At 48.0% G+C, this 72,089-nt stretch overlaps 1 protein-coding gene across 1 annotated transcript; it reads left to right on the top strand.

The window, feature by feature from the left end:
- The first annotated feature begins 36,783 nt into the window (after window positions 1–36,783).
- On the top strand, window positions 36,784–48,390 carry LOC138349916 (uncharacterized). The gene is made up of 3 exons (XM_069299907.1): window positions 36,784–36,988; window positions 39,297–39,313; window positions 48,265–48,390. Exons 1-3 carry the CDS (start codon window positions 36,784–36,786, stop codon window positions 48,388–48,390), a joined length of 348 nt encoding a protein of 115 aa, XP_069156008.1.
- The last annotated feature ends 23,699 nt before the right edge of the window (window positions 48,391–72,089 follow it).

Genomic DNA, 72,089 nt, shown 5'->3' with positions numbered 1-72,089 from the left:
GGATCCATATTCACTCATAGGGTGGGTATGGGGTTCATAATCACTCATAAGTTGGGTGTAGGGTCCACTACCGCCCACAAGATTGGCATGGGAACCAGTACCACCCACAGAATTGGCATGAGTTTCACTACCACTCACAGGATGGGTATGAGGTCCACTAACCCTTCCAGCATGGGTATGAGGTCCACTAACCCTCCCAGCATGGGTATGAGGTCCACTAACTCTCCCAGCATGGGTATGAGGTCCACTAACCCTCCCAGCATGGGTATGAGGTCCACTAACCCTTCCAGCATGGGTATGAGGTCCACTAACCCTCCCAGCATGGGTATGAGGTCCACTAACCCTCCCAGCATGGGTATGAGGTCCACTAACCCTCCCAGCATGGGTATGTGGTCCACTAACTCTCCCAGCATGGGTATGAGGTCCACTAACCCTCCCAGCATGGGTATGAGGTCCACTAACCCTCCCAGCATGGGTATGAGGTCCACTAACCCTCCCAGCATGGGTATGTGGTCCACTAACCCTCCTAGCATGGATATGAGGTCCACTAACCCTCCCAGCATGGGTATGAGGTCCACTAACCCTCCCAGCATGGGTATGTGGTCCACTAACCCTCCCAGCATGGATATGAGGTCCACTAACCCTCCCAGCATGGGTATGAGGTCCACTAACCCTCCCAGCATGGGTATGAGGTCCACTAACCCTCCCAGCATGGGTATGAGGTCCACTAACCCTCCCAGCATGGGTATGTGGTCCACTAACCCTCCCAGCATGGGTATGAGGTCCACTAACCCTCCCAGCATGGGTATGAGGTCCACTAACCCTCCCAGCATGGGTATGAGGTCCACTAACCCTCCCAGCATGGGTATGAGGTCCACTAACCCTCCCAGCATGGGTATGAGGTCCACTAACCCTCCCAGCATGGGTATGAGGTCCACTAACCCTCCCTGCATGGGTATGAGGTCCACTAACCCTCCCAGCATGGGTATGAGGTCCACTAACCCTCCCAGCATGGGTATGAGGTCCACTAACCCTCCCTGCATGGGTATGAGGTCCACTAACCCTCCCAGCATGGGTATGAGGTCCACTAACCCTCCCAGCATGGGTATGAGGTCCACTAACCCTCCCAGCATGGGTATGAGGTCCACTAACCCTCCCTGCATGGGTATGAGGTCCACTAACCCTCCCAGCATGGGTATGAGGTCCACTAACCCTCCCAGCATGGGTATGAGGTCCACTAACCCTCCCTGCATGGGTATGAGGTCCACTAACCCTCCCAGCATTGGTATGAGGTCCACTAACCCTCCCAGCATGGGTATGGGGGTGGGCACTACAACTCTAAGGATGGGTATGGGGTGCATAATAACTGAACTAAACCAGACGCACCCTGCTGGATGACACACAAAAGGGGGGAAAATAATACCGGATTTCGTGGTTTGAGCAGAAAGACGTAATTTATATTTTTTTTTGTTACAAACAATGTTGTTGTTTTTGTCTTATTACGCAGAATTAACGAAAGAATATTGAGCATAATATTTGTGTATGTGTGAATGAGAAAGAGAGAGAGAGAGAGAGAGAGAGAGAGAGAGAGAGAGAGAGAGAGAGAGAGAGAGAGAGAGAGAGAGAGAGAGAGAGAGAGAGAGAGAGAGAGAGAGACTTCACAATACAAGTGAGGAAGGAATGTTGGGTGTTGGAGAGGTAATCAAGAAAAGATTAGTGAGAGAGTGTTGAAGTGAAGCAGTAGCCAAGGTGAGTCAAATTGATGAGTCAACAAACACTAGTAGCACCTGAGGCCCTTGGTGCACCACCTGCCTCCTCACGCACACACACACTCACTCACACGCACGCACGCACACACACACACACACACACACACACACACACACACACACACACACACACACACACACACACACACACACACACACACACACACACACACACACACTCATGAAAATGACATCACAGCAAAGACTCAGCCTAAATTGCTGCATAGCCACATCAGGAGAAAAACAACAGTAAAGGAACAGGTTATGAAATTAAGGATAGGGGGCAGAAGGATTCACTACAAACGACAAGAAAGTGTGTGAGGAACTGAATAAGAAAATCCAGGAGGTCTTCACCTTAGAGCAAGGAGAAATTCCAGAGATCAGAGAAGGAATAGTTAACCAGGAACCACTAGAAGAATTTGAGATTACCAGTGGGAAAGTAAAGAAGTGTTTACTAGAGTTGGATGTGACAAAGGCTATAGGGCCAGATGGAATCTTCCCTTGGATACTAAAGGAAGGAGCAAAAGCACTGTGCCTGCCACTCTCCATAGTGTATAACAAATCACTGACAACAGGGGAACTGCCAGGAATTTGGAAAGCAGCTAATGTAGTCCCGATATACAAGAAAGGGGATAGACAGGAGGCACTGAATTACAGGCCAGTGTCCCTAACCTGCATACCATGCAAGCTGATGGAGAAGATTGTGCAAAAAGAGGTAGTGAACATCTGGAGCGAAAGAACTTTGTAACACAGCATCAACATGGGTTCAGGGATGACAAGTTTTGCCTCACAGGATTAATTGAATTCTACGACCAAGCATAAAAAATCAGGCAAGAAAGAGAGGGGTGAGCAGACTGCATATTTTTGAATTGCCAGAAAGTCTTTGATACAGTTAAGGCTAGTGAAACTAAAGATGCAGGCTGGAGTAAAATGGAAGGTACTCCATTGGATAAGGGAGTACCTAAGGAACAGGAGACAACGAGTCAGTGTGAGGGGTGAGGTCTCAGATTGGCGAGACATCACAAGTGGAGTCCCGCAGGTCAGTCCTTGGACCAATACTGTTTCTGATATATGTAAATGATCTCCCAGAGGGTATAGAATCGTTTCTCTCAATGTTTGCTGATGATGCAAAAATTATGAGGAGGATTGAAACGGAGAATGATAGTAGGAGGCTACAAGATGACCTAGACAGACTGAATGAATGGTCCAACAAATGACTGCTAAAGTTCAACCCGAGTAAATGCAAAGTAATGAAACTAGGCAGTGGCAACAGGAGGCCAGACATAGGATACAAAATAGGAGATGAAGTACTAAATGAAACGGACGGAGAGAAAGATCTGGGAGTTGATATCCCACCAAACCTGTCTCCTGAAGCCCACATAAAAAGAATAACGTCTGCGGCATATGCGAGACTGGCTAACATCAGAACAGCGTTCAGGAACCTGTGTAAGGAATCATTCAGAATCTTGTACACCACATATGTAAGACCAATCCTGGAGTATGCAGCCCCAGCACGGAGCCCGTACCTTGTCAAGCACAAGACGAAGCTGGAGAAAGTCCAAAGGTATGTCACTAGACTAGTCCCAGAACTAAGAGGCATGAGTTACGAGGAAAGGCTGCGGGAAATGCCCCTTACGATACTGGAAGACAGAAGAGTAAGGGGATACATAATCTCTACCTACAAAATCCTCAGGGGAATCGACCGTGTAGGCAAGGATAAACTATTCAACACTGGTGGTACGCGAACAAGGGGACACAGGTGGAAACTGAGTACCAAAATGAGCCACAGGGACGTTAGAAAGAACTTTTTCAGAGTCAGAGTAGTTAACAAATGGAATGCATTAGGCAGTGATGTGGTGGAGGCTGACTCCATACACAGTTTCAAATGTAGATATGATAGAGCCCAGTAGGCTCAGGAACCTGTACACCAGTTGATTGACGGTTGAGAGGCGGGACCAAAGAGCCAAAGCTCAACCCCCGCAAGCACAACTAGGTGAGTACACACACACACACACACACACACACACACACTTACACACACACTTACACACACACACACACACACACACACACACACACACACACACACACACACACACACACACACACACACACACACACACACACACACACACACCATGAACAGTTACTTTGTGAATCAATTATCCCTCAGTCTCTCTCTCTCTCTTTCTCTGTCTCTGTCTCTCTCTCTCCTAAACTAAGGCTATGTTTCATTAGGAAGGTCACTGATATTGTTGATGATACTGAAAGCTGTTATCAAACATCAGCTCATCCGAAGCCTAACCCTGGGAGTTTATTTATGGCTTGGGCTTATTTATTGGTTTACATTCGTAATCCTCTTTATTAAGTGCGACGTCACTAAGTTACACTCATGTTAGCAGCAGGATGAAGCTGAAGCCAAGTGTGTGGCAGACCCTTCATATGAGCGGTGCTGTCGTAATGTAGTGTGTAGACTCGTAGTGTGAATTGTGTACCTTACTCTACATGGGATATGTAACATGCTCGCAGCGAATAGTGTAGCTACAGTAACCGTTGATGCTGAAGAGCGCTTTACCGAAACGTATCCTTTAGCGTAACACGTTACGTTACATCAATCTGTAAACAATGATTTATGGAGAGTACATTTTGCCATCTTCCTTCTAAAAATAAAATAACAAAAAATTAATATTTTCAAAACTCGTGCAAAGAATCATTGATCTAAAAACCCTTTTTGAGCGATGATACTCAAAAATAATATTACACCAATATCAAAATATGTATATTCCAACATTTTAAAGAATATTCGTTACGATTCCTGGCGCCTGGCTGCCCATTATGACCAGAGGCCGGGGACGGCTTGGTGATGACAGGCAGTGAAAGGTGGTGGTGTGTTGTAACCAAACATTTTGTTGTTGTTTAAATATTATCAGTGAGACGGACCCTCACTCTAGCAGCTCCCAGACCAATCACTCAAGTTTTACGATGAGAATTGCTTAGTGGACGACCTGTAGGCTGTGCTTTCGCTAACACGACCCCTCCTCTCTCTCTCTCTCCCTCTCTCTCCCACACTACCTGCACCGCAAGCAACCATCCTTCCCCCGCCCCTTCCCCAAGTCCCTTTCCCCTTCCTCCGCACATCTCAGTATTCCCTCTCGTCAATCATCAGGGGGATTTGTGTGTGTGTGTGTGTGTGTGTGTGTGTGTGTGTGTGTGTGTGTGTGTGTGTGTGTGTGTATGTGTGTGTGTGTGTGTGTGGTGTGTGTGTGTGTGTGTGTGTGTGTGTGTGTGTGTGTGTGGTGTGTGTGTGTGTGTGTGGTGTGTGTGTGTGTGTGTGATTTGAACTTTCCAGGAAGGACTTGGGTTTGTTATGGGAAGACGAGGCTTCATTACTGTCGTGGTTTGTTATTGGCTTGAAATATTTCTCATAGCCTGATCTTTCTCATGGGAAGGATAAGACTGTAGAAAAAGCTTATCTTATCTTCCCTTATCTTTTTAATAATCTTCTCTCTCTTTCTCTCTCTCTCTTAAGCATGACCTTTCATTTTTGTCTTAATTTGTCTCTTTCTCTCACCAAACTCTCTCCTGGCGTTCCTCCTTCAATGAAATGGCTTTCTCCACCACACTTTCTCCTTTCCCTTTCCTCTGTCTTTTGCGTCTCACCTTCGTAACTTATCCTGCTGTTGCTTTGTCTCCTCTGGCCTCTCTATTCCTTCTGTTAACTTTCCATTTTCATCCACGATATATTTTCCGTGACGTTTTCAATAGTTCCCGCCCCTCCCCCGCTGCCTGGCTAAATGGTGTATGTCTATGTCATTACCATTACCATTACAGGTAATGGTAATGTCTTCTCACAGACATAATAACATAGGATATAACACCACACTTGTGCATTTGTGAAATTTATGTCAAGAATTCACATCAAGTCTTTTAATTGCACTGCCCTGAGTGTTCGGTCAAGTTCTGAGTGTGGGGGTTTGTGGATTATGTGGATTAGACGTTCGGATGTAAGTCTCATCCTAATCCCACACTCAGTCCTGGATAAAGCACTCAAGAGAGAGTGCAATTGAAAGACGTGGTGTAAGCTCTTTATGTAGATTTCAAAAATACACAAGTATGGGGTTTTATCCTAAATAATAATAATAATGAGAAATCTACGGGAGCTGTGGAGAGGATTCGAACCTATGTATTGGGTACTCTCAGATTCGAATACAGGTTCCAATCCTCCTCGTTTCTCTTACTGATTTTCTCAATAAAAAAATTAATATGAATGACACTATATTTGTTCATTTCTAAATTTTCTCTTAACATGTACCTCTCTATCACCTTTACTCCTAAAATATGCTCCCCCCCCCTGCTTGGCTTCAACAGTCCCCCCCCTGCCTGGCTTCAACAGTCCCCTCCCCCTGCCTGGCTTCAACATTCCCCCCCTGCCTGGCTTCAACACTCCCCCCCTGCCTGGCTTCAACACTCCCCCACCCTGCCTGGCTTCAACACTCCCCCCCTGCCTGGCTTCAACACTCCCTCCCTTCCTGGCTTCAACACTCCCCCCCCTGCCTGGCTTCAACACTCCCCCCCCCGCCTGGCTTCAACAGTCCCCCCCTGCCTGGCTTCAACAGCCTCCCCCCCTGCCTGGCTTCAACAGTCCCCCCCCTGCCTGGCTTCAACAGCCTCCCCCCCTGCCTGGCTTCAACAGCCTCCCCCCCCTGCCTGGCTTCAACAGTCTCCCCCCTGCCTGGCTTCAACAGTCCCCCCCCTGCCTGGCTTCAACAGTCTCCCCCCTGCCTGGCTTCAACAGTCTCCCCCCTGCCTGGCTTCAACAGTCTCCCCCCTGCCTGGCTTCAACACTCCCCCCCCTGCCTGGCTTCAACACTCCCCCCTACCTGGCTTCAACAGTCCTTCCCCCCTGCCTGGCTTCAACAGTCCCCCCCCTGCCTGGCTTCAACAGTCTCCCCCCTGCCTGGCTTCAACACTCCCCCCCTGCCTGGATTCAACACTCCCCCCTACCTGGCTTCAACAGTCCTTCCCCCCTGCCTGGCTTCAACAGTCCCCCCCCCTGCCTGGCTTCAACAGTCCCTCCCTGCCTGGCTTCAACAGTCTCCCCCCTGCCTGGCTTCAACAGTCTCCCCCCTGCCTGGCTTCAACACTCCCCCCCTGCCTGGCTTCAACACTCCCCCCCTACCTGGCTTCAACAGTCCTTCTCCCCTGCCTGGCTTCAACAGTCCCCCCTTGCCTGGCTTCAACAGTCTCCCCCCTGCCTGGCTTCAACACTCCCCCCCTGCCTGGCTTCAACACTCCCCCCCTACCTGGCTTCAACAGTCCTTCCCCCCTGCCTGGCTTCAACAGTCCCCCCCTGCCTGGCTTCAACAGTCCCCTCCCCTGCCTGGCTTCAACAGTCCCACCCCCTGCCTGGCTTCAACACTCCCCCCTACCTGGCTTCAACAGTCCCCCCCCTGCCTGGCTTCAACACTCCCCCCTACCTGGCTTCAACAGTCCCCCCCCCCTGTCTGGCTTCAACAGTCTCCCCCCCTGCCTGGCTTCAACAGTCCCCTGCCTGGCTTCAACACTCCCCCCCCCTGCCTGGCTTCAACACTCCCCCCCTGCCTGGCTTCAACACTCCCCCCCTGCCTGGCTTCAACAGTCCCCCCTGCCTGGCTTCAACAGTCCCCCCCTGCCTGGCTTCAACAGTCCCCCCTGCCTGGCTTCAACACTCCCCCCCTGCCTGGCTTCAACACTCCCCCCCCTGCCTGGCTTCAACACTCCCCCCCTGCCTGGCTTCAACACTCCCCCCCTGCCTGGCTTCAACACTCCCCCCCTGCCTGGCTTCAACACTCCCCCCCCTGCCTGGCTTCAACAGTCCCCCCCTGCCTGGCTTCAACACTCCCCCCCTGCCTGGCTTCAACACTCCCCCCCCTGCCTGGCTTCAACACTCCCCCCCTGCCTGGCTTCAACACTCCCCCCCTGCCTGGCTTCAACACTCCCCCCCCTGCCTGGCTTCAACACTCCCCCCTGCCTGGCTTCAACACTCCCCCCCCTGCCTGGCTTCAACACTCCCCCCCTGCCTGGCTTCAACACTCCCCCCCTGCCTGGCTTCAACACTCCCCCCCTGCCTGGCTTCAACACTCCCCCCCTGCCTGGCTTCAACACTCCCCCCTGCCTGGCTTCAACACCCCCCTGCCTGGCTTCAACACTCCCCCCCTGCCTGGCTTCAACACTCCCCCCCTGCCTGGCTTCAACACTCCCCCCCTGCCTGGCTTCAACACTCCCCCCCTGCCTGGCTTCAACACTCCCCCCCCCTGCCTGGCTTCAACAGTCCCCCCCCCTGCCTGGCTTCAACAGTCCCCCCCTGCCTGGCTTCAACAGTCCCCCCCCTGCCTGGCTTCAACACTCCCCCCCCTGCCTGGCTTCAACACTCCCCCCCTGCCTGGCTTCAACACTCCCCCCCTGCCTGGCTTCAACACTCCCCCCTGCCTGGCTTCAACACTCCCCCCCCTGCCTGGCTTCAACAGTCCCCCCCCTGCCTGGCTTCAACAGTCCCCCCCTGCCTGGCTTCAACAGTCCCCCCCCTGCCTGGCTTCAACAGTCCCCCCCCCCCTGCCTGGCTTCAACAGTCCCCCCCCTGCCTGGCTTCAACACTCCCCCCCTGCCTGGCTTCAACAGTCCCCCCCCTGCCTGGCTTCAACAGTCCCCCCCCCTGCCTGGCTTCAACACTCCCCCCCCTGCCTGGCTTCAACAGTCCCCCCCCCTACCTGGCTTCAACACTCCCCCCCCTGCCTGGCTTCAACACTCCCCCCCCTGCCTGGCTTCAACACTCCCCCCCTGCCTGGCTTCAACAGTCCCCCCCCTGCCTGGCTTCAACACTCCCCCCCCTGCCTGGCTTCAACACTCCCCCCCCTGCCTGGCTTCAACACTCCCCCCCTGCCTGGCTTCAACACTCCCCCCCTGCCTGGCTTCAACACTCCCCCCCTGCCTGGCTTCAACAGTCCCCCCCCCCTGCCTGGCTTCAACACTCCCCCCCCTGCCTGGCTTCAACACTCCCCCCCTGCCTGGCTTCAACACTCCCCCCCCTGCCTGGCTTCAACACTCCCCCCCCCCTGCCTGGCTTCAACACTCCCCCCCTGCCTGGCTTCAACAGTCCCCCCCCCCTGCCTGGCTTCAACACTCCCCCCTGCCTGGCTTCAACACTCCCCCCCTGCCTGGCTTCAACACTCCCCCCCCCTGCCTGGCTTCAACACTCCCCCCCCTGCCTGGCTTCAACACTCCCCCCCTGCCTGGCTTCAACACTCCCCCCCTGCCTGGCTTCAACACTCCCCCCCCTGCCTGGCTTCAACAGTCCCCCCCCCCTGCCTGGCTTCAACACTCCCCCCCTGCCTGGCTTCAACACTCCCCCCCCTGCCTGGCTTCAACACTCCCCCCCCTGCCTGGCTTCAACACTCCCCCCCTGCCTGGCTTCAACACTCCCCCCCTGCCTGGCTTCAACACTCCCCCCCTGCCTGGCTTCAACAGTCCCCCCCCTACCTGGCTTCAACACTCCCCCCCTGCCTGGCTTCAACAGTCCCCCCCTGCCTGGCTTCAACACTCCCCCCCCTGCCTGGCTTCAACACTCCCCCCCTGCCTGGCTTCAACAGTCCCCCCCCTACCTGGCTTCAACACTCCCCCCCTGCCTGGCTTCAACAGTCCCCCCCTGCCCTGGCTTCAACACTCCCCCCCCTGCCTGGCTTCAACACTCCCCCCCCTGCCTGGCTTCAACAGTCCCCCCCCCCTGCCTGGCTTCAACAGTCCCCCCCTGCCTGGCTTCAACACTCCCCCCCCTGCCTGGCTTCAACACTCCCCCCCTGCCTGGCTTCAACAGTCCCCCCCCTACCTGGCTTCAACACTCCCCCCCTGCCTGGCTTCAACAGTCCCCCCTGCCTGGCTTCAACACTCCCCCCCCCTGCCTGGCTTCAACACTCCCCCCCCTGCCTGGCTTCAACAGTCCCCCCCCCCCTGCCTGGCTTCAACAGTCCCCCCCTGCCTGGCTTCAACACTCCCCCCCCTGCCTGGCTTCAACACTCCCCCCCTGCCTGGCTTCAACAGTCCCCCCCCCTGCCTGGCTTCAACAGTCCCCCCCTGCCTGGCTTCAACACTCCCCCCCCCTGCCTGGCTTCAACACTCCCCCCCTGCCTGGCTTCAACAGTCCCCCCCCCCTGCCTGGCTACCACGCTACGGGTCTTGTTCATCAACTTTAATTACGCATATTTCTGTCATCATTCACTATTACCGTTACTTCCCTCGTCTCTTACCTTCCCTCTCCCCTCCCCCTCCCCTATCTCACCCCTCCCCTCCCCTCCCCCTCTCCCCACCCCCATCTCACCCCACCCCACTTGTAGCCTCTCAGAGATTTGACAGGTGGCGCGGCTTGACATAACGCTCTCTGGAGCCCCACCTCCCGACCCACCTGTTGTGCTCCCCCCCCCACTTCCTGACCCACCTGTTGTGCTCCTCTTCCCCACTTCCTGACCCACCTGTTGGTCCTCCCCCACACTTCCTGACCCACCTGTTGTGCTCTCCTCACTTCCTGACCCACCTGTTGTGCTCCCCCCCACTTCCTGACCCACCTGTTGTGCTCCCCCCCCCCACTTCCTGACCCACCTGTTGTCCTCCCCCACACTTCCTGACCCACCTGTTGTCCTCCCCCACACTTCCTGACCCACCTGTTGTCCTTTCCCACACTTCCTGACCCACCTGTTGTGCTCCCCCCACTTCCTGACACACCTGTTGTGCTCCCCCCACTTCCTGACCCACCTGTTGTCCTTTCCCACACTTCCTGACCCACCTGTTGCCCCTCCCCCCACTTCCTGACCCACCTGTGGCCCCACCTCTCGGACTGACCACCTCGCGTGCAAATTTGCAATCGAGAGTCAGTCTCAATCGCGCGCCGGACAAGCTTTTGCCTGTTTGTCGACGCGCCGAAAAATGCTCGCACAAGCAAACAGCGTGCGCGCGCGTGCGTGTGTACGTGTGTGTGTGTGTGTGTGTGTGTGTGTGTGTGTGTGTGTGTGTGTGTGTGTGTGTGTGTGTGTGTGTGTGTGTGTGTGTGTGTGTGTGTGTGTGTGTGTGGTGGGGGCCCCGCCGCCGCCAGCGCCATCACGTCCCATCGCGGCAGACATACCAACTACTCGAATACATACATAACTAATGAGAGGTGAGGACCCTGGCTGGGGTCCGCCTCTCCCGCCGCATATGGTGGCCGCATTATAGAATAAACTGTGATGTATTGTCACTCCCGCCTTATATGGTTGGGCTTGGGGTTGGGGTGGGGGGAGTGTTTGTGGGGTGGGGGGTTGGGGGGTGGTTTGTAGGGGGGGTAGGGGAGGGTTGTGTGGGTTTAAATGGGTAAAACTGCTTCCCTTTCCCCTCCCTCCCTCCCCACGCCTCTTTCTCCTGTTTTCTCAGCATTCTTCTTCAATGGGCAGAGTTTTTTTCACCCTATGCCCCTGTTACCTAGCAGTAAAATAGGTACCTGGGTGTTAGTCAACTGTCACGGGCTGCTTCCTGGGGGTGGAGGCCTGGTCGAGGACCGGGCCGCGGGGACACTAAAAAGCCCGAAATCATCTCAAGATAACCTCCCCTCCATCCATCCATCACCCTCCTCACTATCTTAAAGCTGAGGCCACTCTGCCCCATTTCAGGAAGTGGTCGTCACTTGACGCTCTAAATACCCCCAAGACGCCAGAAGTTGCAGGTGTGGTTTACATCACACACCTGTCTCTCCTAGCACACATAAGATACACCTGTCTGGGGGATTCAGAGGTTATACTTGGGAGGATCTCCTGAGACAAACTTCTGGCTACTGAGAAATGTGTGTGTGTGTCGTTCCGTACGGAGGAGCGAACTGCTGCGACTTACGTGGAAAATGTTGCTGTTACTGTTGCTGAGCTGTTTACTAACCAGGGGGGGGGGATATGTCGTGCCTATTGAACCTATGGGCGCTAATTGATGATAAGAAGACAGAGCAAACGATGCGATCATACGAGTAAGATAAAATGGCAGGATGCTTGTTGGCCCATACGAGGCAGCTCCTATTGGCTCATACAAGGCAGCTCCTATTGGTCCATACAAGGCAGCTCCTATTGGTCCATACGCGGCAGCTCCTATTGGTCCATACAAGGCAGCTCCTATTGGTCCATACGCGGCAGCTCCTATTGGTCCATACAAGGCAGCTCCTATTGGTCCATACGCGGCAGCTCCTATTGGTCCATACAAGGCAGCTCCTATTGGTCCATACGAGGCAGCTCCTATTGGTCCATACAAGGCAGCTCCTATTGGTCCATACGAGGCAGCTCCTATTGGTCCATTCGAGGCAGCTCCTATTGGTCCATACGAGGCAGCTCCTATTGGTCCATTCGAGGCAGCTCCTATTGGTCCATACGAGGCGGCTCCTATTGGTCCATACGAGGCAGCTCCTATTGGTCCATACAAGGCAGCTCCTATTGGTCCATACGCGGCAGCTCCTATTGGTCCATACGAAGCAGCTCCTACTGGTCCGTGCGAGGCAGCTCCTATTGGTCCATACGAGGCAGCACTTGTTGGCTCACACGAGGCAGCTCCTATTGGTCCATACGAGGCAGCTCCTATTGGTCCATACGAGGCAGCTCCTATTGGTCCATACGAGGCAGCTCCTATTGGTCCATACGAGGCAGCTCCTATTGGTCCATACGAGACCATTCTTCTAATTGCCACAGCCATTGGCACAGTTTCGCATTTAATAATACTTCACATACTCAAGATACAGAAGAGAACTAACCAGATGGGAACGGTCTTGGATGGGAATAATACAATGTATAAAAGAAATACAATGACGTATGACACAAGGAGAAATACAATGACGTATGACACATAGTTAAATTCCGTGATGTATTTAAAACGCGTCAAACAATAATGTATTTACATCGTCAAACAATAATGTATTTGCTATTAATATTTTAGGCATTAACGAGATGCGTGCTGTCGTTCGTGTGTGTGTGTGTGTGTGTGTGTGTGTGTGTGTGCGTGTGTGTGTGTGTGTGTGTGTGTGTGTGTGTGTGTGTGTGGGTGTGGGTGTGTGTGTGTGTGTGTGTGTGTGTGCGTGTGTGTGTGTGTGCGTGTGTGTGTGTGTGTGTGTGTGTGTGTGTGTGTTAATTCGCCCGTTGGTGAGCGCGTACGTTAACCTATTTGTTTCTACCTATTTTCGTTATCCACCGCTGAGCAGCAATTGTGTGGCGGCATCCAACACATTAATTGGTCCACCCTTGTTTTAGAAACATTCAAATTCCCTCCGCACGCCCCAAGTCTCTCTTAATGAATTCCTTCTGTCAATTAGCCTATTGCCAATTTGTTTTAGCTTCACAGCTCTTCCTCGGCATTACTTGTGTTGGGCTTCAGCTGTGTTCACTCTTCTCTCTTTCTCTCTCTCTCTCTCTTTCTGTTCCCTGCCTCCTTACTGTTTAACTACTGTATAGGAACTTGTTTTCCCAAAAACTGGAAGAGTCGTGAAAGATATTTTTGACAGAAATGTACATTTCCTTGTCATCAACGTTAATTTCGATAGATTCTTCCATAAAAAAATTCTACTTCTGCAGTGTATGTGTGATAGTGGGAGTGGGGGTTCGGGGGCTTGCAGCCCTCTCTCACGTTATTCGTCTTAATTTATTCAGACAATTTGGAATTATGAGGGAATTTTGTGAAGTTGGTTGTTGACCAATCCACACACTAGAAAATGAAGGGACGACGACGTTTCGGTCCGTCCTGGACCATTCTCAAGTCGAATTTTGTGAAGACGAGAAACTATCAAGGAAGCAATGGGGGTAGTATTACCTCCCCTCTCACACACACACCCGACACACACACACACACACACACACACACACACACACACACACACACACACACACATACACACACACACACACACACACACACACCCGACACACCCACTCACTCACACCCACACCCGACACACACACACACACACACCCGACACACCCACTCACTCACACCCACACCCAACACACACACACATCCACCCACTTACACACCCACAACCCCCCACACCCAAGACACCACTAAACCCATCATCTTACCTCGCTCTCTCAGCCACCACCAGATGACCACCAGCACCCTCCCGAGGTCCTCAAGCCGACGCCCGTGCTCTCATACCCTCGACGACCATAGTCGCGTCCAGCGGAGGTAAAAATGATTTGTTAAAACCCGTTCATTGAACCACCGGCTCCCCGGGATCTTCACATCCAGATGAGCTGTGGCCGAGTCTTTGAAGGAAGAGACTTGAGAAACAGCAAGAACGGGGGAATAATTAAGGGAAAAAAATCAATTTCAGAACACGAGGACAAACAGAGAGGGGAGAAGAAGAAATAGAAGACGCAAAAGGATTGCAATATTTCTAAAGCCAAAAAGCAAGCAAAATCGTTTTATAGCACCTCATTGTTCGGGGAACAGGCCGTACACGTAGTGATAGCTTTCGTCCAGCGACAAGAACACGCTGACTTAAATGGTTCCTTGTAAAAGACAGAGAACAGCAACTAGTAAAATGCACCTCTTAAGATTATGAACATGCATTTTCCCGAACTGCATTATTGGTGGTACTTACCTAGTTGTATTTACCTAGTTGTACTTGCGGGGGAGCCCCCTGATTCAGCTCTCGGGTCCCGCCTCTCAGCCTTTAATAATAAAAGGCTGAATGAGTTACGTGATATCTTATTGGGTGGTAACTTCTTGCTGTTCAGTCGGATCACAGTTAATGTATCAAGTTTGAAGACTTGTACATATTTCATTGCAAGGAGCGAGGCAAATTAGTTCCGTCTGATGGGTAGAGGGCCACACACACACACACACGCACACACACACACACACGTTCAAAGGTTTTCAAGCTTCATAATACACATATGCCATATCTCAACCAATTGTATACATAAACCAGCCAAAAATACACACACACACATTAAAATTTACCTTTCGGTAAAGTATAGTTACTTTTTGCAAGACTTGCTAAAAAAGTCTAGTCATTACCAAAAGACGTTATTATAAATAAATAGATAAATATCGAACAAAGTCTACAAATCTACTGACTCTACAGTAATGAGAGACGCGAAGCCAAACACCCTTGGATTGATATATATAAAATGTCGTACCTAGTAGCCAAAACGCACTTCTCGGCCTACTATGCAAGGCCCAATTTGCCTAATAGGCCGAGTGATTTTCATTATTTTTAATAAATTGTTTCCTATTGGTATATTTTAAGTATTATTATTATATTATATTAAGAACATGAATTATTGATTTAGTTATGTTAGTTTAGGTTAGGTTAAGATAGGTTAGGTTAAGTTAGGAAGGGTTGGTTAGGTTCAGTCATATATCTGCGTTAGTTTTAACTCAAATTAAAAATAATATTAGCTCATACAAAATTAAATGAATAACGTTATCATTTCATACGAAAAAAATTAGAAAAATATTAAAATTCCGGAAAACTTGGCTTATTAGGCAAATTGAGCCTTGCATAGCAGGCCACCAAGAACTGCGTTCTGGCTACTAGGTACAACATATATATATATATACATATATATATATATATATATATATATATATATATATATATATATATATATATATATATATATATATATTTGTTTTAATTAAATATTAAAATCCGTTATCCTCTAGTATTTTAGTGTTTAAAAATTCCCGAACTAGATAACCACACAATAACATCAGGTCTTCATCATCAAACACACAATATAAGCAAAACGTTTTTAAACGTTGTTACAACCTTGTAGTAACATCAACAAAAGGAGCCCAGTAACGTCGCGGTTACGTTGCGTGTGTGTGCTGAGTTACTACACAAATTTGATGGGTAAATATTTGCTATACTTCTGGTCACATTCTCCCCCAAAATTTTTATTAAATAAATGGTTTGGTGGTATTAGATCGAAGGCTTACTGTTCCCTCCCGGTGTTGTCGTCTCCGCCTGGCTACTGCTGCTGCTGCTGTGTATACCTGCACAGTTAAATGATTTTATGTGTTGTGGTGGTCCCGTAATCCATGTCTGGTGTTGAGATGAACACGTGACACAAGCATGATAAGCAAGTCTTGCTAATGAGAGTCACTGCTGGGGGTGTTCACTCACACACACACACGCACGCAGACGCATGCACACACACACACACACACACACACACACACACACACACATAAGGGACTCATAAGGGAGTCACACATAGTCATAAGGGACTATGAGAACGATATTGCAATCAAAGCGAAAAAACAACCTAAGTTACTACACAGTCATATAAGAAGAAAAATGTCGGTGAACGACCAAGTGACAAGACTAAGGAAGACAGAGGGGGCATATACTGAAAGTGACAAGGAAATCTGCGAGGCACTGAATGCCAGTTTCCATGGAGTGTTCACTACCGAGCCTGAGCAGCTCCCATTGTTGGAAGGGGTTACCCTAGATGAAAGACTATCAGATATAGAGGTGACAGCAGAGGAGGTAATGAAACAGTTGACAACTCTAGATGCAACTAAAGCAGTTGGACCAGACAAAGTATCACCGTGGATACTAAAAGAAGCAGCACAGGCCCTCAGCGTGCCTCTGGCAATGATCTTTAATGAGTCACTTATGTCAGGAGAATTGCCCAGTTGCTGGAAGAAGGCAAATGTCGTGCCGATCTTCAAGAAAGGAGATAGGGAGGAGGCACTTAACTACAGACCTGTATCACTGACAAGCATCCCCTGTAAAATACTGGAAAGAATAATTAGGCTGCGACTGGTTGCACACCTGGAGAACATTAGGTTTGTGAACAAACATCAACATGGGTTCTGGACAGGGAAATCGTGCCTAACAAACCTTCTGGAATTCTATGATAAAATAACGAGGATAAGACAGGACAGAGATGGTTGGGCAGACTGCATATTTCTGGACTGCCAAAAAGCCTTTGATACAGTACCGCACATGAGACTGCTGTTCAAGCTCGAGAGGCAGGCGGGGGTGGGGGGAAAGGTCCTAGAATGGATAAGGAACTACCTAACAGGAAGGAGCCAAAGAGTTACGGTAAGGGGCGAGAAGTCGGACTGGCGAACAGTAACAAGTGGAGTACCACAAGGATCGGTGCTGGGACCAATTCTATTTCTTGTATATGTTAACGACATGTTTACAGGCGTAGAGTCCTACATGTCGATGTTTGCGGATGATGCAAAGTTGATGAGAAGAGTTGTGACAGATGAGGATTGCAGGATCCTCCAAGAGGACCTGAACAGATTGCAGAGATGGTCAGAGAAATGGCTACTAGAATTCAACACGAGCAAATGTAAAGTTATGGAAATGGGACTAGGAGATAGGAGACCAAAGGGACAGTACACAATGAAGGGGAACAGCCTACCTGTAACGACGCGTGAAAGAGACCTGTGGGTGGACGTAACACCTAATCTATCTCCTGAGGCACATATTAATAGGATAACGACAGCAGCGTACTCTACACTGGCAAAAGTTAGAACATCATTCAGAAACCTAAGTAAGGAGGCATTTAGGGCGCTTTACACTGCCTACGTAAGGCCAGTCTTAGAGTATGCCGCCTCATCATGGAGTCCCCATCTGAAGAAGCATATAATGAAACTGGAAAAGGTTCAGAGGTTTGCAACGAGACTCGTCCCAGAGCTACGAGGGATGGGGTATGAAGAGCGCCTGAGGGAACTGTGCCTTACGACATTAGAAAGAAGAAGGGAGAGGGGGGACATGATAGGAACGTATAAGATACTCAGAGGAATTGACAGAGTGGACATAGACGAAATGTTCACACGGAATAGTAACAGAACGAGAGGACATGGATGGAAGCTTGAAACTCAGATGAGTCACAGATGTTAGGAAGTTTTCTTTTAGTGTGAGAGTAGTGGGGAAATGGAATGCACTTCAGGAACAGGTTGTGGAAGCAAATACTATTCATAATTTTAAAACCAGGTATGATAGGGAAATAGGACAGGAGTCATTGCTGTAAACAACCGATGCTCGAAAGGCGGGATCCAAGAGTCAATGCTCGATCCTGCAGACACAACTAGGTGAGTACAACTAGGTGAGTACAACTAGGTGAGTACACACACACACACTCCTATACGGTCCATACGGGGTGGGGGGGCCTGGTAGCCTGGTGGAGAGCGCGCAGGCCTCGTAATTCTGTGGCCCGAGTTCGACTCCCTCACCAGGCAGAGACAAATGGGCAAAGTTTCTTTCACCCTGAACGCCCCTGTTACCTACCAGTAAATAGGTGCCTGGGAGTTAGTCAGCCGTCACGGGCTGCTTCCTGGGATGTGTGTGTGGTGTGGAGAAAAAAAAGTAGTTAGTAAACAGTTGAGAGGCGGGCCGAAAGAGCAAAGCTCAACCCCCGCAAACACAACTAGGTGAATACACACACACACACACGCGCGCGCGGACATAAACATACGTGCGCAGAGAAAGAGATATAGAACTAACCAGCCTACCAGCCTTTGATGTGAGGAAATGTAGCAACAAAATTAAAATCAGATTGTATGTTGCATACTTGACACCTCTACAGTGCACTCTAACTAGCTCACACTCAACACTAAATACCACTAACTGAAGAATAACTATGCATTTATTTATTTATTATTATTATTATTATTATTATTATGTTTATTATCATTATGTTTATTAGGAAAATTAATTTGACTGCAGTTATTAGTATTACACCACGCCGGCCAGCGTTGCCTGGCTTCACATACAAGAACGTTAGAACACAGGAAACTATAGCTTCTATTGGTCCATATCAGACACATCCTGTTGGTCCATACGAGGCAGCTCCTGTTGGTCCATACGAGACAGCTCCTATTGGTCCATACGAGACAGCTCCTATTGGTCCATACGAGACAGCTCCTGTTGGTCCATACGAGACAGCTCCTATTGGTCCATACGAGACAGCTCCTGTTGGTCCATACGAGACAGCTCCTATTGGTCCATATGAGGCAGCTCCTATTGGCCCATATGAGGCAGGTCCTATCGGTTCATATGAGGGAGATCCTATGGGTCTATACGAGGCAGCTCCTATTTGTCTATTTGAGGCAACTCCTATTGCTCCATACGAAGCAGCTCCTATTGGTCCATGTGAGGCACCTCCTATTGGACCATACGACGCAACTCCTATTGGTCCATACAAGGCAGCTCCTATTGGTCCATACGGCGCAGCTCCTATTGGTCCATACGAGGCAGATCCTATTGGTCCATACGAGGCAGCTCCTATTAAGAACATAAGAACATAAGAACAAAGGCAACTGCAGAAGGCCTATTGGCCCATACGAGGCAGCTCCTATTCTATAACCACCCAATCCCACTCATATACTTGTCCAACCCGTGCTTGAAACAATCGAGGGACCCCACCTCCACAATGTTACGCGGCAATTGGTTCCACAAATCAACAACCCTGTTACTGAACCAGTATTTACCCAAGTCTTTCCTAAATCTAAACTTATCCAATTTATATCCATTGTTTCGTGTTCTGTCCTGTGTTGATACTTTTAATACCCTATTAATATCCCCCCGGTTATGTCCATTCATCCACTTGTAAACCTCTATCATGTCACCCCTAACTCTTCGCCTTTCCAGTGAATGCAACTTAAGCTTTGTTAATCTTTCTTCATATGAAAGATTTCTAATTTGGGGAATTAACTTAGTCATCCTACGCTGGACACGTTCAAGTGAATTTATATCCATTCTATAATATGGCGACCAAAACTGAACTGCATAATCTAAATGGGGCCTAACTAGAGCAAGATATAGCTTGAGAACCACACCAGGTGTCTTGTTACTAACGCTGCGATTAATAAATCCAAGTGTCCGATTTGCCTTATTACGAACATTTATGCATTGATCCTTTTGTTTTAAATTCTTACTAATCATAACTCCCAGATCCCTTTCGCAATCCGACTTCGCAATCACAACACCATCTAGCTCGTATCTTGTAACTCTATCATCATTACCTAACCTCAGAACTTTACATTTATCAGCATTAAACTGCATCTGCCAATCCTTTGACCATTTCAAAACCCTATCTAGATCAACTTGAAGTGATAGTGAGTCCTCCTCCGAATTAATTTCCCTACCGATTTTCGTATCATCGGCAAATTTGCAAATGTTGCTACTCAAACCTGAATCTAAATCATTTATATATATTATAAACAACAGAGGTCCCAGGACAGAGCCTTGAGGCACTCCACTTACAACATTTTCCCACTCTGACTTGATTCCATTTATACTAACTCTCTGTTTCCTTTGGTATAGCCATGCCCTAATCCAGCTTAATATAGCACCCCCAATACCATGAGACTCTATCTTTTTAATCAGTCTTTCATGTGGCACTGTATCAAAAGCTTTGCTAAAGTCAAGGTATACAACATCGCAATCCTTACCACTATCAACTGCCTCAACAATGCTAGAATAAAAAGATAACAAATTTGTTAAACATGAACGGCCATTTATAAAACCATGTTGCGACTCAATTATTAATTTATGTTTTTCAAGATGAAGACGAATTTTATTTGCTATTATAGATTCGAGTAACTTTCCCACAATAGACGTTAGGCTAATTGGTCGATAGTTAGACGCAAGTGATCTATCTCCTTTCTTAAAAACTGGTATCACATTAGCAACTTTCCAAAACTCTGGCACTCTGCCTGACTCTATTGATTTATTAAATATGGTTGACAGTGGGTCACAAAGCTCCTCTTTGCATTCTTTAAGCACCCTGGCAAACACTTCATCCGGCCCTGGGGATTTGTTTGGTTTGAGTTTTACTATTTGTTTAAGAACATCCTCCCTGGTAACTGCTAAACTCGTCAACCTGTCCTCGTCCCCACCCACATAGACTTGTTCGGCTGAAGGCATATTGTTAAGTTCCTCTTTAGTAAATACAGATACAAAATATTTATTAAAAATACTACTCATCTCTTCATCACTATCTGTTATTTGACCTGTCTCAGTTTTTAATGGACCTATCCTTTCCCTAGTCTTAGTACGATATAACTGAAAAAACCCTTTAGGATTTGTCTTTGCTTGCCCTGCTATGCGAACTTCATAGTTTCTTTTTGCTTTCCTTATCTCTTTTTTAACATTTCTAACCAGTTGTACGAATTCCTGTTCTAAAGTGACCTCCCCATTTTTAATCCTTTTGTACCAAGCTCTCTTTTTACCTATAAGGTTCTTCAAATTCTTTGTTATCCACTTTGGGTCATTAGTATACGATCTATTCAATTTGTATGGTATACTACGTTCCTGTGCTTTGTTTAGAATATTCTTAAATAAGTTATATATTGAATCCACATCGAAATCCCCATTTAAGTCACCTATCGCTGGGTTCATGTCTCGCTCCAAGACCGGCCCACACCCCATACCCAAGCCTTTCCAATCAATTTGACCCAAAAAATTTCTTAGGCTATTAAAATCAGCTTTTCGAAAATCTGGCACTTTAACAGAATTTTCTCCTACTGGTCTATTCCATTCTATGCTAAATCTGATTTCTTTGTGATCACTGCTCCCTAGCTCACTCCCTATTTCGATGTCATTAATTTGCGTTTCCCTGTTAGTTAACACTAAATCTAAAATATTATTTTCCCGTGTTGGTTCCTTAATGTGTTGCGTAAGAAAGCAATCGTCAATTAATTCTAGAAAATCTTCTGCTTCACTATTCCCTGTTTTGTTCAACCAGTTTATTCTGCTAAAATTAAAGTCACCCATGACATAAATACTGTTAGATCTAGATGCTCTAGATATTTCATCCCATAGATGCTTTGCTTCCATTCTGTCTAAATTTGGTGGCCTATATATTACTCCTATTATAATATTATTAGCTTTTTCGTTTAATTCAATCCAAATAGTTTCTGTGTGTGGCTCTGTTTTGATTCCCTCTTTGAGACTACATTTCAAATTGTCCCTAACATATATGGCTACTCCACCTCCTCGTCTAATATATCTATCTGTGTGAAATAGTTTAAATCCATATATTTGATATTCAGCTAATAGTTCTCTATTTTCTACATTCATCCACGTTTCGGTAAGTGCAATAATATCTATTTTTTCTGTGCAGACAAGAGCATTTAATTCGTTAATTTTATTTCTTAGACTTCTACTGTTAGTGTAATATACCCTAAGTGAATTGTTATTTTGCGGACCTTCTCTTTCCCTGATCGTTTTGCCAATTCCTTTCTCCCACAAACACATACTTTTATTACCTCCTTCCTCCAAATCAATTCCCATACCTCTATCTACTAACAGTTTAAACCCAAACAAACACCTCTAACCACTTCTTCTAGCGAGTTCGCAACAGCAACAACCCCAGCTCTCGATAGATGCACCCCATCACGAGCATACATTTCATTTCTTCCATAGAAGTGTTCCCAGTTGTCTATGAAAGATATTGCATTTGATTTGCAATATCTTTCCAGCCGGCAATTGACACCAAGTGCCCTCGATATCCATTCATTTCCCACTCCTTTTCTTGGAAGAATGCCACATATGATCGGGATTCCTCCCTTGCTCCTAACTAACTCTATGGCTGTTTTATACCTCTGAATCAGTTCCTCACTCCTGACTCGACCAACATCATTTCCTCCCACGCTAATGCAAATAATGGGATTGTTCCCATTACCAGCCATAATATCATTCATGTTGTTTATAATATCACCAATGCCAGCTCCGGGATAGCAAACCCTTAACCTGTTCCCCCTATCTCTAGCACAAAACGTTCTATCCAAATACCTTATCTGGGAATCTCCCACAACTAATGTTTGCTTAGGTACTTCCTTTACTTTCTGAGGGGCCTGCGCTTCCTTTCTCTTCGTTGCTTTCCCTTTTGCGCGATCCACAGTCTCTCCACAGCACTCGTCCTCCAAAACGTCAAATGAATTTGAAGTTGCTATGGCGTTTGAAGGCGGCTTTATCAAAGTCTTCTTAAGGCCCCTGTCTTTCGCAACTCTCCAAGACGAGGTCCCTTTACTGCTGGTCTCCTCCTTCGTTACTTCTCGTTGTTTTTTAAGCTGACGCACCTCCTCCCGCAGAGAGTCCAACTCTGTCCTCAGGGCTCCCACTAGAGTCACCAGGTCCTTCACTACAACTTCCATATTGCTATGATAATATAACACCCATATTGCTATGATAATATAACACATTGATATATATTGGTCCTCGTATGGACCAATATATAATATTGGTCCATACGAGGCAGCCCCTATTGGTCCATACGAGGCAGCTCCTATTGGTCCATACGAGGCAGCCCCTATTGGACCATACGACGCAACTCCTATTGGTCCATACAAGGCAGCTCCTATTGGTCCATACGAGGCAGCTCCTATTGGTCCATACGAGGCAGATCCTATTGGTCCATACGAGGCAGCTTCCAATGGTTAGGAATTTTCTTATCTCCTCATAGTTTCCCTTTCGGAATGCCAGCCTTTTGTTTTCTGGTCCTTTTCTTGAGTACATTAACTCTACTTCGACCAGATACTCAAACATCAGTACACTGTGATCGTTCATTCCCACGGGGGCTTCGAAACCGATTTTCCTTATGTCGGAGTCATTCAGAGTGAAGACCAGGTCGAGTCTCGTTGGTTCATCGTTTTCTCTCATCTTTGTGGGTTCCCTAACATGCTGACTTAAAAAGTTTCCTGTCGCCACTTCCAATAGTTTAGCTCTCCATGTTTCCTTACCTCCATGCGGTTGCTTGTTCTCCCAGTCTATCATTCCGTGAAGTCCCCCATGATGAGCAGATGGGATCTATTTCTACAAGCATCAGTGGCTGCTCTCTCAATTTTAGTGTTAACTGCCATGTTGTTTCTGTCATACTCTTGCCTGGGTCTTCTGTCATTTGGTGGTGGGTTATATATCACTGCTACTACTACTCTTGGTCCTCCCATTGTCATGGTGTCTGTTATGTAGTCTTTGAACCCCCTCTCAGCCTGGGATAACTATCTCCTCAAAACTCCATTCCTTTCTTATCAGTAAGGCCACTCATCCTCCTCCCCTTCCTTTCCTTTTTTTCCTTATTACAGTGTAGTCCTGGGGAAACAATGCATTCGTTATGATTCCTGAGAGTTTTGTTTCCATGAGTCCAAATACATCCGGGTTCCCTTCTTGTGCTCTTTCCCTAAGTTCACTTGCCTTGCTTGTAATCCCACCTATGTTTCAATACATTACCTTGAAACTGACTATCTTCATTCCATCCTCAGTTTCTGTTGATTCCACTGGAGTAAGGGGACAAGGGGTGTCTGGGGTGGTAGGGTCAAGGAAGAAGGACGTGGGGGGGGGGGGGTCTGGGGTGAGAGGGGGCTGGGAGGATCCCGTATGGGAAGCTAGGAGGGTCTGGGGTGGTGTAACTGAGAGGGTCTGAGGTTGGGGTATTTGGGCATGGGATGGGGGAGCAGGAGGGGAATGTGGAAGGGGGAAGGGGAGATCATTGGTTAGAAAATGAAGGGGGATACTGGGGTGGAGGGGCAGGGAGGTCAGGTGTTCTGGGGGGAAGGGGGGACCTGGGGGTCTGGGGTCGGGAGGGAGCGGGTGTGGTAGGAAGGAGTGCTTGGGGTGGGGGTACTGGGGAGGGCCTGGGGTTGAGGAAGGGGTTTGTGGAAGGAGGACTTGGGGGGTCCTGGGGTCAGGGAGCACGGAGGGGGGGGGGGGGCATGGTTTGGAGAGGGTCTCTACTGTTGGGGGGGGGCTGGTGATTGGGGGGGGAGGATGGTCGTGGGGTGGGATGTGAGGTGTGTACTCACCTATTTGTGCTTGCAGGATCGAGCATTGACTTTTGGATCCCGCCTTTCTTGCTATCGGTTGTTTACAGCAATGACTCCTGTCCCATTTACCTATCATACCTGGTTTTAAAATTGTGAATAGAATTTGCTTCCACAACCTGCTCCTTAAGTTCATTCCATTTCCCCACTACTCTCACGCTAAAAGAAAACTTCCAAACATCTCTGTGACTCATCTGAGTTTCCAGCTTCCACCCATGTCCCCTCGTTCTGTTATTATTACGTGTGAACATTTCGACTATTTCCACTTTGTCAATTCCCCTGAGTATTTTATACGTTCCAATCATATCCTCCCCTCTCCCTTCTCTTTTCTAGTATTGTAAGGTTCAGTTCCTTCAGGCGCTCCTCATACCCCATCCCTCGTAATTCTGGGACGAGCCTCGTCGCAAACTTCTGACCGTTTTCAGTTTCCTTATGTGTTTCTTCAGGTGGAGACTCCATGATGCCGTGGCATACTCTAAGACTAGCTTCACGTAGGCAGTGTAAAGCGCCATAAAAGCCTCCTCACTTGGGTTTCTGAATGAGTTTCTAACTTTTGTCAGTGTAGAGTACGCTGCTGTCGTTATCCTATTTATATATGTGCCTCAGAGGTTAGATTAGGTGTTACGTCCACTCTTAGGTCTCTTTCTCGAATCGTCACAGGTAGGCAGTTCCCCTGCCACTGTCCCTTTGGTCGCCTATCACCTGATCCCATGTCCATAACTTTACATTTGCTCGTGTTGAACTCCAGTAGCCATTTTTCTGACCATCTCTGCAACCTGTTCAAGTCTTCTTGGAGGATCTTTGTGTGTGTGTATTCACCTAGTATTAATTTAGTTCTGCTTGCGGGGGGTTGAGCTTTGCTCTTTCGGCCCGCCTCTCAACTGTCAATCAACTGTTACTAACTACTAACTAATTTTTTTTTACACACACACACACACACACACACACACACACACACACACACACACACACACACACACACACACACACACACACACACACACACACACACACACACACACACATACACACACACACACACACACACACATACACACACACAGGAAGAAGCTGTCTAACTGCCAGGTACCTATTTACTGCTAGGTAACAGGAGCATTAAGGTGAAAGAAACTTTGCCCATTTGTTTCTGCCTGGTCCAAGAATCGAACCCGGGCCACAGAATTACGAGTCCAGCGCGCTGTCCGCTCAGCTAGCAGACCCCTGTGTGTGTGTGTGTGTGTGTGTGTGTGTGTGTGTGTGTGTGTGTGTGTGTGTGTGTGTGTGTGTGTGTGTGTGTGTGTGTGTGTGAAACACAAATAGTACGTAGAAGATATAATGAACTGTCGTGAACTCCACAGCATACCTGTAAAGATTATATTATAATGTACAGTCACCTGCCTGTCAGAGAGGGCACTATAGGTCAGTGAATGAGTGCCTCAAGACCTCGTGTTCATATATATATGCCGTCACATGCAAGGCTTCCAATTACTCACGTGGGATTTTTCTCTTTCACAGTTTATTTACAGCTTATGTCCCCCTGTTACCTATATTTTAAAACTGAATCACCCCACCATGAATATTATTCACATAATTATTATTATTTGAATTTTAAGTTAGCTTAGCCAAGTTTCAGTAGGGTTATATAGCCATCCTGAAAGGTAATCGCTTCAGGTAATTACCTTCAGGTTTCAGGTAATTACCTTCAGGTTAGGTTGTTGTTGGTGTTTAAGATTCGCTCCTTGGAACAAAAAGTTCCAAGTAGCACGGGCTATGGTGAGCCCGTAGTAGACGTTTTTCTTCTTCAGGTTAGGTATTTTAAGGCAGGTAACTTCCACCTGAGACAAACACCTGTACTGCATTAAGGCAAATGAGTGTATTAGCATTCTTCAGACTCACCTGTACAGGCAACTGAATTTCCAATTAGATTTTTTTTTTAACCTCGGCGATAATACAGTACTGAATATCAGAAGGCCTTGCGGATTTTGCAACGCAAGTAATTTATTATATTGTTAAATGCAACATAAATCTTATTGACAGAAACAAAGACATGGATGATATTGACTGATAATTAACATGTTATTTTTATATGTATGGAAAAACATAGATAGTTTTGACTGGTGAAGTTCTTGAACTGGTGAAGAACATAGATTCTTGAACATGTTAAAGAACTATAGATCATTATTTGTGAAGAACTTAGATCTAGGTTCTTAGATCTTCGTGAAGAATGGTGGAAATCATAGATCATATAGACTGGTGATGAATAGATTAATAGACATCTGATGAATAGATCAATAGACTATTGTAGAACATACGCATTAGCCCAGCAAAAAAAAAAATCCACACACTAACATCCGTTCCATTTGTGAATTAGATGTAATAATAAAAATAATAATAATAATCAAATTCTTACTGGTAATAATGTGTTTATGGCGTGTGCCCAATCGTGTCAGTGGGGGGGGGGGGGGAGGGAGGGATTCGCAAGAACCAGCGATCCTCAGCCACTGTAAGGAGCAGTGCTTACAACATCTGTATATTTAGCGGGGCCTCTCCACGTCTCTCTCTCTCTCTCTCTCTTTCTCTCTATTTACAGCTGTCTACTCTTCCACCTTTTTGCTATCCGATCCTCCAGTCTTAATTCATCGCTAAATTATTCCGCGCGTGGTGCCTCTTCTGCGTGGAAAAAATTAAATTTAAAGATTGCTGTTGGCAAATCACTCTCGTTTTCTGTGGATTAATTTACATAAGTCGGCATAACCTATCAAAATGGACAGCGGGTTTGGTTCTGTCCATTGGAGTGGGATTTATTTAATTTTTCATTTTATTTTATTGTGGGGCGTGAGTAGCGTTGGCGTCACTGTCTTGGACGCTGGGAGCCATCTTAACATGTGTGGGATTTGTTGTGTTAGGGTTAATGGGTCTGTCTGTCTGTCTGTCTGTCTGTCTGTCTGTCTGTCTGTCTCTCTCTCTCAACCCCGTATGATCACCTCCGGTGTGTAAGACAACTCCGCAAGTGTTGTGGTGCCCTCAGAGATATTAGTTGTCTCCATCAACGCTTGTTATCTGAAGGGTCTTGTTACTGTGTGTGTGTGTGTGTGTGTGTGTGTGTGTGTGTGTGTGTGTGTGTGTGTGTGTGTTATATTATTCTAAAATTCTAAAATTATAGAGTTTGCTTCCACAACTTGTTCCTTAAGTGCATTCCATTTTTCCACTACTCTCACGCTAAAGGAATACTTCTTAATATCTCTGTGACTCATCTGAGTTTCCTGCTTCCACTCAGGTCCCCTCGTTCTGTTACTATTACGTGTACTCACCTAATTGTACTCACCTAATTGTGCTTGCGGGGGTTGAGCTCTGGCTCTTTGGTCCCGCCTCTCAACCGTCAATCAACTGGTGTACAGATTCCTGAGCCTATTGGGCTCTATCATATCTACATTTGAAACTGTGTATGGAGTCAGCCTCCACCACATCACTTCCTAATGCATTCCATTTGCTAACTACTCTGACACTGAAAAAGTTCTTTCTAACGTCTCTGTGGCTCATTTGGGTACTCAGCTTCCACCTGTGTCCCCTTGTTCGCGTCCCACCAGTGTTGAAAAGTTCATCCTTGTTTACCCGGTCGATTCCCCTGAGGATTTTGTAGGTTGTGATCATGTCCCCCCTTACTCTTCTGTCTTCCAGTGTCGTGAGGTGCATTTCCCGCAGCCTTTCCTCATAACTCATGCCTCTTAGTTCTGGGACTAGTCTAGTAGCATACCTTTGGACTTTTTCCAGCTTCGTCTTGTGCTTGACAAGGTACGGGCTCCATGCTGGGGCCGCATACTCCAGGATTGGTCTTACATATGTGGTGTACAAGATTCTGAATGATTCCTTACACAGGTTCCTGAACGCCGTTCTGATGTTAGCCAGCCTCGCATATGCCGCAGACGTTATTCTCTTTATGTGGGCTTCAGGAGACAGGTTTGGTGTGATATCAACTCCTAGATCTTTCTCTCTGTCTGTTTCATTAAGTACTTCATCTCCTATTCTGTATCCTGTGCCTGGCCTCCTGTTTCCACTGCCTAGTTTCATTACTTTGCATTTACTCGGGTTGAACTTCAACAGCCATTTGTTGGACCATTCACTCAGTCTATCCAGGTCATCTTGTAGCCTCCTACTATCATCCTCTGTTTCAATCCTCCTCATAATTTTTGCATCGTCGGCAAACATTGAGAGGAACGAATCTATACCCTCTGGGAGATCATTTACATATACCAGAAACAGTATAGGTCCAAGGACTGACCCCTGCGGGACTCCACTTGTGACGTCTCGCCAATCTGAGACCTCACCCCTCACACAGACTCGTTGTCTCCTGTTGCTTAGGTATTCCTCTATCCACCGGAGTACCTTCCCTCTCACTCCAGCCTGCATCTCCAACTTTTGCACTAGCCTCTTGTGTGGCACTGTATCTGTGTGGCACTGTGTGTGTGTGTGTGTGTGTGTGTGTGGACTCACCTAGTTGCACTCACCTAGTTGTGTTTGCGGGGGTTGAGCTCTGGCTCTTTGGTCCCGCCTCTCAACCGTCAATCAACAGGTGTACAGATTCCTGAGCCTACTGGGCTCTATCATATCTACACTTGAAACTGTGTGTGGAGTCAGCCTCCACCACATCACTTCCTAATGCATTCCATTTGTCAACCACTCTGACACAAAAAAAGTTCTTTCTAATATCTCTGTGGCTCATTTGGGCACTCAGTTTCCACCTGTGTCCCCTTGTGCGTGTGCCCCTTGTGTTAAATAGACTGTCTTTATCTACCCTATCAATTCCCTTCAGAATCTTGAATTTGGCCCTTTTGGTCCCGCCTCTCAACTGTCAATCAAATGGTAAGATCAACCCACTCACACCACACACCTTTCAACTGGTGTGTGTGTGTGTGTGTCTGTGTTCACCTGACTCCCTTACTCACCAAGGTGTACCTGCAGGGGGATGAACTACAGCTCTTGGGTCCCTCCTCTCAATCCTCTGCTGAGGAATCAGCTACAGCTCTAATGATTCTGCCTAATATTGAGTTACGTTTTTTGCGTTGCGTTTCTTAACTACTCTGACAGTTACGCATTTACGCAGGCGGTTCTGTGCGTGTTGGAGTTGCTTCAAGCACTCTTGTAGCTTGTTGCATTTGCTCTCTTTATCAGCCTCTTGTCGTTACTGTGGTTGGTCGTCGACCTCTGTAAAACAAAAATGAGTGAGGGCGATAAATATGAACATTTCGTCAGCTTTGAATATCGGTTTCCTTGTCCAGTTCCTCGAGAAGATGTAAACAAACCTATTTCCCCTCAAACCCCCACCCCCCCCCACTCCCCCTCTGGCTCTTTATTTTTTCCCCTCCCAACCCCCAACTCCACTCCCCCCTCCCGGCTGGCTCTTTATTTCCCCCTCCCTCAGTTTCTAATTCCCTTCTATCTCAAATCGTTCACTCCCTCCCTCACTTCCCACGATCAGTCTATCCGTCTCTCCCACCCCTTCTATTCCCGTTCCTTTCCTGTCTTTCTCCTTTCCTTCCCCCGTCTCTGCCCCACATCCTCCTCTCTCCCCCACCCCCACCTCTCAATTTTTATATATATATTTTTTTTTGTCTTACACATATACTTACGAATATGTATTATGCTCATTTCCGTGTTTTCACTCCTGATGGCTAATTTCAGACCTCTTTCAACTTTTCCTTGAGGTGTCTTCTAGCCTTTACTTGAACCCCCTCCCCCTTCCCCCCCCACCCCCACCCCCCAGCCTTCCGGTGACGATTGGAAGGCTCTTCTCCCCCCCCTTCCCCCTCCCCCTCACTTCCCCCCTCACCCCCTCCCCCCTCCACTTCGACAATCTCTCCGCCCATTCCTTCAGTCGACTCACGTTCACTCTCCACGCGTGTGCCATTTCCACAGTCATCCTTTATTCCATTCTCGTGTTCATTTCACGTTTCATTCTACACTAGTCATCGTGTACTCCATTCCTCCTCCTCCTCTCTCCTCACCCCTCTTCCCGCGTCCCGTCCTCTTCTAGTCATCTCTTACTCTCTTATCACGCTTCTCTATCCCTTCGGCCCCTTTTATCGCCCCCTCCATCACCCCCACCAGCTCCTTCTACACCCCACAACCAAGCACTCCACCTCCACCTATTCCTTCAGCCTCGTCCACCCACCACCCTCCTCCTTCTTTCCCTCCACTCCCTCTCCCACCCACAACTTCTCTATCCTCTATCCTCTCCACCCCCCCCCTTCCGGTATGAGCATCCTGTTGCAGGGTCGCCCCGTCCCAAAGTCGCCCCAATCGTAGGGTCGCCCCGTTCCATAGTCGCCCCAATCACAGGGTCGCCCCGTCCCATAGTCGCCCCAATCGCAGGGTCGCCCCGTCGCAAAGTCGCCCCAATCGTAGGGTCGCCCCGTTCCATAGTCGCCCCAATCACAGGGTCGCCCCGTCGCAAAGTCGCCCCAATCGCAGGGTCGCCCCGTCCCATAGTCGCCCCAATCGCAGGGTCGCCCCGTCCCAAAGTCGCCCCAATCGCAGGGTCGCCCCGTCCCATAGTCCCCCCAATCGCAGGGTCGTCCCCGTCCCAAAGTCCCCCCAATCGCAGGGTCGTCCCGTCCCAAAGTCGCCCCAATCGCAGGGTCGCCCCGTCCCATAGTCGCCCTAATCGCAGGGTCGCCCCGTCCCATAGTCCCCCCAATCGCAGGGTCGTCCCGTCCCAAAGTCGCCCCAATCGCAGGGTCGCCCCGTCCCATAGTCGCCCTAATCGCAGGGTCGCCCCGTCCCAAAGTCGCCCTAATCGTAGGGTCGCCCCGTCCCATAGTCGCCCTAATCGCAGGGTCGCCCCGTCCCAAAGTCGCCCCAATCGTAGGGTCGTCCCGTCGGGTGAAGATCCAAGCAACTTTCATATCCCGAGGGAGTTCTAATGACGCCTTCAAGTCGCCGGCAATGATCACCAAAATGTTGTAAATCACCTTCACTACCGTGTATTAGGGGCGCGTAATAGTCACTATGAGGCAATTAACCTCACCCAACCTCGGCCGTTACGAGGCCACACTCTCGCCCCATCAAGCATTTTCTTAAGCAACAAAAAGTAGGAGAAATAGAATGATATCGTTAAAGGATAACAAGAAATCTTACAGATCGTGATCCGCCACACCGTTTTTGATATCTTTTTCAACCAACCAGAGCCCAGGTCGACGTTCCTTGTGTGTTCTGTGTTTCCGTGAAAGATGAGAGAAAGGATAGATTGCTATCGAGCTCAGGTAAGACGTGGATGTAAATAAGTTTGGGCAGATATCAATAGGAGCTGGTTCGTATGGGTCTAGTAGGAGTTGCCTCGTACTCACCTAGTTCTGCTTGCGGGGGGTTCAGTTTCGGCTCTTTGGTCCCGCCTGTCAACCGTCAGTCTACTAGTGTACAGGTTCCTGAGCTGATTGAGCTCTATCATATCTATATTTAAAACTGTGTGTGTGGAGTCAGCCTCATCACTTTCTAATGCATTCCATTTATTAATTACTCTGGCACCGAAAAAGTTCTTTCTATGGTTTCTTTCTTATTCGTATGGACCAATAGGAGCTGCCTCGTATGGACCAATAGGAGCTGCCTCGTATGGATCAATAGAAGCTGCCTCGTATGGACCAATAGGAGCTGCCTCGTATGGACCAATAAGAGCTGCCTCGTATGGACCAATAGGAGCCGCCTCGTATGGACCAATAGGAGCTGCCTCGTATGGACCAATAGGAGCTGCCTCGTATGGACCAATAGGAGCTGCCTCGTATGGACCAATAGGAGCTGCCTCGTATGGACCAATAGGAGCTGCCTCGTATGGACCAATAGGAGCTGCCTCGTATGGACCAATAGGAGCTGCCTCGTATGGACCAATAGGAACTGCCTCGTATGGGACAATATATTCTTATATTTCTTTGTCCTTAGTAATGCAATCTGTGATGTTAAACAAAAGGCTAATTATCCGCATCACACGATCTGGTTAGGTTAGGTTAGTTTAGTTTAGGGTTTTTTTTTTTTTTTTTGAGATATATACAAGAGTTGTTACATTCTTGTACAGCCACTAGTACGCGTAGCATTTCGGGCAGGTCCCTGGAATACGATCCCCTGCCGCGAAGAATCGTTTTTTCATCCAAGTACACATTTTACTGTTGCGTTAAACAGAGGCTACAGTTAAGGAATTGCGCCCAGTAAATCCTCCCCGGCCAGGATACGAACCCATGACAAAGCGCTCGCGGAACGCCAGGAGAGTGTCTTACCACTACACCACGGAGACTGTTTAAGTTAAGTTAAGGTTAGTTTAGTTTAGGTTAGGTTATACATTATTTACATTTTTATCTGTCCTCCTTAGTCTGTGCCAGAGAGCTGTGAGACAGACAGATAGTGAAGCGAGTTCTTGAACACCCAACCACGGAAGAGTTCAATGAAGTCAGTTAGTGCCTCGGGAAGGGGGGGGGGGGGAGATATAATAGTCCTTGAGGTAGTTCATGCAGAAAGTTTGTTGGACTACTCGTATGGGCTATTTAAGGAACTATTAACAGTCGTGTTCCTTACCCATTATATCTTCCTGGTACGACCCCATTCTAACGACCCTTGGAGTTCGTTATATATATACATATATATGTTTTTTTAATCCCACTATTTTGCCACACAAGGAACGCCGACCTCTGGTTGGCTGAAAAGATATCAAATTGAATATATAAAGAAGAATGACACGACTAGTTTTAATATACCAATGCTCACTGGTGTATGACGTCCGCGCCGGGTCTCATTCAGAATTGTGGTGGAGGTGGGGTCCCTCGATTGTTTCAAGCGCGGGTTGGACAAGTATATGAGTGGGATTGGGTGGTTATAGATAGGAGCTGCCTCGTATGGGCCAATAGGCCTTCTGCAGTTACCTTTGTTCTTATGTTCTTATGTTCTTGTGTATACACGTACATAATCCGTGTTGTGTATGCTCAGTATTTCTAGTGCGTTGTGGTCTCTCTCAGAGCTGCAGTACTCGCTAACTGACTCTATTACCGTGCAGAGCCACACTCGCTTCCAGACCGCAAGAAACTCGTATACTGCATAGCACACAAGAGCTAACTTGGTTTGCAATTCACAGTTGCTACTATACTTTCTTCTTCTATAGACACCCATATATATATATGTGGAACATATATGTTCTATAGACACCCATATACGTTAAGGTACATGTGAAGAATTTTACACTCGCAGCTCAAAAGAGAGTAAGCTTACACCATTATCTTATCAACCAGCTTATATACATGTTGTGTCAGCAAGGCAGACAGCCCGCCTGCTATCATAACATCATGTTAGCAAAGCAGACAGCCCGCCAGCTATCATAACATCGTGTCAGCGAGGCGGACAGCCCGCCTGCTATCATAACATGTGTCAGCGAGGCGAACAGCCCGCCTGCTATCATAACATCATGTCAGCAAGGCGGACAGCCCGCTTGCTATCATAACATCGTGTCAGCAAGGCGGACAGCCCGCCTGCTATCATAACATCGTGTCAGCAAGGTGGACAGCCCGCCTGCTATCATAACATCGTGTCAGCAAGGCGGACAGCCCGAATGCTATCATAACATCGTGTCAGCATGGGGGACAGCCCTGCCTGCTATCATAACATCGTGATAGCAAGGCGGACAGCCAGCCTACTTTCATAACTTAACACTTTCTTCAACTGTTCAATCATTACCTTTCCATTATCTTGACCCTAAAATAGAAATTATTGACACAAAATTAACTACCGACACACATTCTCCCTCCCTTCATCCCTCCCTCGCTCTCTCTCCCTCACCCCTCCCTCCCTCGCTCGCTCTCCCTCACCCTCTCCCTCCCTTGCTCTCTCTCCCTCACCCCTCCCTCCCTCGCTCGCTCTCCCTCACCCTCTCCCTCCCTTGCTCTCTCTCCCTCACCCCTCCCTCCCTCCCTCACTTCCTCTTGAAGGCTGTTTGGGACACGAGGAACGACTCCCCCCCCCCCCCCCCCTCCATCTCTCCCCCACCCAAAAAAAAGAATCAACTAATAAATCACGGACGAAGAAGAAGAGATACAAAATAGAGAGATAAAAGGAAGAAAAATGGAGATAAATGTGAGAAGCGGGAGGAGATATGAAGGAGCAGGATAGGAAAGAAAAGTCTGGCCATGGGGCTAGATTATTACGCTTGCTCTGGGTGTACAGGTTCCTGAGCCTACTGGGCTCTATCATATCTACATTTGAAACTGTGTATGGAGTCAGCCTCCACCACATCACTGCCAAGTGCATTCCACCTGTTAACTACTCTGACACTTAAATAATTGGTTTTAAAGTCTCTATGGCTCATTTAGGTAGTTTCCATCTCCCCCCCCCCCTCCCCCTGGCTCGTGTACTACTCCTGTTAAGAGTAGTCTGTCCTTGTCTGCCCTTGCTATTTCCCCTAAGTATTTTGCATGTGGTAATCATGTCTTCCCTGTTTGTTTTGCCTTTCCAGTGCCGTGAGGGTTAACGCCTGTTGTCTTTCCTCGTAGCTCATGCCTCTCATCTCTGTGACTAGTCTGGTGGCATTTCTCAGAACTTTCTCCAGTTTCGATATATATTAAACATAAACCCTTTTGTGTTTAACGAGAAAAGGATTCTATGCTAGTGCTGCATTTTCCAGAATTGGTCTGACATCGACTATATACAGGAGCCTGTATGGGTTGTATGGCTGGCTCGGAGGGTCGTGTGTGGGGGCGCCAGGTGTGTAGTGGACGCCATTCTATCATTCTGATAGAATGATCTATCTGATATATATGACAGAATCTATAGATTCTTTCTGATAGATTGAATGGTCACTGGGGAACGGACTTTTGAATGGTGGGTTGAATTGTCTTTCCCGAGGCCATTAAGATTCCGGGGCTTAGCGTCCCCGCGGCCCAGTCCCTCGACCAGGCCTTCTCGTTGCTGGACTGGTCAACCAGGCTGTTGGACGCGGCTGCTCGCAGCCTGAAGTATGAGCCACAGCCTGGTTGATCAGATATCCTTTGGAGGTGCTTATCCAGTTCTCTCTTGAACACTGTGAGGGGTCAGCCAGTTATGTCCCTTATGTGTAACGGAAGCGTGTTGAACAGTCTCGGGCCTCTGATGTTGATAGAGTTCTCTCTCAGAGTACCTGTTGCACCTCTGCTTTTCCACGGGGGTATTCTGCACATCCTGCCATGCCTTCTGGTCTCATATCCCGCCAATCACACACACCGAAACTACGACGTTGGTACAACGTTCGAACAAGTTTTAACACCTCCTAACCAGTTATAACAACCAATATAACAAGTTGTAACAACGTTCTAATACGTCATAAACACGTTAAGCCAAGATGTTTCCCCGCTTTATTACAAGTTGTAATAAGCGGAAAATAGAGACAGTGTCGGTTTGTGTTTCCAGGGATGTGGATGTTATTTCTGTGTGCAGATTTGGGACCAGCCTTTCGACTATTTTTCACTTGTAAATTATTACTTATCCTTCCGCCTGTGCTTAAGAGAATACAGATTTAGACACTTCCCAATAGTCCCAATAGTTTAGATGTTTTACTGAGTGGATTCTAGCAGTAACGGCTCTCTGCACGCTCTCCAGGTCAGCAATTTCTCCAGCTTTGAAATCAGCTGTTCATTGTGCAGCAGTATTCCTGCTCTAGAGAGCACTAGCGTCTTGAGGAGAATCATCATTAATATATCATCTCTAGCGTGAAAAGCTCTTGTTATCCAACCTGTCATTTTTCTTGCAGTTGTGACGGCTACTTTACTGTGTTCTTTAAAGGTAAGGTCTTCCGACATGAGTACACCCAGATCCTTTACAATTCCCTTTTCGTTCTGTTATTTGACTGCGTTTTGTACGCGGTTTCTACTTTTAATATTTTCATTTTTTCCGTAGCGTTAGGAGCTGGAACTTATCTTCATTAAATACCATAATATTTTCTGTAGCCGCGGGTTAGTTATGAGTGGTTGTGGGTTAGTTAGGTTGTTCGTTAACATTGTTAACAAATTAGCTATTGTTACATTGCTAACTAATTCTAGCGCGTGGCGGGAGATGTGCCCCATGATCTGGGACGTGTGATTCCTCGCCACAATGTCCGCAGGAGGCGAGGGGTAGTGGGGGATGGGGAGGGGGGATGGGGAGGGGGGAGAGCTTCACAGACTCGCACCATCAATGGGGAGAACAAAACTGAAAAATGGGGATAATGGGTGAAGTAACAGCAGCGGTGGCGAATGCAGCAGCAACAGAAGCGGCAGCAGTAGCATCCGCATCAGCAGCATCAGCAGCGAACAGAAGCATTTGTAGCAACAAATCAGCATCACTAACAGCATCAGCAGAAGAAGAAGCAGCATCAGCAGCAGCAGCAGCAGCAGCTCAGCATAAACAGCAGCAGCAGCAGCAGCAGCTCAGCATAAACAGCAGCAGCAGCAGCAGCAGCAGCAGCAGCTCAGCATAAACAGCAGCAGCAGCAGCTCAGCATAAACAACAGCAACAGCAGCAGCAGCAGCTCAGCATAAACAGCAGCAGCAGCAGCACAACTCCCAACAGCTGGGGCGTAGAGACTTAACATCTCTACTCGCCAGATACCTATACAAATCTGTGCCTCCTTTTGGGATTTATTGCCACGTGTAAGATATCCATTAACACTTGATTCTGACTTTACAGGCCGCCAGGAGTGTTAAAGGCCCGACCCCAAGTCACACCATGAAGGCCAGGGTCATTATACCCTGAGAATATGACCTCCTGGGTCATTATACCCTGAGAATATGACCTCCTGGGTCATTATACCCTGAGAATATGACCTCCTGGGTCATTATACCCTGAGAATATGACCTCCTGGGTCATTATACCCTGAGAATATGACCTCCTGGGTCATTAAACCCTGAGAATATGACCTCCTGGGTCATTATACCCTGAGAATATGACCTCCTGGGTCATTATACCCTGAGAATATGACCTCCTGGGTCATTATACCCTGAGAATATGACCTCCTGGGTCATTATACCCTGAGAATATGACCTCCTGGGTCATTATACCCTGAGAATATGACCTCCTGGGTCATTATACCCTGAGAATATGACCTCCTGGGTCATTATACCCTGAGAATATGACCTCCTACGTCATTATACCCTGAGAATATGACCTCCTGGGTCATTATACCCTGAGAATATGACCTCCTGGGTCATTATACCCTGAGAATATGACCTCCTGGGTCATTATACCCTGAGAATATGACCTCCTGCGTCATTATACCCTGAGAATATGACCTCCTGGGTCATTATACCCTGAGAATATGACCTCCTGGGTCATTATACCCTGAGAATATGACCTCCTGGGTCATTATACCCTGAGAATATGACCTCCTGAGTCATTATACCCTGAGAATATGACCTCCTGAGTCAATGACCCTGAGTCAATGACACTTAGTCAATGACCCTGAGTCAATGACACTTAGTCAATGACCCTGAGTCAATGACCCTGAGTCAATGACCCTGAGTCAATGTGCCCCCACAATGAGTACACGAGCTGCGATGTGGTAATGCCTAAGTCTTGGCAAATACAAGGAAGGTTATCTTGAGATGATTTCAGGGCTTAGCGTCCCCGCGGCCCGGTCCTCGACCAGGCCTCTTTTTTGTTACACATCCCTCCCAAGGAAGCAGCCTGTAGCAGCTGTCTTAACTCCCAGGTATCTATTTTATTTATTGGTAACAGGTGCATCAGGGTGAAAGAAACTCTGTCCATTTGTTTCCGCCTCCACCGGGGATCGAACCCGGAACTTCAGGACTACGAACCTTGAGCGCTGTCCACTCATCTGCCAGGCCCCCCCAGGAAAGGTTAAAGGTAATTATCAAGGGAAAGCGCCAAGCCATTACGACTATATAGCACTTGGAAGGGGTCAGGATAAGGATCTGGGATGGGACGGGGGGGAAGGAATGGTGCCCAACCACTTGAACGGTCGGGGATTGAACGCCGACCTGCATGAAGCGAGACCGTCACTATACCGTCCAGCCCAAGTGGTTAAGAAAGGTTAAGGACGCGACTTGATAAGGGTCCAGGCCTTAGAAAGGGGTTCAGGACCTGATAACGTCCCAGGATTTGACAAATGGCCCAGGGCTTGGAATGGATCCAGGACTTGACAAAGAGTCCAGGGCTTGACAAGAGTCCAGGACTTGACAAGAGTCCAGGACTTGACAAGAGTCCAGGACTTGATAAGGGTCCTCGCAGGACTTGGTAACGCTCCATGAAAGACCAACACGCGGTCACCATCATTGCACGAGTGGGTCGGGTAATCCTCGTTATTCTGACTTACTGAATAACGAGCATTTTATGTTCGTTATTTACTTACATTTTAAATAACTATTTTCTCGATAAAAGACAGAAAATATAAGACACAAATATAACCTGAACACACAACGTAGTGTATTTTGCGTTGTTGCAACGTTGAAACAACGTAATTTACGTTAACAACCTCGTGGTTAGGCTGTGTTATGTGTTTTATCCTAATGATATCATCCCTGCACAAACGTTAGTGCGCGAAAGTCAGTCAACGTTAATAACAACGTCGATTCAACGTCGTTTGAACGTTACTTGATCCATTTCAGCCTTGTGTCCTTATCGTTACAAATGCCATAAATATTTTGTATAGCGTGATCATGTCTCCCCGTTTTTTGTTCGTAAATCATTGAACTATATGAACAGATCTCTCACCCTCTCCAGGGAGGACGGAAGAAAATGTATGTATGCTGGTTAGCATTGCAAATGTGTGGCTACGTCTGTGGTCGGACAAGAAAAAATGCCTCACAGATCTGGGACGAAACCGGTTGAATACGTTTAAATTCTCTTCTGTTTCGCTTTGTATTTGTAGAGATATGGACACAATGCTTACCTCTCATTTTCCTGAATTGGTGTGATATATATATATATATATATATATATATATATATATATATATTATATATATATATATATATATATATATATATATATATATATATATTATATATATATATATATATATATATATATATATATATATATATATATATATATATATATGTAACCCATATGTAACTCCTTTTTTGTAACAAAGTTCAAATAAAGTAAATATATATGTGTACATACAAAAGAATGGGGGTGGTAGGAGAAGATAATATTAGTGTTCAGTGAGAAACCACAAGGTCTCCTCTGAATACTTTTTATTTTCTTCTCCGAGGCTATGGGTCCCCACATTGGCACCAGAGGTGGTACCCTCACAAACTTTTATATATATATATATATATATATATATATATATATATATATATATATATATATATATATATATATATATATATATATATATATGCTAAGCGTCGCAACATCAGACAAGGAGAAAGCCCGCCTCAGAGCAGTTCGTGCCCCCCATGCAGGAGACTTCCTCCTGGCAGTACCCATGTCTGCAATGGGCACGCGCCTAGATCCAGAATCCCTTCGTGTAGCAGTGGCCCTCCGCCTTGGTGCCCCAATTCACACTGAATACAAGTGTATTTGCAACAGGGTGGAAGCAGACCAATACGGACTGCATGGGTTGCATTGCGGAAGCACAAAGGGCTGGCATGCAAGACACAACGAGGTCAATGACATCATCAAGAGAAGCCTCGTCTCAGCTAGGTGCCCAGCGGAGAGAGAACCTCGCATCCTAGGGGTCCAAAACCCGGATTTCCCAGCACTTCGCCCTGATGGCATCACCATATACTCATGGAAGGAGGGTAGACAGTTGGTGTGGGACTACACATGTGTATCCACCCTGGCTGACACCTATGTACACTTCGGAGCTGATCAAGCAGGTGGGGCGGCCAACCACAGGGAAACAGCAAAATCACTCAAGTACAGGCGACTGGAAGGTCAATACCTCTTTGTTCCCATAGCGTCTGAGACGCATGGCCCCTGGGGCAAGAGTGCCTTGGGATTTCTCAAGGAATTGGGGTCCAAGCTCATTGACGTCACCAGAGACCCAAGGGCTTTCAGTTTTTTATTTCAGCGTCTCAGTGTGGCGATCCAGAGGGGGAATGCTTGCTGCGTCCTCGGTTCCTGTCCAGAAGCGGAGGAGCTTCAAGAGATCCATAACCTTTAGGCATTTGTCTTGTATGTTTTGTAACCTTTAAATACACAATAAAGGAAAAAAAAAAAAAGGGAAGGGGGTGGTAGGAGAAAAGCACACAGAAACTGTATTGGAGGGAATACACATTCCCTCCAATGCGTTATGTGTGGTTTCCTCCGAGGCTATGGGTCCCCCTTCTTCCAGCCAGAGGTGGTACTCCCTTCCCTATATATATATATATATATATATATATATATATATATATATATATATATAAATAATAGGGGTACCACCTCTGGTGCAATTGTAGGGACTCACAGCCTCGAAGAAGAAAATAAAGAGTATTCAGAGAAGACCTTGTGGATTCTCACTGAACACTAATCTTTTCTTCTCCTACCACCCCTATTATTTTTTATATATTTTGTTTTATTTTATTTTATTTTATTGCAATGCTACAGTTTACAGAGAACACACACTTATATAACAATATAACAATCAGTGTTTGAAGACCTCGTCCAGCTCCTTGGAGGTTGGGTGCGTACCCAGGATACAGCACGCATTTCCCCTCTGAACTGCGACACTGAGGCGCTGGAACAGGAAACTGGCTGCTCGTGGGTCTCTAGTTTTCCCAATGAGTTCCTCACCCACCTCCTTTAACAACCTAAGTGTACATTTACCCCAGGCTCCCAGAGTCTCAGAGCCTATCGGCACCAACCTGTAACAACGTTCTAGGTCTCTGTACTTGTTAGTTTTCTGGGTCTCCCTGAAGGTGGCCGCCCCGCCTCCCTCAACTGTGCTGTAAGGTAGATAGGTATCAGCCAATGTAGATGCACACGTGTAGTCCCACACGACCTGTTTACCTTCCCTCCACGGCTGCAGGGTGACTCCATCTGGGCGTTTGTCGCTGTTGTCAGGTCTGCACAACTGAGGTTCCCTTTGTGCTGGGCACCCAGCTGTAGCCAAACTTCTCTTGAAGATGTCATTGACTGCTTCATGTCTGGCAATCTTTCCCTGTGTCTTACGACAAATGAGACCATGGCTGCCGTATTGGTCTGCCCGTGCATGGCCGCAAATACACCGGTGCTCGGTGGAGATAGGGGCGGCAAGGCGCAGAGCAACACCAATACTTAGGTCCCGATGGTCCAGGCAGGTGCCCAAGGTGGAATTAGGGACTGCCAACAGGAAGTCCCCAGCATGGGGCGCTTGCACAGCTAGAAGACGCGCTCTGTCCTTCTCAGAAGCTGCCTCAGCAATGCTTTGGCGATGTTCTCCACTATGGGGCCATCCCATTTGGACTGTTTACAGTCATTTGGAAAAGTTGGTCGGGTGTGTGAATTGGCAAGAGTGTCCCACTGACCGGCTCCTTCCACAAATTTGGGATCATGAATCCCAATGGAGTTCCTTAGGTATTCTGGTAGTATTTCATTCACTAATTCACCTGTTGCACTGGTCGAGGATAAGAATGCCGGCAAGGCTATCTGTGACGCCTTGCGAATACCTATAACCCCGAGTCTAAATGGGAGCGTTGATTGGTCCCACTGGTCATCTTGCAGGGAGAGGTTTAACACTTTCATGGTTATTGACCTTAGGAGTGAGTCATATTCCGTTAATTTTGGGCTGTCGGAGGAGGGAGCACACCTGAGGAAATAGGTCAGTCTGGGCAAAGTCAGGCACCTTGTGAGGAGGTACAAAGCATCGTGAGCGTCCAAAGCCCCTATTCCTCCCTCTATCCTCCTCAGGTCGTTCAGCTTTTCTTCGAGGACTACCTCAATGGCACTCGAGCCCAGAGGTGCCCCTAGCAGCACACTGTCGGTGGGAACGATCACTGGGGCTCCTGGCAATAAGATTGGTACTGCATCTATGATTGGTTGGCTGGATGAGATGATTTCACACTTTGATGGGTTTAGAGTGAGTCCTAAATCTTCTCCCCTAGATTTCACTAGCTGAAGCTCTCCTAGCAGGGATTCCTGTGTCCCTGCCAGGGTGCCATCGTCCAGGAACCAGATGTTGAATTCGCTGGACAGCCTGCTTGTGACCTCTTTAGCTGCCATGCAGAAAAGGAAAGGGGCAAGTGGGTCTCCCTGCTGGACACCTTCTGCAGAAACAACTTCATGTTCCCCAAACAACAGTATCGATTCCCTACTGTACCCTGCTGAGACGAAGGGGAGTAGAGAAGGAAAGCTTGTTCGAACTGCTTCCAGTACCACATCACTTTTTACCTGGTTGAAGGCATTTTTAAAGTCTAATTTAATTAATGCCTTATTTTCTGGGAGGTCCTTGATATAGGCTCGTGCTGCATGAGCTGCTACTTCACAGCCATGGGGGACACCAAAACCTAGTTGATGGGGTCGAAGCATCGTTGCAACGTCTATGCTAATTTTTCTGACTTTCTGACAGCTGCCCTAGCAACAAGGTGTATATATATATATATATATATATATATATATATATATATATATATATATATATATATATATATATATATATATATATATATATATATATATATATATATATATTGGCAAAACAGTTTGTATTTTATCCTACCATCGAAGGACACAATAAAATGTATATGTGATGGTAAGTATTGTGCCTGGATGGCCATGTCTGTGGTGAGAAAATTAAATACTTGTTGGACTGTTAATATCAGTCGTAATGTATTCTTTTAGTTTCTTGCAGAATTCTAGCATTCGGTTCAGTGGCTGGGAATACAATTTAGAGAGAGGGTGGGAGAAGGGAAGAAGAGGCAGGGATAGCAGACAGACTAAGAATGGTTTCAACTGACGAAGATAAAGGAAGGTTGCAAAAACAAAGGCCCTAAACTTCAGAGTGAAGACCCGAGGAACTGAAAATAATTTAGAGTGGAAAGACATAGAAGAAAAACGAAGGTAATCCACTCGCTAAGAAGAGAGTCTCCAAAAGGGCGAGACTAATCTTAGAAGGTAGCTAATGAAGCTACTTCAAGGACACTGCAAGATGACTCCTGCAACTTGCTTGCAAGGAAAAGGTTTTTTTGTCTCTCTGTCTCAGGGAGTGTGACAGACGTCAGCATTAGTGTTAAGGAAGATTTATTGGTGTCTCAAGTCGGGTTAAGTTGACACAGATGAATGTGGGTTGATGAGAGAACTAGAGAGAAGACACCTAAATGATGTGTGATATTGTGCTCATGTTAATCTCTCTCTCTCTCTCTCTCTCTCTCTCTCTCTCTCTCTCTCTCTCTCTCTCTCTCTCTCTCTCTCTCTCTCTCTCTCTCTCTCTCTCTCTCTCTCTCTCTCTCTCTCTCTCTCTCTTTCTCCCTCTGTCTCTCTCTCTCTCTCTCTCTCTCTCTCTCTCTCTCTCTCTCTCTCTCTCTCTCTCTCTCTCTCTCTCTCTCTCTCTCTCTCTCTCTCTCTCTCTCTCTCTCTCTCTCATAGAAAACGTCAATATCACGGTTCTATTACGGACAGAAACTACATATTTGATCAGATTGGTCGACTCCGTCAAAAAATGCGACGTATTTGGTGAGATTTTGGTCGAAAATTCATAAACGCTATTTAATCGCACTTGTGCAATTAAATGTACCTAAAAAAAGTACCTGGCTAGTGGGTTACCGAGGCAGTAAAACAGCTCCCCCCTCCCTTTTTTTGGTGGTAATTAGAGAATTGAGAAGATTTTGATGAATGCCTTCACATTTCTTTACCAAGGTGAAGGGTCATCATAAGATTGTCAAAGGTAGGATTATATACTAAAGGGGGGGGGGTTACCTGTTGTGTAGGGCTAGCTGTGTACCTATTGTGTAAGAGTAGTGTACCTATTGTATACGAGTAGTGTACCTATTGTGTAAGAGTAGTGTACCTATTGTATATGAGTAGTGTACCTATTGTGTAAGAGTAGTGTACCTATTGTATACGAGTAGTGTACCTATTGTATACGAGTAGTGTACCTATTGTATAAGAGTAGTGTACCTATTGTATAAGAGTAGTGTACCTATTGTATAAGAGTACTCTAGCTATTGTATAAGATTGGTATACCTATTGTGTAGGGGTGATGTTCCTAGTGTCTAGGGGGCGGCGCACCTATTGTCTAGGTGAAAGTACTAAGCCAGTATGACTGTATAGCATTTGGAAAGGGAAGGGAAGGCAAGATACCCCCCCCCAGGAGAAAGCAACAAGCCAGTAATGACTATGCAGCAATAGTACACCATAAGCGAACTAGCGAGAGGTGTGGTTTAGGTGGGGGTGGAGGAGGAGGGGAAGGAGGCAGGCCAGTGGGGTGCAATAGCGGAGGGAATGAGGCAGGTAGGTAGGGAGGCCAGTAGGGTCAGGGGGGAAGGAATGAGGCAGGTAGGGAGGTAGGTAGGGTAAGGGGTGGTGGTCGAGTCATGAGCAACACACACACAAGCAAACAGACAGACGCTCAGCTCCTGAAAAACATGGCCAAAATGAGCTCGAGAAAGTGGACATCCTTGATACTGTCGACTTAACACCCACCCGGTACCTTTTTCCGTTTTTTTTTTTTTTTTTGCGTTGTGTGAAGACGACCATCTGGCCTTGGAATGAAGGAACTCAAACACTTAGTGCCTGAGCGTTTAGATTTCGTCATGGAAAAGGCTTTAGGAACTTTTGCAATATTGCTTCCCCCCTCCTCCCACATCCCCCTTCCCCTCCCCTTTTAAGGTAAGGTATAAATAACTTTCAGGGGAAAATGTTTATATCTGGAAAATAGGAAATTGGAAGGTAAATAGACTTTAGAGTACCGTTGTTGTGAAATTCCACACACACACACACCTCCCCCTTTCAAAATCATCTTCCCCCCCCCCTTCTTCCACCTATCCCCCCCCTTTCTTTTTCTTGAGACAGCGACGTCGATGTAATTTAACGTTGATTTAAATCTCAAGTTGATTTGGCGTTACTGCTGCGTTGATTTGACGTTAATGCTGCGTTGATTTGACGTTAATGCTGCGTTGATTTGACGTTAATCCTGCGTTGATTTGACGTTAATCCTGCGTTGATTTGACGTTAATGCTGCGTTGATTTGTCGTTAATGCTGCGTTGATTTGACGTTAATGCTGCGTTGATTTGTCGTTAATGCTGCGTTGGTTTGTCGTTAATGCTGCGTTGACTTGACGTTAATGCTGCGTTGACTTGACGTTAATGCTGCGTTAGTTTGTCGTTAATGCTGCGTTGATTTGACGTTAATGCTGCGTTGATTTGACGTTGCGAGGGTTGAGCTCTGCACTCTCTACCCGTTTCTTAACTGTTAATTAACTGTTACTAACTACTAACTAATTTTTTTTCCACACACACACACACACACACACACACACACACACACACACACACACACACACACACACACACACACACACACACACACACACACACACACTCACACACACACACATACACACACTCAAAGAGGCAGCGCAGGCTCTCAGCGTGCCTCTGGCAATGATCTTTAATGAGTCACTTATGTCGGGAGAATTGCCCAGTTGCTGGAAGGAGGCAAATGTCGTACCGATTTTCAAAAAGGGTGATAGGGAGGAGGCACTTAACTACAGACCCGTATCACTGACAAGCATCCCCTGCAAAATACTTGAAAGAATAATTAGGCTAAGACTTGTTGAGCACCTGGAGAGCATTGGGTTTGTAAACAAGCACCAACATGGGTTCTGGACAGGGAAATCATGCCTAACAAACCTTTTAGAATTCTATGATAAAGTAACAAGGATAAGGCAGGACAGAGAAGGCTGGGCAGACTGCATATTTCTTGACTGCCAAAAGGCCTTTGATACGGTACCGCACATGAGACTGCTATACAAACTTGAGAGGCAGGCAGGAGTAAGCGGAAAGGCCCTAGTATGGGTGAAGAACTACCTAACAGGAAGGAGCCAGAGGGTAATGGTAAGGGGCGAAAAGTCGGACTGGCGAACAGTAACAAGTGGAGTACCTCAAGGATCGGTGCTGGGACCAATCCTCTTTCTAATTTACGTAAATGATATGTTTACAGGAGTGGAATCATACATGTCAATGTTTGCAGATGACGCAAAATTAATGAGAAGAGTTGTGACAGACGAGGATTGTAGGATCCTCCAAGAGGACTTAAACAGGCTGCAGAGATGGTCAGGGAAATGGCTACTGGAGTTTAACACCAGTAAATGTAAAGTTATGGAAATGGGATCAGGTGACAGGAGACCGAAGGGACAGTACACAATGAAGGGGAACAGCCTACCTGTAACGATTCGAGAAAGAGACCTGGGAGTGGATGTGACACCTAATCTAACTCCTGAGGCACATATAAATAGGATAACGACAGCAGCGTACTCTACACTGGCGAAAATTAGAACTTCATTCAGAAACCTAAATGAGGAAGCTTATAGGGCGCTTTACACTGCCTACGTGAGACCCGTCTTAGAGTATGCCGCGCCATCATGGAGCCCCCACCTGAAGAAACACATAAAGAAACTGGAGAAGGTTCAGAGGTTTGCGACGAGGCTTGTCCCAGAGCTACGAGGGATGGGATATGAAGAGCGGCTGAAGGAACTGAACCTTACGACACTAGAGAAAAGAAGGGAGAGAGGAGATATGATAGGGACATATAAAATACTCAGGGGAATTGACAAAGTGGAAATAGATGAAATTTTCACACGTAATAATAACAGAACGAGGGGACATGGGTGGAAACTGGAAACTCAGATGAGTCACAGAGATGTTAGGAAGTTTTCTTTTAGCGTGAGAGTAGTAGAAAAATGGAATGCACTTGGGGAACAGGTTGTGGAAGCAAATACTATTCATACTTTTAAAACTAGGTATGATAGGGAAATGGGACAGGAGTCATTGCTGTAAACAACCGATAGCTAGAAAGGCGGGATCCAAGAGTCAATGCTCGATCCTGCAAGCACATATAGGTGAGTATATAGGTGAGTACACACACACACACACACACACACACACACACACACACACACACACACACACACACACACACACACACACACACACACACACACACACACACACAGGAAGCAGCCAGTAACAGATGTCTAACTTCCAGGTACCTATTTATTGGTAGGTAGCAGGGACACCAGGATGTAAGAAACTCAGCCCATTTTTGTTTCTTGAATCGAACTCGGGCCACAGGATTACATGTACAGCGTGCTATCCACACAGCCACCGGCGCCGATATGTTTGTGTTTGTGTGTGTGTGTGTGTGTGTGTGTGTGTGTGTGTGTGTGTGTGTGTGTGTGTGTGTGTGTGTGTGTGAGTGTGTGTGTGTGTGTGTGTGTGTGTGTGTGTGTGTGTGTGTGTGTGTGTGTGAGTGTGTGTGAGTGTGTGTGTGTGTGTGTGTGTGTGTGTGTGTGTGTGTGTGTGTGTGTGTGTGTGTGTGTGTGTGTGTGTGTGTGTGTGTAGGTTCACATTCACTACCCAGAAACAATGTAATATATATATATATATATATATATATATATATATATATATATATATATATATATATATATGTGATATAGTGCGCTTGATATCTTTTCTCTGGTGTAACTAGCAAATTAAAAGATGACAGTTATATAAAAATAGCAATAATCGAAACGAAAATGAAAAATTGTAAATGCTTGATGAAATTAAGCAAAAGACGGAGGAGGAGGAGAAGGAAGAGGAAGAGAAGGAGAAACAGGAGGAGGAGGAGGAGGAGGAGGAGGAGGAGGAAGAGGAAGAGAAGGAGAAAGAGGAGGAGGAAAAACTCTACAATGCGGAATGAGAAAATTTGCTTCGCAATACAACATTCGTACGATTTGGCAAGCATTAAATTTGCAGTGTTTGTCGCTTAACCAGAGCGTACGATCCTGACCAACCCACACATTATATATATATATATATATATATATATATATATATATATATATATATATATATATATATATATATATATATATATATATATATATATATTGGCACCAAGGGATTCCTCATTATTTCTTTAACAACCCAATCTACCATTCGATAATGGTTGTACTTATAACAACTAATGGTCGAACGTGCAATATATGGACTGTTGCAGCTCTCTCCCCCTTTCCAAAAACAAAAAAAAACTCATGTTTTGTACTATAATTTGCATAGCGGGCAGAAGGCAGCAACTCAAACCTAAGTGTTCTTGAGTAGAACAGTCCATATATGTAAGTTCCTCTAATTGTTGTTATAAGAACTATATCATTTATCAGTCAGTTACGTAATAAACATATTTTGAATGAAGAATGAAGATCATCAACTTCCCTCCCCCCTTATATGTTGTCCTGGGAAGTTCCTATCTAAAATGTTAACTAATTTTCTTCTAGACGTGTTAGCCCATCTATGTGGATCCTTCTTTACCTTGTCAGTTTGACTTGTGATTAAAATCACCAACTACAAGGAACTTTGCCGTTGGTGCGCTCTTAACTATTGTAATCTTCTCTAATGTCGTTAAGATATTTCTGTTGTTTTTATCATGCACTTCCTCTTTGGGGTCGCCTGCTGTTCACTGGGGGATTGTGTATCAACAATAATATTCTCTCGGTTTTCATTGTTGCTAAGTCTGTGATGTCGACCTGAGGATTTGAAGAAAAAAATCACTAGTAATATTCTCTCCCTTCCCTGTTTCTAATATTTCTGGGCACTTTTCAGGCTCTAGAAGTGACAGCAGCTCATACTGCTTGTTTTGTTTTCATGTATATGCATTGATATGTAGCTGCGTTTTATTTAGCGGTTCCTAGAGTTCCCCTAATTTGTTGATTATAACATCCGCATTTATGCATATTACTCACTAACTGTTCACGACTACTGGGGAATGTCTTTCTATGCAGCATGATACGTTCAGGTGTGTGTGTGAGAGAGAGAGAGAGAGAGAGAGAGAGAGAGAGAGAGAGAGAGAGAGAGAGAGAGAGAGAGAGAGAGAGAGACAGAGAGACAGAGAGAGCCAAAAAAGTATGTGAATATTTATCCTCTACACTGTCCTTCCCTCACCACTACCCTCATCATCCCCTTCCCCCACCCATCACCATCCACACCTAGCGCCCCCCTTCCCTCCCTTCCCCCTACCAGGCCAAGCTGTCATGTCCGCCTGCTCTTTTGCCCATTATTTGATAAGAAGGGAAAATATTATCCTAGCAATGAGGTTTGTTTTCCGGCGTGGTTCCTCGGGTGTTTGAAGCTCCATGTAAGCGATCCTAAGCGGCTTTTGGGACAACAGTTGGCCCACCATCTCCCTGGCTTATCGTCAATATGAGCATCAACAAGTGGCTTGTTTGTTGATAAATCTGTATCCGAACACACCATCTTGCAGCCGAACAGGCGAAGCTTACGGATGTCTTTGGAATTTTATGTTGTGTTAGTGTCCCGGGATTGATGTTTGGGTGTAGTGGTGGAGGATAGTGGTTGTAGGTGGGTTGGTGGTGATCGTGGTAGAGAGGGTGTAGATGGGTATAGTGTTGGGATTGACTTTTGAGGGTAGAGGTATTATGGGAGGGGAAGGGGAGGGATAGTGGTTGAGTAGTAGTAGGTGTGTGGTGTGGGATGGGTGATAGTGGTTGAGAGGTAGTAGGTGGATGATGATGATGCTGAATAACGGGATGAGAGATGGGTGATGCTCCCTGGTGGGGATGAAAGCTGGATGATGCTGCAGGAGGAGCTGGCGAGGGGGAGGAAGCAAAGAGAGGGAGGAGGAGGAGGGAGTTGGGGTGGGGTTGAGGGGGGGGGGGGTTCAGGTGGAGAGGTGAGTGAAGGAGTGAGGCAACAGGTACCTCATTACCATTCCTGCCTCGCCTGCTGGTCACACAGCTGACCCTCACAGCTGGGACACCAAGCCAGCTGCCCTCCCCATCCTCCCTTCCTTCCTTGCTGCCATTTCTCTTCCATCATTACCAACATATCTGTATACCCACACTATCTGTATACCCACACTATCTGTATACCCACACTATCTGTATACCCACACTATCTGTATGCCCACACTATCTGTATGCCCACACTATCTGTATGCCCACACTACCTGTATGCCCACACTACCTCCACATTACCTGTATGCCCACAATACCTGTATGCCCACACTACCTGTATGCCCACACTACCTGTATGCCCCATACTACCTCCACACTACCTGTATGCCCACACTACCTCCACACTTCCTGTATGCCCACACTACCTCCACACAATCAGTATGCTCACACTACCTGTATGCCCACACTACCTGTATGCCCACACTACCTGTATCCCCACACTACCTGTATGCCCACACTAACTCCACACTACCAGTATGCTCACACTACCTGTATGCCCACACTACCTCCACGCTACGTGTATGCCCACTCTACCTCCACATTACCTGAATGCTCACTCTACCTCCACAATATCTGTATGCCCACACTACCTCTACACTATCTGTATGCCCCACACTTTATGCCCCACACTATCTGTAGGCCGCACACTACCTCCACACTGTCTGTATGCCCACACTACCTCTACACTTCCTGTATGCCCACACTACCTCCACAGTATCGGTATGCCCACACTACTTCCACAATATCGGTATGCCCCACACTACCTCTACACTGTCTGTATGATCACACTACCTCCACACTACCTGTATGCCCACACTACCTCCAAACTACTTGTATGCCCACACTACCTCCACACTATCTGTATGCCCCTCACTACACCACACTGTCTGTATGCCCCACACTACTTCCACACTACCTCCATACTACCTGCATGCCCAGACTAGCACCACACTACCTGTATGCCCACACTACCTGTATGCCTACACTACCTCCACACTATCTGTATGCCCCACACAGTCTGTATGCCCCACACTACCTGCATACTACCTGCATGCCCAGACTACCTCCACACTACCTGTATGTCCACATTACCTGTATGCCCACACAACCTCCACACTATATGTATGCCCCACACTGTCTGTATGCCTCACACTACCTCCATACTACCTGCATGCCCAGACTACCTCCACACTACCTGTATGCCCACACTACCTCCACACTACCTGTATGTCCACACTACCTGTATGCCCACACTACCTCCACACTACCTGTATGCCCACACTACCTCCACACTACCTATATGCCCCACTGTACCTCAACACTACCTGTAAGCCCACACTACCTCCGCACTATCTGTATTCCCCACACTACCTCCACACTATCTGTATGCCCCACACTACCTCCACACTATCTGTATGCCCCACACTACCTGTATGCCCACAATATCTCCACACTACCTGTATGCACCACACTACCTTCACACTATCTGTATGCCCCACACTATCTCCAAACTACCTGTATGCCCCACACTACCTCCACACTACCTGTATGCCCACACTACCTCCACACTATCTGTATGCCCCACACAATCTCCACACTATCTGTATGCCCCACACTACCTCCACACTATCTGTATGCCCCACACTACCTGTATGCCCACAATATCTCCACACTACCTGTATGCACCACACTACCTTCACACTATCTGTATGCCCCACACTATCTCCAAACTACCTGTATGCCCCACACTACCTGTATGCCCACACTACCTCCACACTACATGTATGCCCACACTACCTGTATGCCCACAATACCTCCACACTGTCTGTATGCCCACACTTCCTCTACACTATCTGTATGCCCCACACTACCTCCACACTATCTGTATGCCCACAGTACTCTCACAAACTATCTACATGCCTACACTACCTACCTACTATCTGTATGCCCACACTACCTCCACATTATCTGTATGCCCCACACTTCCTCCACACTATCTCTATGCCCTACACTACCTCTATACTGTCTGTATGCCCACACTACCTCTACACTATCAGTATGCCCACGCTATTTGTATGCCCCACACCGTCTGTATGCCAACAGTACCTCCACACTATCTGTATGCGCCACACTACCTTCACACTATCGGTATGCTCACACTACCTCCACACTATCTGTATGCCAACACTACCTCCACACTACCTGTATCCCCACACTATCTTCACACTATCGGTATGCCCACACTATCTGTATGCCCCACACTACCGCCACACCGTCTGTATGCCCACACTACCTCCACACTATCTGTATGCCCCACACTACATCCACACTATCGGTATGCCCACATTACCTCCACACTATATGTATGCCCACACTACCTCCACACTATCTGTATGCTCCACACTACCTGTATGCCCACACTACCTCCACACTATCTGTATGCCCCACCCTATCTCCACACTATCTGTATGCCCACACTACCTCCACATTGTCTGTATGCTCCACACTACCTGTATGCCCACACTACCTTCACACTATTGGTATGCCCCACACTACCTGTATGCCCACACTATCTCCATACTATCTGTATGCCCCACACTGTCTCCACACTACCTCCACGCTACATGTATGCCCACACTACCTCCACACTACATGTATGCCCACACTACCTCCACACTACATGCATGCCCACACTACTTCCACACTACATGTATGCCCCACACTACCGCCACACTACATATATGCCCCACACTACCTCCACACTACATGTATGCACCACACTACCTCCACACTACATGTATGCCCCACACTACCTTTATGCCCACACTACCTCCACACTATTTGTATGCCCACACTACCTCCACACTATCTGTATGCCCACACTACCTCCACACTATCAGTATGCCCCACACTACCTCCACACTATTTGTATGCCCCACACTACCTCCACACTGTATGTATGCCAACACTACCTACACACTGCCTGTATGCCCACCCAACCTCCACACTAACTGTATGCCCACACTACCTCCACTCTATCTGTATGCCCACACTACCTCCACATTATCTGTATGCCCCACACTACCGCCACACTGTCTGTATGCCCACACGTCTTCTACACTATCTGTATGCCCCACACTACCTCTACACTATCTGTATGCCCACACTACCTCTACACTATATGTATGCCCCACATTAATGCCACACCGTCTGTATGCCCACACTACCGCCACACTATCTGTATGCCCACACTACCTCCACACTGCATGTAGGCCTACACTACCTGTATGCCCCACACTACCTCCACACTACCCGTATGCCCCACACTACCTCCACACTACCTGTATACCACACACTACCTCCACACTGCATGTATGCCTACACTACCTGTATGCCCCACACTACATGTATGCCCCACACTACCTCCACACTACCCGTATGCCCCACACTACCTGTATACCCCACACTACCTCCACACTACCCGTATGCCCCACACTACCCGTATGCCCCACACTACCCGTATGCCCCACACTACCCGTATGCCCCACACTACCCGTATGCCCCACACTACCCGTATGCCCCACACTACCCGTATGCCCCACACTACCCGTATGCCCCGCTCTACCCGTATGCCCCACACTACCCGTATGCCCCACTCTACCCGTATGCCCGACACTACCTCCACACTACCCGTATGCCCCACACTACCCGTATGCCCCACTCTACCCGTATGCCCCACACTACCTCCACACTACCCGTATGCCCCACACTACCTCCACACTACCCGTATACCCCACACTACCCGTATGCCCCACACTACCCGTATGCCCCACTCTACCCGTATGCCCCACACTACCTCCACACTACCCGTATGCCCCACACTACCAGTATGCCCCACACTACCTCCACACTACCCGTATGCCCCACACTACCCGTATGCCCCACACTACCCGTATGCCCCACTCTACCCGTATGCCCCACACTACCTCCACACTACCCGTATGCCCCACACTACCCGTATGCCCCACTCTACCAGTATGCCCCACACTACCTCCACACTACCCGTATGCCCCACACTACCCGTATGCCCCACACTACCCGTATGCCCCACTCTACCCGTATGCCCCACACTACCTCCACACTACCCGTATGCCCCACACTACCCGTATGCCCCACACTACCCGTATGCCCCACTCTACCCGTATGCCCCACACTACCTCCACACTACCCGTATGCCCCACACTACCTCCACACTACCCGTATACCCCACACTACCCGTATGCCCCACACTACCTCCACACTACCCGTATGCCCCACACTACCCGTATGCCCCACTCTACCCGTATGCCCCACACTACCTCCACACTACCCGTATGCCCCACACTACCCGTATGCCCCACACTACCTCCACACTACCCGTATGCCCCACACTACCCGTATGCCCCACACTACCCGTATGCCCCACTCTACCCGTATGCCCCACACTACCCGTATGCCCCACTCTACCCGTATGCCCCACACTACCTCCACACTACCCGTATGCCCCACACTACCTCCACACTACCCGTATGCCCCACACTACCCGTATGCCCCACACTACCTCCACACTACCCGTATGCCCCACACTACCCGTATGCCCCACTCTACCCGTATGCCCCACACTACCTCCACACTACCCGTATGCCCCACACTACCTCCACACTACCCGTATGCCCCACACTACCCGTATGCCCCACACTACCTCCACACTACCCGTATGCCCCACACTACCCGTATGCCCCACTCTACCCGTATGCCCCACACTACCTCCACACTACCCGTATACCCCACACTACCTCCACACTACCCGTATGCCCCACACTACCCGTATGCCCCACACTACCTCCACACTACCCGTATGCCCCACACTACCCGTATGCCCCACACTACCCGTATGCCCCACTCTACCCGTATGCCCCACACTACCTCCACACTACCCGTATGCCCCACACTACCCGTATGCCCCACACTACCCGTATGCCCCACTCTACCCGTATGCCCACACTACCTCCACACTACCCGTATGCCCCACACTACCCGTATGCCCCACACTACCCGTATGCCCCACACTACCCGTATGCCCCACAGTACCCGTATGCCCCACACTACCTCCACACTACCCGTATGCCCCACACTACCCGTATGCCCCACACTACCCGTATGCCCCACTCTACCCGTATGCCCCACACTACCTCCACACTACCCGTATGCCCCACACTACCCGTATGCCCCACACTACCCGTATGCCCCACTCTACCCGTATGCCCCACACTACCTCCACACTACCCGTATACCCCACACTACCCGTATGCCCCACACTACCTCCACACTACCCGTATGCCCCACACTACCCGTATGCCCCACACTACCCGTATGCCCCACTCTACCCGTATGCCCCACACTACCTCCACATTACCCGTATGCCCCACACTACCCGTATGCCCCACACTACCCGTATGCCCCACACTACCTCCACACTACCCGTATGCCCCACACTACCCGTATGCCCCACACTACCCGTATGCCCCACACTACCCGTATGCCCCACACTACCCGTATGCCCCACACTACCCGTATGCCCCACACTACCCGAATGCCCCACACTACCCGTATGCCCCACACTACCCGTATGCCCCACACTACCCGTATGCCCCACTCTACCCGTATACCCCACACTACCTCCACACTACCCGTATGCCCCACACTACCTCCACACTACCCGTATACCCCACACTACCTCCACACTACCCGTATGCCCCACACTACCTCCACACTACCCGTATACCCCACACTACCCGTATGCCCCTCACTACCCGTATGCCCCACACTACCCGTATGCCCCACACTACCCGTATGCCCCACACTACCCGTATGCCCCACACTACCCGTATGCCCCACTCTACCCGTATACCCCACACTACCTCCACACTACCCGTATGCCCCACACTACCCGTATACCCCATACTACCTCCACACTACCCGTATGCCCCACACTACCCGTATGCCCCACTCTACCCGTATACCCCACACTACCTCCACACTACCCGTATGCCCCACACTACCCGTATGCCCCACTCTACCCGTATACCCCACACTACCTCCACACTACCCGTATACCCCACACTACCCGTATGCCCCACACTACCCGTATGCCCCACACTACCCGTATGCCCCACACTACCCGTATGCCCCACACTACCCGTATGCCCCACACTACCCGTATGCCCCACTCTACCCGTATACCCCACACTACCTCCACACTACCCGTATGCCCCACACTACCCGTATGCCCCACTCTACCCGTATACCCCACACTACCTCCACACTACCCGTATACCCCACACTACCCGTATGCCCCACACTACCCGTATGCCCCACTCTACCCGTATACCCCACACTACCTCCACACTACCCGTATGCCCCACACTACCCGTATACCCCACACTACCCGTATACCCCACACTACCTCCACACTACCCGTATGCCCCACACTACCCGTATGCCCCACTCTACCCGTATACCCCACACTACCTCCACACTACCCGTATGCCCCACACTACCCGTATGCCCCACTCTACCCGTATACCCCACACTACCTCCACACTACCCGTATACCCCACACTACCCGTATGCCCCACACTACCCGTATGCCCCACTCTACCCGTATACCCCACACTACCCGTATGCCCCACACTACCCGTATGCCCCACTCTACCCGTATACCCCACACTACCTCCACACTACCCGTATACCCCACACTACCCGTATGCCCCACACTACCCGTATGCCCCACTCTACCCGTATACCCCACACTACCTCCACACTACCTCCACACTACCCGTATACCCCACACTACCCGTATGCCCCACTCTACCCGTATACCCCACACTACCTCCACACTACCCGTATACCCCACACTACCCATATACCCCACACTACCCGTATACCCCACACTACCCGTATGCCCCACTCTACCCGTATACCCCACACTACCTCCACACTACCCGTATACCCCACACTACCCGTATGCCCCACACTACCCGTATGCCCCACTCTACCCGTATACCCCACACTACCTCCACACTACCCGTATACCCCACACTACCCGTATGCCCCACTCTACCCGTATACCCCACACTACCCGTATGCCCCACACTACCCGTATGCCCCACACTACCCGTATGCCCCACTCTACCCGTATACCCCACACTACCTCCACACTACCCGTATGCCCCACACTACCCGTATGCCCCACTCTACCCGTATACCCCACACTACCTCCACACTACCCGTATACCCCACACTACCCGTATACCCCACACTACCCGTATGCCCCACTCTACCCGTATACCCCACACTACCCGTATGCCCCACACTACCCGTATGCCCCACACTACCCGTATGCCCCACTCTACCCGTATACCCCACACTACCTCCACACTACCCGTATACCCCACACTACCCGTATGCCCCACTCTACCCGTATACCCCACACTACCTCCACACTACCCGTATGCCCCACACTACCCGTATGCCCCACTCTACCCGTATACCCCACACTACCTCCACACTACCCGTATACCCCACACTACCCGTATGCCCCACACTACCCGTATGCCCCACTCTACCCGTATACCCCACACTACCTCCACACTACCCGTATACCCCACACTACCCGTATGCCCCACTCTACCCGTATACCCCACACTACCTCCACACTACCCGTATACCCCACACTACCCGTATACCCCACACTACCCGTATACCCCACACTACCCGTATGCCCCACTCTACCCGTATACCCCACACTACCTCCACACTACCCGTATACCCCACACTACCCGTATGCCCCACACTACCCGTATGCCCCACTCTACCCGTATACCCCACACTACCTCCACACTACCCGTATGCCCCACACTACCCGTATGCCCCACTCTACCCGTATACCCCACACTACCTCCACACTACCCGTATGCCCCACACTACCTCCACACTACCCGTATACCCCACACTACCTCCACACTACCCGTATGCCCCACACTACCCGTATGCCCCACTCTACCCGTATACCCCACACTACCTCCACACTACCCGTATACCCCACACTACCTCCACACTACCCGTATACCCCACACTACCTCCACACTACCCGTATACCCCACACTACCTCCACACTACCTGTATACCCCACACTACCTCCACACTACCCGTATACCCCACACTACCTCCACACTACCCGTATACCCCACACTACCTCCACACTACCCGTATACCCCACACTACCTCCACACTACCCGTATACCCCACACTACCTCCACACTACCTCCACACTACCTGTATACCCCACACTACCTCCACACTACCCGTATACCCCACACTACCTCCACACTACCTGTATACCCCACACTACCTCCACACTACCCGTATACCCCACACTACCTCCACACTACCTGTATACCCCACACTACCTCCACACTACCCGTATACCCCACACTACCTCCACACTACCCGTATACCCCACACTACCTCCACACTACCCGTATACCCCACACTACCTCCACACTACCTCCACACTACCCGTATACCCCACACTACCTCCACACTACCCGTATACCCCACACTACCTCCACACTACCCGTATACCCCACACTACCTCCACACTACCCGTATACCCCACACTACCTCCACACTACCCGTATACCCCACACTACCTCCACACTACCTCCACACTACCTGTATACCCCACACTACCTCCACACTACCCGTATACCCCACACTACCTCCACACTACCTGTATACCCCACACTACCTCCACACTACCCGTATACCCCACACTACCTCCACACTACCTGTATACCCCACACTACCTCCACACTACCCGTATACCCCACACTACCTCCACACTACCTGTATACCCCACACTACCTCCACACTACCCGTATACCCCACACTACCTCCACACTACCCGTATACCCCACACTACCTCCACACTACCCGTATACCCCACACTACCTCCACACTACCTGTATACCCCACACTACCTCCACACTACCCGTATACCCCACACTACCTCCACACTACCCGTATACCCCACACTACCTCCACACTACCTGTATACCCCACACTACCTCCACACTACCCGTATACCCCACACTACCTCCACACTACCTGTATACCCCACACTACCTCCACACTACCCGTATACCCCACACTACCTCCACACTACCCGTATACCCCACACTACCTCCACACTACCCGTATACCCCACACTACCTCCACACTACCTGTATACCCCACACTACCTCCACACTACCCGTATACCCCACACTACCTCCACACTACCCGTATACCCCACACTACCTCCACACTACCTGTATACCCCACACTACCTCCACACTACCTGTATACCCCACACTACCTCCACACTACCTGTATACCCCACACTACCTCCACACTACCCGTATACCCCACACTACCTCCACACTACCCGTATACCCCACACTACCTCCACACTACCTGTATACCCCACACTACCTCCACACTACCTGTATACCCCACACTACCTCCACACTACCTGTATACCCCACACTACCTCCACACTACCCGTATACCCCACACTACCTCCACACTACCCGTATACCCCACACTACCTCCACACTACCTGTATACCCCACACTACCTCCACACTACCCGTATACCCCACACTACCTCCACACTACCTGTATACCCCACACTACCTCCACACTACCCGTATACCCCACACTACCTCCACACTACCCGTATACCCCACACTACCTCCACACTACCCGTATACCCCACACTACCTCCACACTACCCGTATACCCCACACTACCTCCACACTACCCGTATACCCCACACTACCTCCACACTACCTGTATGCCCCACACTACCTGCTGCTATAGACTTTCACAGAAGCAAGCGGGGAAAATGGTCCCGAGGGGAATTCTGCTTTTGTATTGCGTCTTTTGACTTTTTTTTATAGTTGGGAGATTTTAACTGTTGAGAATTACGTGTTGAAAATAATTATGGATATTTTTCTTAAAATATTCTCAGAAAAACTTAGGCTTGGGAGAGAGTATAAATATTAGTGTGTGCATGTGTGTAAATTTACTATTTGTAATTATATTTACTATGTGTATCTGCAGAATCGAGCTATTAGCTCTTGGACCCTGCCTTTCTAACAAATTTATTTCTCCTCTGTTATATCTACTACACATATTTCTCTCTAACACACACACACACACACACGTCCCAAGGAAACAGTCCGTAGCAGCTGTCTAACGCCCATTTTATTTCAGTCTCTGCCGGGGATCGAACCCGGGCCGGGAATCGGATGTATGTGTGTGTGTTTCTATAAAAGAGAATGTCTGTTTGTGAAAGATTGGAGGCCAGACGCTTGGTGATTCACCTCAACCACTTGGGCTGGACGGTAGAGCAACGGTCTCGCTTCATGCAGGTCGGCGTTCAATCCCCGACCGTCCACAGGTGGTTGGGTACCATTCCGTCCTTTCGTCCAACCCCAAATCCTTATCCTGATGTTGTTGTTGTTGTTGTTTTCGATTCAACTACTCGGAACAACAAGTTCCAAGTAGCACGAGCAATGGTGACGCAACAGTTGAGGAATTCTCTGAGCAGATACACAAAATAGAGAATATCCTTGAGAACCTAGCAAACCAAATGGGGGAGCCGGTCGGCCGAGCGGACAGCACGCTGGACTTGTGATCCTGTGGTCCCGGGTTCGATCCCGGGCACCGGCGAGAAACAATGGGCAGAGTTTCTTTCACCCTATGCTCCTGTTACCTAGCAGTAAAATAGGTACCTGGGTGTTAGCTGTCAGGGGCTGCTTCCTGGGGATGGAGGCCTGGTCGGGGACCGGGCCGCGGGGACACTAAAGCCCCGAAATCATCTCAAGATAACCTCCAGATAACCCAGTACCAGATATTATCTTCCCTGGAGACTTTACTATTCTCCATTTTAAACTAGTAATATTGAGCAATAACATTATAGCAGGAAGTCAACCTGGAAATAACCAACCACAGGTCAGAGAACTACTGAGATTCTGTGACAAATTCTCGCTCAGTCAGCAGATTACAGAACCATCTAGGAACGAAAACACGCTGGACCTGGACCTGGACGAACAATGATGAGCTAATCAGAGACATTACTGTCTCAGACATTACGTACTCGGACCACAAGCTCATTGAAGTGCAAATTAACATAAAAAACGGTATTAGGCCCAAGAGAAACAACAAGCGAGAAGGGTTATTCAGTAAATTCAATTTTAATAATAAAAGGATAGACTGGGAGACAATTAACAGGGAACTTACAAGCATTCAATGGGAAAATCTAATAATAAAAATCCTACACATGGAATAAAAAAACTGACTTGTGAAACATATGAAGTCTGTCTGAAACATGTTCCTTTGAGGAAAGCCAGAAAGAGATCCAACGTAGAATGAGACCGCAGATAACACTACAAGAGAAGGAAATAATTATCGGAAATGCTTAAGCAGACACGACTTTCCATACAAAGAAGGAATAATTTAAACAGGGAAATTGACGAAATCGAACAGAGACTGAAGCATGCATATCAGACTGAAGAACGGCAACTAGAACAGAAAGCAATTCAAGAAATAAAGAAAAACCCAAAATATTTCTTCGCATACACATATGCGAAATCAAACGCAAAAAACACTGCCAATATTGGACCTATTTGTACTAGTGAAGGTTCGAAACTAGTGAATCGAAACCCCTGTAAATATAATTGATATCAATACGAGCGTGGCAGATTTTGAAAGAGAAATTGCCAACATGCCCATGCATTCATCCCCGGGTCCAGACTCATCGAATTCAATATTTATAAAGAAATGCAAAGTGCTGGTAGCACAGGCAGTCAGTATAGTGTGGAATAAGAGATTGGACACGGGGGAGATACCAGATGCGCTTAAAGCAGTAGACATAGCACCTCTACACAAGGGAGGGATCAAAGCATTGGCAAAGAATTATAGACCAGTTGCACTAACGTCCCACATAAAAGTATTTGAGAGAGTGATCAGGAGTCAGGTCACTAGTTTCATGGAAAACAATGTCCTCCACAATCCAGGCCAACATGGATTTCGAGCGGGAAGATCATGCCTATCACAGCTAATTGACCACTACGACAAAATCACTGAGGCATTAGAAGAAAAGCAAAATGTAGATGTGGATTACACGGATTTCGCTAAGGCCTTCGATAAATGTGACCATGGAGTGATAGCACACAAAATCAGGTCAGTGGGAATAACTAGTAAAGTAGGACGCTGGATACTTTGTTTTCTGACGAACAGAACACAAAGGGTAACAGTCAACCATATAAAATCGAGTCCAAGCGCAGTTAAAAGCTCTGTTCTTCAAGGTACAGTCCTTGCACCACTGCTTTTTCTTATTCTCATATCAGATATAGACTTAAATACAAGTCTCAGCTTCGTATCATCCTTTGCAGATGACACAAAATTCAGCATGAAAATTACCTCTGCTGAAGGCATTCAAAAACTAACAGCAGATCTCAATAAAGTTTTCGACTGGGCATCAGAAAATAACATGATGTTTAACAGTGATAAATTACAGGTACTCAGGTACGGTAAAAATGAGAACCTTAAACATAATACTGGGTACAAAACGCAATCAAATCTGCCGATAGTAGGAAAGCAACGTGTAAAGGATTTGGGAATAATGATGTCTGACGGCCTAACGCTTAGGGAGCATAGCCAAGCAAATATTGCGTCAGCCAGGAAAATGATTGGATGGATTACGAGGACTTTCAAATCCAGGGATCCCATCACAATGGTTGTACTCTTCAAGTCACTTGTGTTGTCTCGTCTTGAGTACTGCTCAGTACTCACTTCCCCCTTCAGAGCAGGAGAGATTGCTGAAATAGAGGGAATACAGAGAACATATACGGTACACATAGACGTGATAGAGCACCTAAATTATTGGGATCGTCTCAAAGCTCTCCAAATGTACTCACTAGAAAGAAGACGAGAGAGATGTCAAATAATATACACCTGGAAGATACTGGAGGGCCAAGTACCAAATCTACACAGTAAAATAACAGCATACTGGAGTGAACGATATGGAAGAAAATGCAGAATAGAACCAGTGAAGAGCAGAGGTGCCATAGGCACAATCAGAGAACACTGTATAAACATCAGAGGTCCACGGTTGTTCAACGTCCTCCCAGCGAGCATAAGAAATATTGCCGGAACAACCGTGGACATCTTCAAGAGAAAATTAGGTAGCTTTTTCAAGAAGTGCTGGACCAACCGGGCAGTGGTGATACTGTGGGCCTGCGGGCCGCTCCAAGCAACAGCCTGGTGGACCAAACTCACAAGTCAAGCCTGGCCTCGGGCCGGGCTTGGGGAGTAGAAGAACTCCCAGAACCCCATCAACCAGGTATGAAGCAGGTGAGCCCGTAGTGGACTTACCTGACACAGGAGCGGGGGTGTAACTTCTTATCCTGATCACTTCCAAGTGCTATATAGTCGCAATAGCTTGGTGCTTTCTCCTGACAATTCCCGTCTCTTCACCAAACCTTCCAAGATGACACATGAGGGGTATGGAAGTGTCATAGGCCAGTCTTTCCATAAACATTTTGTCAGTTTTTCAGCTGCCATATAATATTAAATTTTCTTAGAGCGCAAGAGAGAGAGAGAGAGAGAGAGAGAGAGAGAGAGAGAGAGAGAGAGAGAGAGAGAGAGAGAGAGAGAGAGAGAGAGAGAGAGAGAGAGAGAGAGGGGGGACGAGAGCAAGTGAGACAGATGATGCTGGGGAGGAAGAAAAGAGCGGAAGGGAGAAAGGTGGAGAGAGGGGGGGGGATGTAGGGAGAAGGAAGGAGAGGGGAAGACTGACAAGAGGAGAGGGGAGATAGAGGAAGAGAGGTGAGAGGGGGAGAGAGAGAGACCCGGCTACAACCGGGTACCCCATCTAGTGTGTGCATGTATGTATGTATGCATGTATGTATGTATGTATGTATGTATGTATGTATGTATGTATGTATGTATGTATGTATGTATGTATGTATGTATGTATGTATGTATGTTAAGTTTGGTCATATTTCTTCGTTAGTTTTAAATCAAATTAATATAATAAAATGTAATAGGAGCAATACGACCATTATATGTATAATATAATGGAAAGCTTTATCATTTCACAAGATATTTTTTTTATTTTTTGTTAGAAAAATATTCTCACAGGGTTATCAGCCCATGGAACCGCCTACCCGCCGAAGCCGTAAATGCCAAAAACTCTGCTGACCTTAAAAATCCAACTTGAGAAACATCAAGACAAATAGAACGGGGCGGGGGGGGAGGGGAGCACCTTTGACAAGCCACCGGCTTCCAGTCCTCGTCGAGGCCACTATATAGTGTGTTAGTGGCCCTCGGGTAAATCATTTAAGGAAATCCAAGTAATAATCCAAGTAATATATATATATATATATATATATATATATATATATATATATATATATATATATATATATATATATATATATATATATATATATATATATATATATATGTCGTACCTAGTAGCCAGAAAGCACTTCTCGGCCTACTATGCAAGGCCCGATTTGCCTAATAAGCCAAGTTTTCCTGAATTAATATATTTTCTCTAATTTTTTTCTTACGAAATGATAATGCTACCCATTTCATTATGTATGAGGTCAATTTTTTTTTATTAGAGTTAAAATTAACGTAGATATATGACCGAACCTAACCAACCCTACCTAACCTAACCTAACCTATCTTTATAGGTTAGATTAGGTTAGGTAGCCGAAAAAGTTAGGTTAGGTAGGTTATGTAGTCGAAAAACAATTAATTCATAAAAACTTGGCTTATTAGGCAAATCAGGCCTTGCATAATAGGCTGAGAAGTGCGTTCTGGCTACTAGGTACGACATATATATATATATATATATATATATATATATATATATATATATATATATATATATATATATATATATATATATATATATATATATATATATATATATATATAAAATCAGGCCAAGGATGGCCGCACTAACGAGGGTCTCGGTGTACCTGGTACTCACTCTGAGGAACATACCATCCCTGGCCCACCTTCCAGGTCACATATATTGACCAATATCGTACGATGACCTTGTCTGTTACAGGTTCCAAGCTCAATCCTGCGATGACCAAAGTGAATGTTGTTAACTAGGATATTGATGATTCTGGTGAGGTGTGAGGGGGGGGCGGATGAAGTGTGAGGGGTCCTGGTGAAGTGTGAGGGGTCCTGGTGAAGTGTGAGGGGTCCTGGTGAAGTGTGTTGGGGTCCTGGTGAAGTGTGAGGGGTCCTGGTGAAGTGTGAGGGGTCCTGGTGAAGTGTAAGGGGGTCCTGGTGAAGTGTGAGGGGGGCCTGGTGAAGTGTGAGGGGTCCTGGTGAAGTGTGAGGGGTCCTGGTAAAGTGTGAGGGGTCCTGGTGAAGTGTGAGGGGTCCTGGTGAAGTGTGAGGGGTCCTGGTGAAGTGTGAGGGGTCCTGGTGAAGTGTAAGGGGGTCCTGGTGAAGTGTGAGGGGTCCTGGTGAAGTGTGAGGGGGGCCTGGTGAAGTGTGAGGGGTCCTGGTGAAGTGTGAGGGGTCCTGGTGAAGTGTGAGGGGGTCCTGGTGAAGTGTGAGGGGTCCTGGTGAAGTGTGAGGGGGTGTCCTGGTGAAGTGTGAGAGGGGAGTCCTGGTGAAGTGTGAAGGGGGGTCCTGGTGAAGTGTGAGGGGGGGTCCTGGTGAAGTGTGAGGGGGGTCTTTGGTGAAGTGTGAGGGAGGGTCCTGGTGAAGTGTGAGGGGGTCCTGGTGAAGTGTGAGGGGGAGGGGTCCTGGTGAAGTGTGAGGGGGTCCTGGTGAAGTGTGAGGGGGGAGTCCCGGTGAAGTGTGAGGGGGGGGTCCTGGTGAAGTGTGAGAGGGGAGTCCTGGTGAAGTGTGAGGGGTCCTGGTGAAGTGTGAGGGGGGTCTTTGGTGAAGTGTGAGGTGGTCCTGATGAAGTGTGAGGGGTCCTGGTGAAGTGTGAGGGGGGGGTCCTGGTGAAGTGTGAGGGGGGGTCGTGGTGAAGTGTGAGGGGGTCCTGGTGAAGTGTGAGGGGGTCCTGGTGAAGTGTGAGGGGTCCTGGCGAAGTGTGAGGGGGGGGGTCCTGGTGAAGTGTGAGGGGGGAGTCCTGGTGAAGTGTGAGGGGGTCCAGGTGAAGTGTGTGGGGGGTCCTGGTGATGTGTGAGGGGTCCTGGCGAAGTATGAGGGGGGTCCTGGTGAAGTGTGAGGGGGGAGTCCTGGTGAAGTGTGAGGGGGTCCAGGTGAAGTGTGTGGGGGGGTCCTGGTGAAGTGTGAGGGGTCCTGGTGAAGTGTGAGGGGGTCCAGGTGAAGTGTGTGGGGGGGTCCTGGTGAAGTGTGAGGGGGGTCCTGGTGAAGTGTGAGGGGGGTCCTGGTGAAGTGTGAGGGGGTCCTGGTGAAGTGTGAGGGGTCCTGGTGAAGTGTGAGGGGTCCTGGTGAAGTGTGAGGGGGTCCTGGTGAAGTGTGAGGGGGTCCTGGTGAAGTGTGAGGGGTCTTGGTGAAGTGTGAGGGGGTCCTGGTGAAGTGTGAGGGGGAGTCCTGGTGAAGTGTGAGGGGGGTCTTGGTGAAGTGTGAGGGGGGGAAGTCCTGGTGAAGTGTGAGGGGGGGGGGGGGTCCTGGTGAAGTGTGAGGGGGGTCCTGGTGAAGTGTGAGGGGGTCCTGGTGAAGTGTGAGGGGGTCCTGGTGAAGTGTGAGGGGGTCCTGGTGAAGTGTGAGGGGTCCTGGTGAAGTGTGAGGGGTCCTGGTGAAGTGTGAGGGGGTCCTGGTGAAGTGTGAGGGGGTCCTGGTGAAGTGTGAGGGGGTCCTGGTGAAGTGTGAGGGGCTCCTGGTGAAGTGTGAGGGGGTCCTGGTGAAGTGTGAGGGGGTCCTGGTGAAGTGTGAGGGGGTCCTGGTGAAGTGTGAGGGGTCCTGGTGAAGTGTGAGGGGGTCCTGGCGAAGTGTGAGGGGGTCCTGGTGAAGTGTGAGGGGTCCTGGTGAAGTGTGAGGGGTCCTGGTGAAGTGTGAGGGGTCCTGGTGAAGTGTGAGGGGGTCCTGGTGAAGTGTGAGGGGTCCTGGTGAAGTGTGAGGGGCTCCTGGTGTAGTGTGAGGGGGTGCTATAGTGACCAGGCCAGACACCACCCCCTCTCTCACCACCTCTCCCAATTTGGCATGGCAGAGGCTGTCTGTAAAAACACCATTGTGAAATGTTCCTTTCGACTGTTGGGTCATGGCGTCAGCCCTCAGCTGTTCCTCCTCCTCCACCATTACAATCACCCCCCCCCCCCGACACATGACGTTGTAACGACGTTTATTTGTTTACGTTTTAATGACGTCGTTTCACGGTTGCTGTTAGGCTGTGTGTGTGTTTCACGATATCAATCGTCCCAATTTACAGATAAGATTTGTGCTGGAGGATAAGTTATCTTGGGTTCATTTAAGTTTGTTTTTTTATCACATAAAGATTTGCGAACTGTTACTATATATCGAATGTAGGTATAGATACTTTTTGTTAATTAATTAAGTGGCATTAATTGATGGTTGTTAGTGAGGGTTAACTAGGTTCAAATATCCGAGTCACTGTATTTTTTATTCTACTTTTTGTACACAGGTGGGTACAGGAGCAGATGACTGCTGACTCCTGTTAGCAGGCTGAGAGCTTTCCCTTCCCATTGTTCAGGGTAAGCCTTACCTTACTAGTCTTACACAGGTGGGTACAGGAGCAGATGACTGCTGACTCCTGTTAGCAGGCTGAGAGCTTTCCCTTCCCATTGTTCAGGGTAAGCCTTACCTTACTAGTCTTACACAGGTGGGTACAGGAGCAGATGACTGCTGACTCCTGTTAGCAGGCTGAGAGCTTTCCCTTCCCATAGTTCAGGGTAAGCCTTACCTTACTAGTCTTACACAGGTGGGTACAGGAGCAGATGACTGCTGACTCCTGTTAGCAGGCTGAGAGCTTTCCCTTCCCATAGCTCATGGTAAGCCTTACCCTATGCAGGCGATGAGTCACAATAACATGGCTAAAATATGTTGACCAGACCACACACTAGAAGGTGAAGGGACGACGACGTTTCGGTCTGTCTTGGACCATTCTCAAGTCGATTGTGAATGGTCCAGGACGGACCGAAACGTCATCGTCCCTTCACCTTCTAGTGTGTGGTCTGGTCAAGCCTTACCCTACTAGTTTTACTCAGGTGGGTACAGGAGCAGATGACTTCTGACTCCTGTTAGCAGGCTGAGAGCTTTCCCTTCCCATAGCTCGCGTTCCAGCTTTCTCTTGAACACGACCTGTCAGTCGGTTTACAACCAGGTCCCCGGATACATTCCACAGGTACATGTGTTACACAAGAATGAACAACTCCACCATGGAGGAACCCCTCCACATGGAGTTCCTTACCCGCAACTCCCTACGTCAACATTGCAACTGTCTTACACAACCGGAAACATACACGCAAAACCCACCTAATCTATCAAAGCCCGTTGCATAGGAAACGTCGCTATTACGGTGCTTGAATTGTTACTAATGTGTCCCATTTTTAACGGAATGGTTGATTCCCTTAAAAATACGACACCGTAACAACGATACCCATTTATGCCCCTTTCTATGGCGGCATATTTTACAACATTATGCTGTTTTCTCCTCTTGGTATGCTGAGTGTATGCTGATATTCTTAAGAGTATATTGGTATGTTAAGGATAGGGGGGGGGGCGACGACGGGAATCTTGAAGATGAGGAGGAGGAGGAGGAGAAGGGAGAGGGAGTGGATAAGAGGCAGGTTAGAGAGGAAGGACGGGAAGGGATAGAGGGATGAGGGGGGGGGGGGGGAGTAGGGAGTGATGCTTAAGAGTGTGGTGATATATGGAGGTAATTCAGCCAAACGACCTCATCGTAAACAGCCCAATTTGCCTGGTGAGGGTCTTTACTTAGCGGGTGATTGATAAATTGGTCCCAATACCCTGGAAAGCGCGGCGCGGCTTACCCCGCACCTTTGGAAAATATGTGTTGGGTATTGTCCGGGCACTCTGAGCCCCAGACGGGCACGCCTCTCCCACATATGTCTGTGGGAGAGAATAGGCTGGGAGATGGGTATGCTTAAGGTATATTTGGTGTGCTGTCGTCAGGTGAGCCAACTAGAGGCATACCTAATGCCTCTCAGGTGAGTCAACAAGAGGCATGCCTAGTGCCTCTCAGGTGAGCCAACCAGAGGCATACCTAATGCCTCTCAGGTGAGCCATCCAGAGGTATACCTAATGCCTAACATACAACAGCCCTGAGACATCACCACACAACCCTGAGACATCACCACACAACCCTGACATACACACACACACACACACACACCACCACAACAGCCCTGACACACACACACACACGACCACAACAGCCCTGACACACACACACCACCACAACAGCCCTGACACAAACACACCACCACAACAGCCCTGACACACACATACACACACCACAACAGCCCTGACACACACACACACACCACCACAACAGCCCTGACACACACACACCACCACAACAGCCCTGACACACACACACACCACCACAACAGCCCTGACACACACACACACACACCACCACAACAGCCCTGACACACACACACACCACCACAACAGCCCTGACACACACACACACACACCACCACAACAGCCCTGACACACACACACCACCACAACAGCCCTGACACACACACACACCACCACAACAGCCCTGACACACACACACACACACACACACCACCACAACAGCCCTGACACACACACACACCACCACAACAGCCCTGACACACACACACACACACCACCACAACAGCCCTGACACACACACACACACCACCACAACAGCCCTGACACACACACACACCACCACAACAACAGCCCTGACACACACACACACACCACCACAACAGCCCTGACACACACACACACACACACCACCACAACAGCCCTGACACACACACACCACCACAACAGCCCTGACACACACACACACACACACCACCACAACAGCCCTGACACACACACACCACCACAACAGCCCTGACACACACACACACACCACCACCACAACAGCCCTGACATACACACACATACCACCACAAAAGTCAGCTGCTATTTTGAAACCCTTCTCAGCTTCCATCTCACGACAGAATTCGACGCGGTCGCATTATGCAAATGCTGTATATTCCGTGACTACCTGTGAAAATACCCTCACGCGGCCGAGTACAGTACCTGAACTATACCTGGTATGTACAGTACCTGAACTATACCTGGTATGTACAGTACCTGAACTATACCTGGTATGTACAGTACCTGAACTATACCTGGTATGTACAGTACCTGAACTATACCTGGTATGTACAGTACCTGAACTATACCTGGTATGTACAGTACCTGAACTATACCTGGTATGTCGTGATACAGAAGGGGGAGAGGGTGTTCCGCCCTCCAACTACTGACGCAGGGAGCCCTTACAACTCTGCTCAAAAGCGTTACGTAAGATAATGGCAATAAAGGAAACTGTAGAGGTCCTATTGGTCCATACGAGGCAGCTCCTATTGGTCCATACGAGGCAGCTCCTATTGGTCCATACCCAAGTCTTTCCTAATTCGTACAACTGGTTAGAAATGTTAAAAAAGAGATAAGGAAAGCAAAAAGAAACTATGAAGTTCGCATAGCAGGGCAAGCAAAGACAAATCCTAAAGGGTTTTTTTCAGTTATATCGTACTAAGACTAGGGAAAGGATAGGTCCATTAAAAACTGAGACAGGTCAAATAACAGATAGTGATGAAGAGATGAGTAGTATTTTTAATAAATATTTTGTATCTGTATTTACTAAAGAGGAACTTAACAATATGCCTTCAGCCGAACAAGTCTATGTGGGTGGGGACGAGGACAGGTTGACGAGTTTAGCAGTTACCAGGGAGGATGTTCTTAAACAAATAGTAAAACTCAAACCAAACAAATCCCCAGGGCCGGATGAAGTGTTTGCTAGGGTGCTTAAAGAATGCAAAGAGGAGCTTTGTGACCCACTGTCAACCATATTTAATAAATCAATAGAGTCAGGCAGAGTGCCAGAGTTTTGGAAAGTTGCTAATGTGATACCAGTTTTTAAGAAAGGAGATAGATCACTTGCGTCTAACTATCGACCAATTAGCCTAACGTCTATTGTGGGAAAGTTACTCGAATCTATAATAGCAAATAAAATTCGTCTTCATCTTGAAAAACATAAATTAATAATTGAGTCGCAACATGGTTTTATAAATGGCCGTTCATGTTTAACAAATTTGTTATCTTTTTATTCTAGCATTGTTGAGGCAGTTGATAGTGGTAAGGATTGCGATGTTGTATACCTTGACTTTAGCAAAGCTTTTGATACAGTGCCACATGAAAGACTGATTAAAAAAATAGAGTCTCATGGTATTGGGGGTGCTATATTAAGCTGGATTAGGGCATGGCAATACCAAAGGAAACAGAGAGTTAGTATAAATGGAATCAAGTCAGAGTGG

This window comes from Procambarus clarkii, chromosome 43 (genome assembly GCF_040958095.1).
Source record: "Procambarus clarkii isolate CNS0578487 chromosome 43, FALCON_Pclarkii_2.0, whole genome shotgun sequence".
In the NCBI taxonomy this organism is placed as follows: Eukaryota; Metazoa; Arthropoda; class Malacostraca; order Decapoda; family Cambaridae; genus Procambarus; species Procambarus clarkii.
The sequence above is the reverse complement of the archived record's forward strand: the minus strand, read 5'-3'. Positions and strand labels throughout refer to the sequence as shown.

Coding starts and splice junctions, on each gene's coding strand:
- LOC138349916 (XM_069299907.1), top strand. CDS start 36,784: ATGGGTGAAGTAACAGCAGCGGTGGCGAATGCAGCAGCAACAGAAGCG.